Raw genomic sequence first — 71,732 nt, 5'->3', positions numbered from 1 at the left:
GTGAAGATGTTCTATGACATTGATGTGGCCAAGGTCAACACCCTGATCAGACCTGGTGGTGAGAAGAAGGTGTATGTTCCATTGGCTTGTGACTATGATGATGCTTTGGGTGTTGCCAACAAAACTGGGATCATCTAAACTGAGTACAGCTCACGAATTCTAAATATAAATTTTTTCACTATAAAAAAATGTTGAATGGTCATAATATACATAAGCCAGGTCATTATGCTGGTTGCCTTAAACTTCTACAGTGTATGTATATCTCAATAAAACTGGGAATAAATTTTGAACTGGCTAGGGCCAGGCCAGAAATACCCTGTATATATCAATAGGTCAAGCCTGACCCCTTCCAGCTCCCTGGTAGGAATTTTGCTTATAAACTCTTTTCCAGAACTTTCTGTTGAACCAGTTACAAATCCATCTGTAGTAACTCAGGCTGCTATTACAAAATACCACAGACCATACACTTATTGAAGTGAGATACTGTATACCTGGAACTATGTATCTGAAACCATATATATATATATATATATATATATATATATATATATATATGTCATAGACCAGGTGGTTATGACAACAGAAATTTTAAATTCTCATGGTTCAAGAGACTAGAAGTCCCAAATCAGGGTGCCAACAGGATTGGGTTCTTGTGAGAACTGTCTTCCTGGCTTGCCTTCCCACTGTCCCCTCATGGTAGAGAGAGAGGAAGTTCTGGTGTGTCTTCCCCTTCCTAATCCATCATGACAGCCCCCCTCATGACTTCACCTAAACCTAATCACTGCTAAAGGGTTTAGGGCTTCAACATAATTTTGGGAGGACACAAACATTCCGTCTATAACACCACCTAACTGGGTTACCATGTCATGTGGCTGCCATTTCTCCACCTTGAGCTTGAGGATGTAATGAGAGTCCTCATTAAGCTCCATGTTTCAATCCACAGTATAATGTTCTGCGGATCCTCCAGTCTGGTGACCCCATTAGTGAAGGAAATGAGGCTATTTCCTCTGCTAAAAGCGTACAAATTGTTTGTTTAATAATCTTTTCAGAAAATTTTGCCAAGGTTCAGGTCTGTCGGTTTTGGAATCTGCCTCTTTTTCCATTTTTAAAAAATTGGTTCAAAATCTGCCTGTTCTCTTACCTCCTGAAAGTCTCCTCAGAGGATCAAGCAGAGTTTGGGGATAGTCTTTGCAGGTTCTCTCCATGCAATGTATGTATCTGTCAGGCACACACTTCCTTGCATGACAGGATAATTTCTTGAGAGTGTAATGGGGGTGTTGTTCTCCCTTAAATATTCTGGTACCAAGATGGGCAAAAGTAGCTGGGTTCTTATGTGTTACCTACATGGGAGAGTTTTGTACAATGAGGATAAAGATAAAAGTATCCTCTTGGCTGTGTGTTCCTGCCATTGGTTGAAGAGATTATGGTAAATATTTGAAATGGTAACTAAAAAGAGTAAGAGACAGAATTCATTGAGATTAAAAAACAACAGGGAGAGAATAGGATAGGGGACAGGGCTGCACTGAGGTAGCGGTAAGGCCTGGGCTGGTGGCTGTGTGGTGTCCCAAGAGAGTCTAGGACACAAGCACCAGGGTGCCCTGTCTCAGCAACAATGTCCATACCCCATACGTGGCATTGAAACAGAAAAAACCTTCAAGTGACCCCTCTGAGTTCTGACAAGGAGGACCTCAGTCACAACCATCAAGGCCTGAAGCTGTGTGACCTTGAGCAGTTTACTGAACCTCTCTGGGCCTCAATATCTTCATTGTAAAATGGGGGTGTTAGTGCTACTTGTCTCAAGACAAGAACTCCAATTGTGAGGATTAAATGTGTTTGTACCTATAAGTACTTAGCTCAGTGCTATGTACTAGCGTGGTGATGATACTGATGACTGGCTGTCCAGAGGACTGCCCCTGATTCTGTGGGAAGGAGGAACTTTGTAATAACATAAATTGGGTTTCCTGCCAAGAGTAGGAACTTGTAGTTAGGTTAAAGTCAATTTTTTTTTCAAAGATTTATTTATTTATTTATACAAGCACTGGGTACAGTCAGAAGCGCAGGAGGTGAGAGAATTCACCAGAGCCAGATCGGGGAGCAGAACAGGCAGACTGATGAAGTACACTGCTGAGGGGAGCAGCAGGCGGCGGGAGAGGTCTGCGCGCCATGTGGGACCCTCCTCTGGTGGCCGGGGAGCAGCCGGGGATCAAACCGGCGCTGCAGAGGCTGTGGGCAGCTTCGCAACCCAGCGCTCAACCGCTGCGCCACCGGGGAGGTCCTAGGTTAAAGTCAATTTTGAAGGAAATAGAGAAATGTGACCTCTCTTGTTCATTTAACTTCGTGAACCCAGATTCTCAGCTGCCACACTACACCTTTCCTGTGGCAGGTTGCAATTTCCTCTTGAAATTGTTTATTTTCCCTTTAAGGAGCACATAGCATCAGAGTAGGCACTGACACCCACTAACGCCTGCCACCTTCACTAGACAGTGGGTCTACCCCTTTCCTATTCATCTTTCTTTCAATCTTCCCAACAAAATTTTTCTTTCTTAAATTAAATTTATTTTTCTTACATCGCTGTAGTTCCCATATTTCTCTTGCCACCATATCACCCGTGAATCATCACCATATTTCCTTATGTTCGTCCCTCCTCTGTTTTGCCCCCCTCGCTCCCCCTCATTTGCTGTTTGCTTCAGTTCTGTGGTCAGCTTGCTAGCTTTAATGTTTTTTTTTACCTTTCCAAACAAAAGTTTTTTTAAAAAAATGTGACCGACAGGGTAACCCCCATCCAAAGATATCCATATCCCAGTCCCAAGAATCTGTGAATATGTTATGTTTCATGCCATTAAGGAATGTAAGGTAGGTTATAGCTAGAACTGAGGTTGCGTATCAGCTGTCCTTAAAATAGGGAAATTGGAGGAGCACAGGGGACTGAGGTGATGGTGCACGGGTGCACTGGTGAAGGAAACTCTATGGGGACTACACCTGAGGGGGTGGGGGAAGCAAATATTGTTTTAAAATGAACAATGCTATAAAAATAAATAATAAAAAAGAAAGGTATTAAAAAAAATAGGGAGATTATCCAAGACTAGCCTGGTGGGCCCAAGGGAATCACAGGGTCCTTGGAAGAGAAATCAGGAGGCAGAAAGGAATAACCAGAGCTTTGGGAGCATGAGAATCTCAATGCCCAACGTTACTGGCTTTGAAGATAGAGGAACAGGCCAGTGGCAACTCCAGTAGTGCAGCAAATCTTAGCACTAAAGATCTTTGTCTGTCATTAAACAGGCCCACAATGGTGATTATTTTTCAATCAAAAAACTCATGTAACATAAAATCAACCACTTTAAAGCATACACTGCTGTGGCATCTGGTCCACTCATGAAGTTGTGCAACCATCACCTCTATCTAGCTCCAAAATATTTTCATCACCTCAAAAGGAAACCTTGTGCTCATTAAGCAGTCTCACTTCCCCCAGAACCCCTGGAAAGCACTAATCTGCTTTCTATTTCTGTGGAGTGACCTAATCTGGGTATTCCATATAAATGGAATCAGGTGTATGAAGCCCCTATAACATAGGACATTTTGTTGCAAGTGGCATATTTTCATCATGTGGTATCATGATGAAATTCCTTCTTGTGGCCGAATATGGCTGAATATTAAGCACTGGCCACATTTTTTCTTCATTTGTTGATGGATATCTGGGTTGTTTCCACCTGGGACTGTTGTGAATAATGCTGTCATGAACATTCACACACAAGGTTTTATTTTAGTATCTGTTTTTGATTCTTTGGGGTATTTATCTGAGAGTGGAATTGCTGGGTCAGATGGTTATTCCAGGTGTGACTTTTTGATGAACCACCAGACTGTTCCCCAGCAGCTGCAGTATTTTATAGTCTCACCTGCAATGTAGGACAGTTCCAATTTCTCTGCGGTCCCATCAACACTTGTTAGTTTTCATTTTTCTTTTTGACTATTATAGCCATTCTCGGGCATGTGGAGTGGGACTTCATCTTGCCTTTCATTTTCACCTCCCTGTTGATGAATGATATTGAGCATCTTTTCATGGGCTTATTGACCATTTGTATGTCTTCTTTGGAGAAATGTCTATTCGAGACTGAGATATTTCATGCCTCTCCCCCCGATTCCTACAGTATCACTGAAAGGTTTGTCCGTGATTTATATAGATGAATTAGCTGGGGCTAAAAGCGTTTAGGTTACCCCAAACCTGACTGGTGATGGCAAGCAAGGTCTGGCCGACCCTGAAATCCACACCAGACAGTCATATAGATGACTCCCCAAACAGTCATATAGATGCTAAAGCCGAATGAGAACTGCAGGCAAAGAGCAAGGGCATGTGGAAGGGGGTGAACACAGCACGACCACCCCCAAAGAGGTCTTTTGGTGGAGAGTGGAGAGGGGATTCACATGAGCTGGCAGTGACAGAAAGGGCAGGGCTCCAGCAAGGCATATTGAGGGGGGCCCCTCTGGCCAAGCCTATGTCTGCAGCAGAATAAAACACCACTGGTGTGCTCAATTGGGGGCCACTCATGTTTGGCTCTGGGCTTCCTTGTGTCCCAGGAACTCTCCGAGCCTGGCCACACTTGGCTCCAGGTACGAATTCTGGGTGGACTCAACCTCACCCAGGATCACACCAATGGTAAGTCAGTGGCCTGTGCAGCTGCAGGAAACTTAGAGGTGCAAAGCAACATTTCTATTAAACTGTCAACTGCATCAGAAATCAGTGCCAGGAAATGCTTCACAGTCCTGTGTCCTTCAAGCCCTCAAAGAAGCCACCTTCTACCTCTGAGGGATGCGGAGTGAGATTGGGGGATGGAGTTGAGGCACTTCTGAGACTCCGAGGCTGAGGAGTAATAGGGAGTGGAGCGGCCCCCAGGCCTTGGCAGGCAGCCTTCACCTCTGGAAACGATGCTGAAATATTTCAGCCTCTCTCTCCTGGGGCTTCCTGTTTCCTATTTGGTCTCTGGTTTCCAGGCAACACATGAATACCCCCCAACTCCTGACAAGTACAGGTCTCCAAGTGTCCTCTTCCTCTGAAACCCACATCTGTAATGCGTTTCCCTTCTGCAAGATTCCTGGGCCGCCCATCCAGTCTGCTTTCTCCAGAGGGCCATCGAGATGGAAGATGCTTGTGGTTGGAGGATGTGTGCGTGTGTGTGTGTGTGTGTGTGTGTGTGTGTGTGTGTGTGTGTGTAGGTACCTCCAGTTTAATAAGTTCTCTAGCAAAGTCCTTTTGGCTGAACTGGTGTGGGGGTGGGGCAGGAGATTTAGGGTTCACTGCTTTGATTTACTAAAGAGCTGGGTCTTGGCAGGAGCCCAGCAGCGAGAGAGGAAGGTGGGGGAATGAGGCCAGTTCGCCTTTGGCAGGAGCGCCCTCGGCTGTGTCTCAGCCTCTTGTGAAGAACAGGGAACCTCTTCTGTGTGGGGACACTAGTGGGCTTCAGGGCACCTTAGCGAAATGACCCTCCCACCTTTCATTAGTTTAGTCTCATCTAGAATCTGTCTTGTTGGAGCCTTCCTTGGATGCACAGGGAACTAGTTTCTGGGTGAAAGGCCCTGGTGGGGGTGCAGTAGCAAATTGAAGGAGACAGAGTTTGGGGAGAAATGCTACTGATTTTTGTTTTTAGCATAATAACATGGGATACATTGCTTTCAAAGATAGACAGCACTTCAAGGCTTCTAACAAGACAAGGGGCCTCTGCTGTTCCCCTCCCCCTCTAGCCCCAAGCACAGGGGTCATTACTCATTTCCTTTAGCACCTGAATTTTATCTTTAATCACCTCCATGTTTAAAAGACTATTTCTTCATTTGGTTTTCATTATATTCTATTAATGAAATATAACTTATATTAACTTTTTATATTAACTTTTACCATGAAAAATGAGGCCATATCTCTCTTATACACATCTCTCCTACACACATGCACACACTTATTAGTGAGTGAATTGTACAGCGAGATTTAAACAACACAAATAATACAAATATTCAGTATTTGTATTATTAGCTGGTGAATGTTGTTCCCACCTGAGTCCATGGTTCCAGACTGGATTTCCTTTCCTGTGCACCTTCCTCACCTCTGTCTGACCCCCACATTAAGAGCTGCCTTTATTGGGCCTCCCTGGTGGTGCAGCGGTTTGAGCGCAGCACTGTGAAGCTGTCCGCAGCCTCTGCAGCACCGATTGGATTCCCGGCCGGCCAGGGAGATTCCCACATGGCGCACCAGACCTCTCCTGTCTCGCCCGCTGCTCCCCTCAGCAGTGTCTTCAGTCCGTCTGTTCTGTTCCCCACTCTGTCTCTGGTGAATCCTCTCACCCTCCCACACCTCTGGCCTGTACCCCAGCTATTGTATAAATAAAAAATAAATCTTGAAAAAAAAACTGCCTTTATTTTGCTTTTGCTTATTTTCCACATACCTACCATTGACTGTTCTCAAAGCATTCTCTGTGTACTCTGATGCCCAGGTAGTGGGTCACTCTTAGTTTCCCACCTCTCTGCCCTTACCTGGGCCTGAGAGCACTCAGAACCATCTCTAGAGACTTGTCCCTATTTTTCTCTTTCTCTGTTCACTCCCTCATTTTGGTGGCACTCCTGCTCCAGTAATTTTCTGAGAAAAGGAGGCGTGGGAGATCAGTCATTAATTTAAAGTCCTACAGGTCTGTTCTCCCAAGATTAAGAGCTTGTCTGGACAGAATTGGAGATGGGAAGGCATTTCTCTCACTGTTTGTTTGTTTGTTTTTTTTTTTTTTTTGGTTTGTTTCCTTTTTTAAAGATTTATTTATTTACGCATACAAGAACTGGGGTACAGACCAGAGGTGTGGGGGATGGTGAGAGGATTCACCAGAGACAGGGTGGGGACCAGAACAGGCAGACTGACAAATATACTGTTGAGGGGAGCAGCGGGCGAATCAGGAGAAGTCTGCTGCACCATGTGGGTCACCTCCCTGGCCAGGGATTGAACTCGTGCTGCACTGGCTGAGGATAGCTTCATAGGTTGTGTCCTTTTTTTTTTTAATCACATTTTACTGCATTCCTACCAACACAAGAGATGACTATTTTTTTAAGACTTATTTATTTATTTATACAAGCACTGGGTACAGTCAGAAGCGCGGGAGGGTGAGAGAATTCACCAGAGCCAGAGTGAAGAGTAGAACAGGCAGACTGACTAAGTACACTGCTGAGGGGAGCAGCGGGTGGCAGCAGAGGTCTGCGTGCCATGTGGGACCCTCACCAGGCGGTGGGGGATCGAACCAGTGTTGCAGAGGCTGCGGGCAGCTTGGCAGCCCAGTGCTCAACCGCTGCGCCACCAGGGGAGGCCCCATAGGTTGTGTCTTAACCCCTTGTGCCACCAGGGAGGCCCCTCTCTCACTGTTTTTAAGGTATTCCTTCCTTGTCTTCTAGTTCCCAGTGCTGCTGGGAGAAAGCACATTCCTTCTCATAACTGATGATTGGATGTGACTGTCATTCCTCTACTCCACAAGCTGAGAAGATCCTTTCTTTATAATTGATGTTCTGACAGTTCAAGATGAAGTACCTTGGTGTGGATTTACATTCAGTCGTCTTGCTGGTGCTTTGTAGCTCCTTGCAAGCTAGATTTATGGGCTCAGTGCAGAAAATGCTTCTTGTATCCATCTATTGATAATGTCTTTTCAATTTTCTCAGTTGTCTCCTTCTGAAAACTTCTTTAGTGTGATATTTGATCTTACTTTCCATCTCACCAGTTTTGTTTTTTTTGCTCTATTCCTGAAAGGATTTCAAAGAGTTTATATCCTGTCCCTCCTACTGAATTTATTTTGACTATCATATATTTATACAATTAAAATATATTTAAATATATTTTAAGTTTCCAAGAGAAATTTCTTGTTCTCTGGGTATGTGTATTAGATACACATTATATATACTATATACACATAATTACATATGTAATTATATATTAAATATATTATAATTTTATATATTACATATATAATTATATATACTATATGTAATAGATATACTATTTTTGATAGATTATGATCTTTCTGAAGATGACTATAATTTTTAAGTTTTATTTTGCATCCTTCATTATCTTTGTCCCTGAATGTCTTTTTTTCCCTCTATCTTTGTTGACTCACCTTGAGCTTCATCTTCTTTTTTAAAAAAAAAATTATTTTTGCGTAGAAGAACCTGGGTGCAGGCCAGAGGTGCAGAGGGTGAGAGGATTCACCAGAGACAGAGTGAGGAGCAGAAGAGGCAGATTGACTGAAATACACTGCTGAGGGGAGCAGCGGTCAATACAGGGGGGTCTGCTGTGCCATATGGGTTAGCTCGCTGTGGTGAGCTTTCTTGGTTTTAGTGCTGAGACTTAATTCCCAGGCCACCAGGGAGACCCTTTGATCTGCGTCTTTAACATTGGGAGTTAGCTGAAATAGATAAAAAGACATAAGTCAAAAAATGTATAAATAAGCCTCCCTTTAGAAACAAAATATAATTTAAACTATACATAAGCTGCCTTATTCAGGAAAAAAAATCCAGGGATTTTTTCCCTTCAATAAAATGCTTTGCTAAAATAAATAAATAAAATGCTTTCCTGGTATAAAATTTAAAATCCCAAATCAAATTACATTTTTCTATACACTATATTTTCTGTTCTTAAAAACCCCTGACACCCAAGGAATACAAAGAAACTTCTTTCTCATTAAAACTTGTTTTTAATAAAACTTGTTTTAATAAAATGGGTTAAAATGTTTTTAACCCCTATATCTTAAATTAGCTACCAGGTTTGTATCTTACTTAGCTAATCACATTAATCAGAAATCTACAGCTATGTAAGTAATAATAACAAATCGAACTTAGTGCCAGCCTTTATTCATAAAAAGCATGATTTTTCAAAACTCATTGCAAACTCCTAGCTAATCAGAATGACTCTACTTGCTCTCTTATGGAAAGCAGAGGTTGTTCTAAATAATGTGTTTTCTAAGCATTTTCCCTAAAACCTGAATATAAGGCAAAGTTTGGACTTGCATACTAGTGATTTCCTCCCACTCATGTGACCCTAGGTTGTTTGTGGCTAGTTGAGTGGGGGACCTCTCCGAACCTGGGGACAGGCCTCTCCAAGCATGGGGCCTCCAGGGTGACCAGGCTGAGCCTCACTCATTTTCTTGGGAGGACCCACATTTTGGTAGCTTTAGGTCTTTTCACTTGGGCTGGCCAATTTTTCCAGAAAGAAGAATCTTCCAGTCTCCCACCTGAAGGTAGCAGCTAGGCCATGTGGAAGAGGCTCCTAGGGACTCAGGATGCAGGCTGGGACCACTGCCTTGACTTCAGGGTACACCCTTCTCCCATCTGTAGTGACCTGGGATTTGGATCCCTTTCTCCAAATAATGGGCTTCCTGTCTCCTACAAGAGTGAGGGAAGGGAAGCAGAAGTGGGTGGCCACTGTCCCATCTCCTCCCCTACCTTCTAAGGAAACCGGGGCCTGCACAACCTCCTAGTCCCTGACAAGCAGGCTCCACCCTCATCTTCTTAATGCTTGTTTACATCTCTTATCTTTGTCCTTGGGAGTTTACATTTTTGTATTTCTTAATATAATTTCTTAAATGACATTTGGGGAGGGTGGAGAAAGAAACAGATTTCAATCCATCTTGCCTAACCCAGATCTCTCATTTTTCTTTTGTGAGAACTAGAGGCCTCTTCCCAAGAGCCTTTCCAGCTGCTCATTTATTAGCTGATCTTTTTCTTTTTTTAAAATGATTAATTTTTTCAGTGCCCGCCCAGACCTCACAGCCTGGTGAAATACTCATGTGACAGACCAGTTAGAGGCCAGTGTGATCAGGCTCATAACTGATAGATGTGGGACTCAAATCTGGGTTTTGGAATCAGACCCAGAGCTCTTTCCACTGGAGAGGTTAGAGGCTCTCTATTGCGTCCCACAACATTAACCTGGGCAGAACTCTTTTCCAAGGGGAGACTGTGAGCTCTCTTGTCTGCAGAGGTGGGGCAGCAGAAAACCTGAGGGGTCCTGGTAAGGAAACCAGCTGTGTGACCATCTGTAATGAGTGCTCAACCAATGCTCCTTAATTCCCTGCAGCCCGCTGACTCAACCACAAAGAATGTTACCCCTGGGGGGTGAAGTTTCTATCAGAGACAAAGATATTAGCCTGGCAACTACCCTAACCAGTATCTTACCCCCATAAAATTTATTCACTTGTAGGGGAGGGAAAAATTGGCTGATCTCAGAATTAAATTGACATCAGGCAGAAAAAGGGGCCATGAGATAAGAGACTCAGAAAAGTGACCAAAGCAGAGTTTCAATATTTTCTTATCAGGGAAAAAATAAATTCTTGAAGAATTGATAAGACAAAGAAACTTGGGCTTGGGTACTTCTCTAATTGAGAAGTAGAAGTTTCACACAGCCTGCTTGGTCCTAAGCACCGTGTCCCTGGTCATAAGGAGGTCTTTCTACCTCCTGGTAAAGGAAGGGCTCTTTTCACATTGGAGATTTGTTTCATGCTTTCACAGGGATAGAGGAGGGTCACTGAGTCCTTTTGCACCAGCTGTCTCTCAAGTAACTTTAATTCAAAAGAGTCCATCTCAAAGTGTCATATCTTGGCACTTTGGGGCATGACCCCCATCATGCCCAATCCCCTAACTCAAAATTGGATCTTCACTGCAGCTGGAGTAGTTTTTCCCAAATTCTTGATGGATATTTATCTTCAAGATTTAGGAACAAGAAAGAATTCAAACATTTTGGAAAGTCTCAGACATTCCCCCAGTCCTAAGTTATTTTTAAGAAACACTTCCAACATCTTTCATATTCTGTACTCGTTATTGTGTATATCTTAAAATCTGTGTTTAATGAATAAAAAATATTAAGTTCAGTGGAATTTACAAAGAACTGTTGCCTGTAGAGAATATTCAAACACTGGAAAACACCAGCAAAGGCTGTTGGGCAGTATTTGAATGACGTAAAGTTCAGAGTTTCTAGCAAAACCAACAGCACTACACAGAACCATGTGTTGAAATTGCCAACTGAGGGACTTACTTTTGCTTTCAAAACTTGTTATTTCTTAGAACACCACTCATGGGACTTGAAAAAAGTATACTAAATATATAAACCTATTAATATTTTATTTGCAAAAGTAAGTCAGCCCTAGACAGGCCCACAAATATACGTAATACTGTAACACCTATAAACAAGGTTGATCATATGGTGGCCATGTCTCTCCTATGTGTTATTGTCTGTTTCCAAAAATGTCAACCTTAACTTTCAACTCAGAGTTGTCAGCACTTTGTACTCTTGATTTCACTTGACATCATCAGTGGAATCCTTCAAACCAGTCACGTCTATGTCGATTGCTGAGCTTTGATCCTCAGAAGAAAATTACACTCCTTCCCTATTTTCCCCATTGATTTTTCTCAGGATTCAAGCTTTGGAAAGAGACATTAATTCAAAAAAACTGCCTGGGAGAAATTTCTGCTTAAAAACACTAGGTTGCAGTGGGGCTTTGCCTGACTTCTGAAGCTTGTCAACCCAGAACTTCAACCCCAACTCCAGGAGAACCCAAATATTTGAAATGTGGTCATTCATTCTGCTTTCTGGGCACATTGAAAGATGCACCAGGTATGCCTCTGTCTCTCTGGGATACCCCAGTAAAAAGAAAGTAAAGAGTGCTAGAAGAATCTGTTTTGTTCCCCCATTTCAGCACCGCAAGCTATCAAGTAGGTGGAAAGTTTAGAAGGGTTATAGTTTTGCTTGAAGGAATGGCAAGATCCTAAGGAGGCTGGGGACAAAGAACTACTCTGCCTTCCATAGAGAAGGGGGAGAATTTCCCCTACCAGAAGCAACACAAGTTGGGCCATGAAAAGCGGTGAAGACAAGCCAATTCTCGAGGAGGGAGGAGGGAAGAGAGAGGAGGGAGGAAGGAGCAGGAGAAATGGGTCCAGGCATGTGTGAACTTTACATGAAGCTAATGAAGCTGCAGTGCCATAACCCCTCACTTGCAAGGACCCTTTCCAAGTTCCTAGAATGCCCTACCAAGTGCTGAAAATTTAGAAAATTTGGAAAAGTGGGATGTACTAACTATAAGTAAGTCTACATACAATCTTTTCTCACTTGACATCCCTTCCTTTCATGCTGGGGAGTGGTTTGGAATGGCTTGGCTAATTTTAGTATATGGTTAAGGAGAAACTGAGTTGTGAGGACTTTTCTATGTGCAATAGGCTGTCAATTGTGGGGCCTCCCTGGTGGCGCAGAGGTTGTCTCAGCACTATCAAACTATCACTGGTCACTGCAGCATGAGTTCAATCCCCGGCCAGGGAGCTACCCACATGGCACAGCAGACCTCTCCTGTCTTGCCCGCTGCTCCCCTCAGCAGTTTATTTCAGTAGATCTACCTGTTCTGCTCCCCACTCTCTCTCTTGTGAATCCTCTCACCTCCTGTACTTTTGGCCTGTACTCCAGTTCTTGCATGTATAAATAAATAAAAATAAAATTTTAAAAAAACTATGCAGTCACTTCTTAGCATAGTTAAAAATTTCCTACCACCCTTTTCTGGGTGTAGGAGTAGCTCCTAGGAATACCCCTTCTGACTACTGTACTCTTCTCTCTTCCCAAGATCCCTGGTCCATTTCTTCCCTGAAGTCCTTCATGCCCAAAGGTTATACTGCAAAATAAGTATGACCTGTGGCACTGGCAGTGGTGAGACATATAAGAGAAACAAGGTTCAAAATATAGTCAGAAACTAATTTGTGGAAAATTCTCTTGCTCATCTTAAATGTAAAAGGCAGAGTTCTGCTTTCACTGATGTCTTGCCAAAGTTCTCTTCTGCCAAGAGGCTCTCTCTTGTCAGGAATACACTTGATAATGCAGCATATGCAATTATAAGCATAACATACATTTTTTTCATTAACAGAATGTATCGAATTTCTGAGTTTGTAAACATAAAACTGTGGCCATATTATACAAAATTTTGATCAACCACTAGAGGAAAGACTGAATTAATCTTTCTATTCTTCCTACATAAAATGATTTTACAAAAGTGTTGGCATATGAAGTGGTCATTAAAGAGTATGCAGCCAAAACACCCAGGAAATTTTTCTAGAGCTCTGTCAGGTAGTTAATAAAAATGTTATTTTCCTACATTTTGTCATAAGTGGGGTGTTTGTCAGTTTTATTTTTTTTAAAGATTTATTTATTCATACAAGAACTGGGGTACAGGCCAGAGGTGTGGGGGGAGAGTGAGAGGATTCACCAGAGACAGAGTGGGGAACAGAACAGGCGGATTGACTGAAATACACTGCTGACAGGAGCAGCAGGCGAGTCAGGAGAGGTCTGCTGCGCCAGGGGGTCAGCTCCCTGACTGGGGATCGAACTCGTGCTGCAGTGGCTGCCGATAGCTTCATAGTGCTGCGTCTTAACCCCTTGCGCCACCAGGGAGGCACCTGCTTGTCAGTTTTAAATAATTTGTAGTTTGGTGTGATCTATTTTCTCACTCCACATGTTTACTTCTATGCCCAATTTTGTGTTTGTATTTTTATATTGTTTGTCTTAAAGAGATTTCCACATTGTATATATTTCAGGCCCCTCAAAGCCTAGATCTGGGACTGGACCCAGGTTTGGGGGCCAGGACTGAACTGAAGCCAGCCCTCATTCTGGTCCTCCTAGTGCCCTTGGGCCCCAAGCCCACTCCTCCTCTGAAGCCCCCCTCCCAGCCTTCATCCCTTAGGCCTAGAGCCACCAGCAAATTGAGGCTGAGAAACCCCTCATCTTTCTGGGCAGCAGAAGCGCATAGGAGCCAAGAAGACCAGCATGCCTGAGTTAGCTTTTTAAGGGCTCTCCCCTAGCAAACCTCTGCCTGTCAGAGTCAGTATGTGCCTCCTTCCTGGCATCCAAAGAGCCCCCTGTCCTGAGGCCCCTCCCACCAGCACTACCTGAGACTGAGTCTCCTGTAGTCATTTAAAGCGGGACCCACAGAGATGGTCTGCTGCTGTCTGGAAGCCCCAGATGCTCCTGGGGGCATGATACCACCTCTTCCTACACCTGCACAATTCACATTTCTTCCCTGTTCCAGCAGCTCTTCCTGCTCACTCCACATTGGCACAAATGAGCAGTCTCTGTTTACACAGGAGAGTGCAAGGTGTGCAGGGCACCTGGGCAGCAACCCCAGGCAGCTCTCAGTGGGAATAATCAGCTCTTCCTCACTCCAACCATGCACCAGCCCCTCCGGTCTCATGGACCACGTTGCTCCCAGATTCCAGGAGGCTTTTTCACAACTAGCTGGAACTCTGCTGAAAGTCTGCAGGCTGAGCTGCTGGTTCCTGGCCTCCCAGCCCAGCAGTGCCTACCCAAGCGTGAAAGGACACTGACCCCTTGTGGCCATACATGGAGGTGTAGGAGAGAATGGAAGGTGGATCTAGGGCACCCTGTGGCGCCTTGTTCCTTCGACGTCAGCCAAATGACTCCTTCAGGTCATCCCTGACTTGCCCCTCTGTCCTTACTCAGCAGAGGACCCCTGGCAAGGGACCTGCCCATGTTAGGGCCTGCTGACTGTTCTCCTGTGGCGACATATCCCCATCAGTCACTCTCAACTCCCTTACAGTTTCAGCAGCCATCATCTGAGTTCCGAATTTGTGACATGGAACAATAGGTGCCATGGAGGGGTGACATGAGCTAGCTCAAAGAACAGGAAGGGCTTTGGTAAAATGAGGGGAGGAGAGGGTCTATTTCTCGCTCATCCTCGGCCCCCAGAGCACAATGTTGAAAGCATCATCAGTGCATGTTAACAAGGAGGAATAAATAGAGTAAGGTCAGCTGCAATCCAGGTAAGGGACAGGCCTGAACGCAGGCAGGCAGGTGGGACTGTGCATGGCAGGCTGACAGGTGAAACTAGCTCTCAGCAAAGTTTCCAGGTAGATGGAACGCCGAATTGAATTCTCTATAAGCTGAGCCCATAGCCCCAATTCTGATCTCTTTGTGTCCGTGCAATTATTTGGAGGGCAAGGGGCCTGAGGGCTGGGGGAGTGAGGGTGCATACTGAGGTGGTGACAGCATTTTGAATTCCACTTTAAACAATGACTATATCAAAATCAGCTTCTATTTCTAGACATTCATTCTTCGTGGATAAAAGATCCCATATAACAAAAGGGCCATGCTCAGGAAAGAAACACTCAGGAAAGTCACATAACTGTGTCTCCAGGCAAAGTCAGGGTTGAATGATACAGTGAAAATACAACACAGGCCAGGCCTTTGTCTTCCAGAGGCCAAACCTTCCCAGCCCTCTGCACCCTGCAGCTTGTAAAGGAATAAAGCTTAACCAGTTTTCCAGGCTCCTATCTTCCCTCCCCCCCCACCCCCACCCCACCCCACCTCAATCCACTCTCCCCAGTGCAGCAGAGCTGCCTCCAGCAGGCAAATCTGAAGGCATCGCCCCCTGCTCACATCTGCTGGCAGCGCTCTGGTATCGCTGTAAAGCAGGAGCATTTCTCTCAGCCAAGTGGGACTTCCTAACCTTACCCCTTACTCGGACTACTTCCTTCCGCTGCCCCAACCTCAGGCAGCCCCCTCATCTTAGACATGATTGTGCAAGCAGATCACTGGGGGATTCTGACAAGATCCAGGTTCTGGTTCACTACCCTGAGGTCAGGTGCCAGGCGCTATCTCATGGCAGGGGATGCCAGTTCTGCTGGTCCATGGACCACAGGTGTGTGACAAGGTGCTCAACACATATCCCTCTCCCCTTTGACCTCTGCGTACAGTTTTCCTTTGCTCTGAAACGATTCTCTCTTCCTCTTCCCTCCTTCCCCCACTCTTTTACCCTGCCACTAATCCTACTGTTTCTTTAGGCCTCTGTTTTGATACCACAGCCTCCTGGAAGCTTCCCTGCCCTGTTTAAAACTGGCTAGAACATGTTTCATCTATTGGAGCTGCAAAGAGAAATCTGAAATTATACCTGGGATTTATTTTTAAATACTGATGAAAGGAAAGTGGGGGCAGGAGGTCGACGAAATAAGAATGGCTGACTATTAAGCTGGGCAATGGACATGTGGCAGTTTATGGTACTAGCTTCTCAGTCTTTGTATGTTTGGAAGTTTCTAGCCTTATTTCACTGCTTTGTGAATTGCACATTTTTTTAAGGGCTGGTGGACTATGGTGAGGACTATGGGTGTCCTGGTGGTGGTTGTGATGTGGCCACAACACCTGACAGGGGTGGTCCTATACCTGTAAATAATACACCATGCTGCAAAACAATGTTATCTCAGTTAAAAAAAAAAAAAGAACTGAGATTGTGCCACGTCTTGTTTGCACTTGTACACTGGACTGTAGCACACTAGTTGGCATGGAGTCCATTCTCAACTTAGTTTTCTTGGATGATTGGGTGAGAATACTGCAAGCTTGTATCAGTTGACAGAAAAGAAGCAAACAATGCAGATTGTTCTTTTTTTTTTTTTTTTTTAATAGAGGCATGCTTTATTTATTTATTTATTTATTTGTGTGTTTTGTTTATACATGCACTGGGTACAGTCAGAAGCACGGGAGGGTGAGAGAATTCACTAGAGCCAGAGCAGGGAGCAGAGCAGGCAGAGGGACCGAAGTACACTGCGGAGGGAAGCAGCAGGCGGCAGGAGAGGTCTGCGCGCCATGTGGGACCCTCCTCTGGTGGCCGGGGAGCAGCCGGGGATCGAACCGGTGCCGCAGAGGCCGCAGGCAGCTTCACAACCCAGCGCTCAACTGCTGCGCCACCGGGGAGGCCCCAGATTGTTCTGTCTTAAGTAGAGCTGGATCATGTTGACTCCTAGCGTCCTCTATGAAGGTCACTGTCTCACAAAAATTATTTAACGGCACTTGGCAGAATCAATTTAAGTGATGAAGAAGAATACAAATTCAGACACCGGACCACTTCCATAGAAGGGAGAAGGGGAATGAAATTCACTGGAAAGTGCATAGTATGGATTCATTCATCCAATCACCAAATACTAGTTCAGCGTCTGAATATCAGTGAAACTTTTCCCTCTTCCTCTTCCCTCTTCCCCGTCTCTTTTCCCAGCTGCTAAGTCCTACTTCTCCAAAGTAACCGCTTGCATGAGTTTATATGAATGGAAATTTGTGTTTGTTGGCCAAAGGAAAGAGGTGGAATGTCTATTGAAGAAGAGAGGGGGTTGTCTTGTGCAGGGAGCCTAAAAAGAAAGGGAATAATGGGGCAGTGGCTGGAATGGAGAGCTATCTGGACTCATCCCAGGTGGGCTAAAAGAGTAAGTTAGGGTCAGAGGTTAAAGAGTTGATTTTGTAGGTTCCTGAACATAATTGCAGCTGATGAACCACTGGCACTCCACGTCCCCGGAGATGCTGTGAGCAGTAGAGAGCAGGAGGGAAGCAGCATCCCATTGGCTTGAACAATGGGGTGAGGAGGTACCATTCAAAGGCATGAGAAGTGCAGTGGGGAGAGCAAGCTTTGAAGGAAAATTAATGAGTTCCCACATGGAGATTGTTTACTAAAGGAGCCCCTTAATGTGGGTGTGAGATAAACTTGGATAAAGTAAAGGAGGGATTCATTCAGTGCCTCCCAAACAGAGTAAACTTCCAGGACTCATTATCCTAAGAGGCAGGATCAGAGGCTGAACCTAAAGCAGATTCACAAAAGGCACATGGGTTTAAAAGCGAGGAGACACAGAACTTGGGGGAACTAGGATGCATCATGGCCAGCTCAAGATTCCTAATACTGATAATATGAAAAGCAAGAGAGTTTTTTTAATGACACATTTTTGACAGAGTGGCAAAATTTACTTCACTTATGAGCTCATGTACAGAAGTTGGCCAGCTGCCACTAAATTATAATTTTTTTCTGTTTTATTGAGAAATAATTATGATACATCACTGTGTAAGTTGAAGGTCCACAGCATGACAGCTTGATTTACATATGTTGTGAAATGATTCCTATAGGTTCAGCTAATATCCTTCTTCTCGTGTAGATACAATAAAAAGAAAGAAAAGAGAAAATTTTGTGATTAGAACTCTTAGAAATTACCCTCTCAACTTTCTTACATATCATATAGAAGTGTCAGTTATCATCATCATATTGTACACTACACCCCAGCAGTTCTTTGTCTTATAACTGAAAGTTTGTAACTTTTGACCATCTTCCTTTAATTCCCCTTCCCACTTCACCTTCCACTTCTGGTAACCACTTTGTTAACAGAAATCTAATCTCTTTGTTAGGAGTTTGGTGTTTTTCTTTTTTTTTTTAGATTCCACATACAAGATTATATAACATTTGACTTTCTCTGTCTGACTTATTTCACTTAGCATAATGTCTCTAGGACCCCTCCATGTTGACACAAATAGTAGGATTTCCTCTTTTTGTGGCTGAATAATATTCCACTTTCTGTCTCTGTGTGTGTGTGTGTCTAAGTCACAACTTCCTCATTTCATATCTTGGCTTTTACAAATAACACAACTTTCAACATGGGGGGTGAAAATGTATTTTTGAGTTAGTGCTTCATTTCCTTTGGATATATTCCGAAAAATAGAATTAATGGTAGTTCTATTTTTAATTTTTTGAGGATCCTCCAATTTGTCTCCCACTGTGGCTGCATCAATTACATTCCCACCAATAGCGCACCGCATTTCCCTTTTATACTTCTCTTTGCCAACATTTCTTATCTCTGGTCTTTTTGATTACGGTCATTCTCATGAGTTCTATCTCATTTTGATTTTAATTTGCATTCTCCTAATGACTAGTGATGTTGAGCATCTTTTTATGCACCTGTTGGTCTTTTAAATATCTCCTTTGGAAAAATTGTCTATTCAGGTCTTTCATCCATTTTTCAACTTTGAGTTGTATTAGTTATTTATATATTTTTGAACATTAACCCCTTATCAGATAAATGACTGCAAATACATTTTCTGTGTGATGTTGTTTCACTTTGTGGGCTGTTTCTTTTGCAGAAACTTTTTTTTTTAGTGTAAAATAGTTCCCCTTTATTTATTTTTTTACTTTGTTGCTGATGCTTTAGGTGACTATAACATTTTGAGGATAAACTTTATATCCTATTCCTTTCTGTATCAGCCCTACCACAGTAGGGGCTGAGTCAATGTTTGAAAAATCAATGAATGAAATGAATACACTTAGAAGAGTGGTGACTTTTGCTCTGTCCCTGAGCTAGAGTGATTAATTGAGCTTGTTCATGTTCCATATTGTTGTTATTATCTGGGTTACTGTGTTTATATAGCATTTAATTGAACAAACTTTCTTTGCTCCAATGCATAGTCTTTGCTCCTTTGTCAAAGATTAGTTGACCATAAATCTTTGGGTTTATTTCTGGATTTTCTATTCGATTCCATTGGTCTGTATGTCTGTTCTTGTTCCAATACCATGCAGTTTTGATGATTATGGCTTTGTAGTTTAGTTTGAAGTCTGGGAGTGTGATGCCTCCATTTCCTTCTTTTTTTTTTTTCAGTAGAGCTTTGGCTATTCGGGGTTTTTGGTGATTCCATATGAATTTCATCAATAATTGTTCTATTTCTTTGAAGAATGACATTGAAATTTTGATTGGAATAGCATTGAATCTGTATATTGCTTTTGGTAGGATGGCCATTTTAATAATGTTTATTCTTCCAATCCATGAGCAGGGGATGTCTTTCCATTTCTTTGTGTCTTCTTCTATTTCTTTTAACAGTGTTTTATAGTTTTCTTTGTATAGGTCCTTTACCTCTTTTGTTAGATTTATTCCCAAATATTTGATTTTTTTTGTTTCGATAATAAAAGGGATGGTTTTTTTGATTTCTTCTTCTTCAGATTTGTTGTTTGTGTATAGGAGGGCTACTGACTTTTGCGTGTTGATTTTGTATCCTGCCACTTTACTGAATTGATTGATGAGTTGAATTAGTTTTTCTGTGGAGATTTTGGGGTTCTCTATGTATTTTATCATATCATCTGCAAATAGTGATAGTTTGACTTCTTCTTTTCCTATTTGGATTCCTTGGATGTCTTTCTCTTGTCTTATTGCTCTGGCTAGGACTTCCAGTATTATATTGAAAAGCAGTAGTGAGAGTGGACATCCTTGTCTTGTTCCAGATCTTAATGGAATTGCTTTCAGCTTTTCACCATTGAGAATGATACTGGCTGTTGGCTTGTCATAGATGGCCTTTATGATGTTAAGGTATGTTCCTTGTATCCCAAGAATTTCAAGGGCTTTTATCATGAATGGGTGTTGTACTTAAAGCTGGGTCGCTACATGCAAAAGAATGAAGCTTGACCACTACCTCACACCATACACAAAAATCAACTCAAAATGGATTAAAGAACTAGACATAAGACCTGAAACCATAAAATACATAGAAGGAAATATAGGCGAAACACTACGGGATTTGCACATCAAAGACATCTTTACAGACACATCACCCAAAGCAGTGATAGTGAAGGCAAAGATAAACAGCTGGGACTATATCAAATTAAAGAGCTTCTGCACAGCAAAAGAGACAATAACAAAAACAAAGAGAAACCCCACCAACTGGGAGAACATTTTTGCACCCAACACTAATGATAAAGGACTGATCACAAAAATCTGCAAAGAGCTGATGAGACTCAGCAACAACAAAGAAAATAATCCAGTCAAAAAATGGGCAGAAGAGCTAAAAAGAAACTTCTCTGAAGAGGAAATGCAAATGGCCAACAGGCATATGAAAAAATGTTCAACATCACTTGTCATCAGGGAAATGCAAATCAAAACTACCATGAGATACCATCTTACACCAGTGAGAATGGCACATATTAAAAAAACTAGCAACAACAAATGTTGGCGAGGGTGTGGAGAAAAAGAAACTCTCCTGCACTGTTGGTGGGAGTGCAAACTGGTCCAACCACTGTGGAGAGCTGTGTGGAGATTTCTGGACCAACTAAACATAGAGCTTCCATATGATCCAGCAATTCCACTCCTAGGTATTTACCCAAAGGACACAGAAACATCAATTCCAAAGAGCACCTGCACCCCTATGTTTATAGCAGCACTGTTTACAATAGCTAAGCTTTGGAAACAACCCAAATGCCCAAAAATAGATGACTGGATCAAGAAGATGTGGTGCATATATACCATGGAATATTACTCAGCATTCAAAAAAGATAAACACATGCAATTTGCAGCAACATGGATGGCGCTGGAAGGGATCATGCTCAGCGAAGTAAGCCAAAAATAAAAAGAAAAATACCGGATGGTCTCACTCATAGCAGGAATCTAGAAAACTTAAATAAGGGACCAGGAAAATGAATATAAGAAAGTGAAAATCAAAATCAACAAAAAACTATGAACCAGAGACACTTTTTGGGGGGGGGGGGGCGGGAGGGGAAGGATTGGGGTCAGAATGGGGCGTTTGCAATTGTATGGGGGAATATAAAAATAAAATTTATTATAAAAAAATATATATAGCATTTAATAACTCCCTTGTTCTGTCAAATTTTACAGAAATTGAAGTTTTAGTAATAAGGGAAATTCTTGCTTGATTGATTTCGGCACGACGTCAGCCTCAGTTCACATCTGGTAGCTTCCAAGTCCTCACTGCTAATGGGATTTTGTATTTTTCCTTCTGCCTGCCAGATCCAAGTCTTAGAGAAATGACCCTCAGCACCTATCATTAAGAAGTTTAATCTCTCATCTGTAGATGAGCCTGATTTTAGGCGCATAGGGCTGACGTTAGCAAAAAACGGGGTTTTAGCAGAAGCAGGAGGCCCTAGGGTAGAAAAGGAATGGATTAAGATGATAAACTTCATCTTGGAGACCCACCTGTCTACAACCTATCAGGTGTGGACACAACTTCAGCTTCGCCAGTTCTGTTCTCTCTTCCCACTCCCTCCAGAGCTCACAAGTCCCTTTTCCCTCCCATTCTTCTCTGGATTTATCCACTGCTGGCTCATCTAGCTCCAGTCATGCTCCTTCCACTGTACATCCAGGTCTTCTGACTTCAGATTTTTTTTTAGTGGTGTCTCACTAGAGACCTTTAAACAATGTTCATTCACTTAATAAACCTTTATTGAGCCCCTAATATGTGTCAAGCACTGTTCGAGGCATTGTGAATGTAGCAGTAAAAAAGATAGAAGTCTTGACCTCACACAGCTTATATTCCAAAGGGGAGAATGCTATACTATTGTTAAACAAATGAACATGCCCAGAACTTTCTGAGACAGTATGCACTAAGATATGCATCTCCAGAAGAGCAATGCTTATTCCAGCATCTACCTCCTCACTATCCAACAACTGATCCCTGCAAAGCACTATCACAATCTCCACCATGACAATGGCTACCATGGACAATGGGCATCCTATGTGCCCAGAACTGGGGGACTTCTTCACATGCATAACTGTCTTAGTCCTCTCAGCAATCCTGGGAATAGTCACTAGCATCAGATCACTTCACAGATATAGAAAGAGAGGCTAGTCAAGGTTTAATAACTTGTTATTACAGGTTCAGGTGGCAGTGATTTGAAAGAGCTAGGATTTGATCCTGAGCAGCCTGGAGGCAGCATTTATACATTTTACCAATCTGCCACACTTCCCAGAAATAGAAAAGGGAAATTGTCTCATCAAGGATAATGTACAAAGCTGAAGTGGTGAAAGAAAAGCTTTGTGGAGGAGTGAGCGATAGAGGTGACCTGGTTCCCCTCCATCCTAAACCACGTATATGGTTGTATTGTATGTGGATATGGATGTGCATGTATGTATGTATTATATCTGTGTGTTTATAGAAGCACAGGTACACACACACACAAAGGCACACTTGCTCCTTGAATCTTGCACCCAGAACCCATGGCCTGCACAGCCTTACTAACTCTTGTTCCTGAACTGGGAAAAGAGGAAGGCACTGTCTGATGGGCATGTCCGTGGACAGCTCTACTTAAGGGACACACGCACGGCCAGTGCTACAGTCATTTGAAACAACTCTTCTATCCCTTCTAGAATAATCTATGGCACTATTTTTATTAATGGAAACTAGCACTAGCATCTATGATGTCCAAGTTACTGTGTAGAGTCCACTTAAATATGAATTATGTATCATCTTTGGGAAAAGTCAATCTTACTTTAAAAGGTTCAAGAGAGTTTGCCAAGTCCTCCATCCACCCTCGTTAGCCATATTACTTATCCTTGTGCTTAATTCATAAATTAAATTGCAATTGCAAGGTTATAGTTCATGAATCAGTTGAATTGCTAGGTAATGCTTAACATAAGTGAGCTCAAACATCTCACAGCCTCTGCAAGGCAGAAAGAAGAGGTCCAAGTAGATGGGTGCTGGGAGGGTGGCTTTTGAAAGAGCTCCAGCTACCTTCTTCTGAGCCCCACTCCCACCTTCAGGTACAGAGGTAGAACTGGGTTGGAGTCCTGGTCTCCCCCCCTCAATAATCGTCACCATTGAAATGTTTAAAAGCCACGATTCCCACCAGAATGGCTAATATCAGAAAATTGACAGTAGCAAGCAAAGCAACAGGAACCCTCATGCACTGCTGAGAGTGTAAATTACTGCAGCCATTTTGAACACTCTTTGGCAGTATTCACCAAAGGTCAGCACAGGCACACCTTGTGAGCCAGCAACTCCATGCCTAGGTATATATTGAGTGAAGTGTGTGCATATGGTCATCAAAAGACATGCATAAAAAGGTTCAGAGAGGCACTGTATTATAACCAAATAACCCACATGCCCAGCAACACTAGCACGGATAACAGCCCTGTGATGCCTTCACTCAAGGCAGGCTCTACTCAATGCAGGGTCTACCACACATGGGTGACTTGAGAACATAATGTTGGTGGAAAAGTCAGAAGAAAAACACAACTACACCATGCTGCATGCCTATCCCTTTAAATAAAGTTCAAATGTGCACAAATCTCATCTCCATGGTTAAAAGTCAAGATAGCAGTAACTTCCAAGAAAGATAGGAGGTAGGGATGAGGAGTGGGCATGTGGGGACTCCTGGGATGCTGGGAATGTCCTATTTCTTGACTCGGGTGCTTGTTACATAGGTGTGCTCACTTTGTGGTCATTTACTATCCATAAGCTTATGGGTTTTAAACTTTATACTTCACTTCAAAAAAAAATTGTTAAAGGTTAGAATACAGTCCCTGAAAGACAAGTGATGTCTTACACAATCAGATATGATCACAGGCTCAGGGGCTGTCCCATCACCCCCTCAGACATGCTGCTGGCGGATCTAGATGTCACAACTCTGTTGGGGTGGCTCACTGCGTTAAAGGAACAACCACATCCCTGCCTTTCCCTCTGCCCGCCAGAAGGTCCTCACTCAACATAGGGCCAGCTGGCTGTGAGGAACAGTCAGAACTGGGATGCAGGAGGAAAGCTGGTCCTTCCTAAGACTTGGGTCTCCCAGTAACTACTAAAGGGACTTGTGAGAAAGGCAGGGAGTGGGAAAGGAGTGCTTGGGTTCTCTGAGGTGGATCCCAACAACACAGAACCGGTCTGCCCACACAAGGTTTGAGAGGACAGCGCCCCATAGCCTCGCTCCTACTAATACCCCAAAAAAGAACATTTTACCCCCCTAAACAGTGTCAATTTTCCCCGTGATCACTGCCTACGATTCAATACTTCCTATGGCCTCCATTCTCCTGCAAAGAAAGGTCAACAGAGATAACCAAATTTAAAAGTAGATGAGAGACCTTCCTGGTGGCTTAGGGATTAAGCCTCAGTGCTACCACTACGGCCTGAGTTCAATCCCCGGCCAGGGAGCTAACCCACATATGGCGCAGCAGACCTCGCCTGTCTCACCTGCTGCTCCCTACAGCAGTTTATTTCAGTAGATCCGCCTATTCTGCTCCCCACTCTGTCTCTGGTGAATCATCTCACCTCCCCTTACCGCTGGTCTGTACCCCAGTTTTTCTACACACACACACACACAAAAGCAAAAAATAAAAGTAGATGAAACAGCACCTCATGTAAGAGCATATCCAAATGATCAACAAGCATGAAAAGATGTTTCATATCATGAGTCATCAGGGAAATGAGAATTGAAAACCACTGGGAGATACACTCATCTGCCACCAGGGTGGTTAACCGGAGAAGGCCTGACAACGCTAAGTGCAGGACACAGGGCGACCATACGCCCTGCTGCCATGACTGTGACTTGGTCCACCAATGTAAAACCAGCTGTATCTACCAGTCCTGACCACTTCCAGTAATTCTTCTCCTGGAGATAGACCCAAGTGAAATGAATGCTAGTGTCCACCAAAGACAAATAGAAACATCCAGACAAGAATATTTGGAGCAAAATTTTATTCCTTGTAGCCAATCTAGATCCAACCCAAATGTCCAGCACAGGAGAGTGAATAAATATCTTGAGACATATTCACACAGTGCAGCTTGACTCAGCAATGCAAAAAAGACCAAGATGCACAGCAAAGCCTGGATGCACCTCTCATCAGGTTGAGTGAAGAGGTGGCAGACACGAGATTCCATACTGTGCCATCCTGCTCACATGCTGTTCTTTAAAACAAGCCAAGCTAATCTAGGGTGATAGAAGGGTGTTGTTTCTCCAACAAAGGAGTTGGGGAAGAAGGAAGGAAAGGATGAATGACAGAAACATCAATAAAACTCCTCCTTCTCAAATGTAAACAGGTGCAGTCATTCTGGAAAACACTATTTCTTAAAAAGTTAAACTGCCACTTACCACATAACCCAACTAGCAGTTTTAGGTATACTTCCTAGAAAAATGAAAAGTATTTCACACCGAACTTGTACATGAATGTTTACATCAGCTTTATTTAGCAACTGCCCAGAACTGGAAACTTGCATTTGCCCCAATGTCTTTCAATGATGAATGAATAAACTGTTCCACCTAGACAATGGAACGCTACTTGGCAAGGAAAAGGAATGGGCTACTGATATTTGCAACAACATGGATACATCTCAAACATATTATGCTAGTCTCATAAGGTTACATGCTACATGAATACTATATGAGTTATGAGTCCATTTGTATGATATTCTGGAAAAGACAAAAATATAGGAACCAAGGATAGATCTGAATCTGTTCAGAAAAGTCTGGATAAAAAGGAACAGCAGAAGAGAAGCTTTTGGGTATTGTTCTGTATGCTGCTTGGGATGGTGGTTACAACAATCTGTGTGTGTGTGTAAAAATGCATATACTATATACAAAAAAAAAGAATGTTACTGTGTGCAATATTTTGTTAATCAAGTAGGAAAAATATCTACTCTTTCCTCATGAACCTGAACTTCACTCCTTGAGCTCAAGTAGGAAGGGCAGATTGTCTTCAAGGACTAGGACAGGTCCTGATATTCATGAGCATAATTTCTTATCCTACTGTTGATGTGGTTTTGGAACAACCACTGTTCAATGAAACACTATTACTGCCATTAAACTGAGCCACCCCCATGACTCTCCCCAGGAGTCTGAGGTCATAGCAATGCAGAGTCCCTTTGGGGGCACAGAGGAAAACTTAATGTCCACTAACTCCAACTTACCCATAACCCAGGACTTCTCCCAGGCAATGGAGCCAGGGAATGAGCTGTATTTATCTGCATAGTGAGAACTGCAGGATGGGGTCTTCATGATCAGTTAGCCCTGGACATGCAGAATGCCCACTACTCCCTACAAGGTCACGTCTGTTTTTCCTCCATGCAAGTACCCACACTGCTTGCTCTGCTTAAAAGTCCTTCCTCCCTACCCAAGTCCTTGCCCCTGTACCCCTGGAGTCTTCAGGACCCTGCTGCAGTATCACTACCTATCCCTCAATTGAGGCAGAAATCTAGCACTTTGTGCCTCAAGTCCTGTTGATTTTCCTTTTAACTACCCATAAATGTTCCCCTTTCTCCAGCCATACCATCTACACTGATGTTCAGTTCTCATCCTCTCATACGTGGGTCTGCACCAGGCTGAGATAGCCCCCCAGGCTACCCTCTCTGTGCTGACCTCATAGTCCTCTAATTCTTCTTCCCCTTAAGACCTTCTCTGGCTCTCCCTCAGTGGGGAAGGGGCAGGAGAACCTCTGGAGGTTAACCCCTTGCTATTCTTCCCACTCCCCACCTCTTTGCCAAATACATCCCTACACACCTATAAAACTTAGCCATCTGGGGCCTCTCCTGGTGGCACAGCGGTTGAGCGCTGGACTGCAAAGCTGCCCGCAGCCTCTGCAGTGCTGGTTCGAAATCCGACCACCGGCGAGGGTCCCACATGGCGCACAGACCTCTCCTGCCGCGCCCGCTGGCCCCCTCAGCAGTGTACTTCAGAGCTTCTGTTCTGCTTCCCACTCTGGCTCTGGTGAATTCTCTCACCCTCCCACACTTCTGACTGTACCCAGTGCTTGTATAAATAAATAAATAAATCTTAAAAAAAAAAAACAAAACAAAACTTAGCCATCTGCTCTTCTGGTCCCCATTTCTGCTCACACTGGTCCCTCTGCCTGGAGTACCCTTTCCACCCTTATGTCCACCTATTCTAATTTTCTTTAAGATCTTTCTCCATGCCACCTCCTCTGTGAAGCCTCCTCTGACTGCAATGCCCTTTCCCGTCTCCACAGAGACACTCATGGATTCAACAATAGTCCCTACAGATCAGGACAGTAAGTCAGATGGATAAGGACCCTGCCCTGGAGCAGCTTCCTGCCTCCTGGGTGAGACTAATGCTAAGCACACATGTGCACACTGCCATTTCAGAGTAATGCAGCTGCAGGCTAGAGAGTGCTGGCAAGGTTGTGGTGTCCTTGAGGGAAAGGTCACTTAAGCACTAAAGCAGGAAGTCCTTTTCCCTCAACTTCCTGAGCACTTGGCTTTCTATATGGCCTCTCCCAGGGAGGGCTGCCAGACTCAGCAAATCAAAATATCACACAGTCCTTCTTGTATTTAAAAAGTGTGTTTTTTTTTCATCTGAAACTCACATTTAACTGGGTATCTGTATTTTATCAGGCAACACTAATCCTAGAGACTCCCCACCCTGTGAGTTCAGAGAACGAGGATTCTCAGACCCTCAGGACCCCATACTGCAGCTGGCTTCAGTAGGTGTTCACTACACAGTGAAAGCATGTTCCAGAAAGCAGACTAAGGAACAGCACTCATTAGCCTGCCTTGCATCATTTGGTCACACAAAAATGACTCCCTGCTCCCCAACATTAGATGCCACCATTTCTGCCTAAAGAGGGCTGGCTAGAGACAGCTGGGGGTGGCGGGTGACTTGAGAAGAACTGGCTTTAGCAGCCTCCCACCCTCTCCATCATTGCCTCCCCTACCTCTGGTAAGAAAACCAGAAACACATTTTAAATGTGAAATACGTGATATGGAAAACTGACATTTTTCTCCATGTGTGTACATGAATAAAGGCATCTTTGGAAAACTTTACTGTATTTATTAGTGTGCAGTGTACAATCTAAGAAAAAAAAGTCCCATCTAGTTCCCTGGCCACCTACCCAGCCTCCCCTACACTCCAACTCTATGGAAATTGTAGCACTGGGAAAAATAGCTGGCAGGTAGGTGTTTGCCATATGAGCAAGTGGCATGAAAAGAATGTCTTGTGTACAGTGAAGGATAGAATTGGACTTGTGGTGAACTTCATGTAGTGTGTGTACACATGGTGATTTTCAGCGATGTACACCTGAAGCTTCTATAATCTTAAAATACAATGTTAGGGTAAAAAAAATTGTTTTTAATAATAAACCTTGAGGAAAAAAAAGAGAAAAGAAAAAGAAAAAAAGAGAAATCACTGTCTTGTGATTCTGAGTATGTGTCTGTGTCTCCAGCAAGCTGATGCCCTGTATCCTTCCCAGCCCTGCTCGTGGCAGCAGCTTAGGAAATATGGGATGAAAGCTTCAAGAGCAATGGCTCATACTTGACATTAAAGCTGCCAGTCAGCATGCTTGCACACAGGAAGGCCGCTTCAGAAGTGGACCCCAGATTCTCCTTGGAGGTCAGCAACCCCATCAAGGCCCAGCCTAAGCCATGGTTCACCCACAGCAGCCCAGAAAGGGTGTGGTCTAACAGCCCAGAAAGTTCTATGAATAAGCCCAGTCTTCACTGCCAGAGCATAAAAGGAGCACTGTCCTGAGCTGCCCCAGCCCCTGCTGGTTTCAACTCAGGAGAATGTTGTTGCTTGAACCTCTTTTGATTTTAAAAAGGACAAGGAAAGGCACTGTATAAACTATTTTACTTATGACTTTTTTTCCTCCTTACTCCAAACTTTTGCATGATGAAAACCTTGCGTTGATTTGTGAATTGCCAGTCTGTATTTGTGTAATGAGGAGGGTAAAGACAGAGGCCAAAATTATTTTCATTTCCCTTGCATGTTTCTCCAGAACTTACCTTTCATGGAACATGCTATATTTACTTCTGTGTAATGGGGGCCTTATTTGGTGAATTATACAACCGGAGAAGCTGAAAGTTGCCTTCCTAGGTTATATGATGTCCAGTGGACCAGGACAGCTACACAGCAGTCACCGGAAATGAGAGAGGGCCTGATCTATGCAGGAAAATGTTCCTGGACATTTTGATGGGCATACTGTGGCCTAGCAGGTCAGAAGTGTTGACCTTCATTTTTTTAAAAGATAAATATATATTTTTTTAAGATTTATTTATTTATTTATACAAGCACTGGGTACAGTCAGAAGCGCGGGAGGGTGAGAGAATTCACCAGAGCCAGAGCAGGGAACAGAACAGACAGACTGACGAAACACACTGCTGAGGGGAGCAATGGGCGCAGCAGGAGAGGTCTGCTCGCTATGTGGGACCCTCACCAGTGGCCAGGGAGTGAACCAGCGCTGCAGAGGCTGTGGGCAGCTTCGCAGCCCAGCACTCAACCACTGCGCCACCAGGGAAGGCCCTAAAGATATATTTATTTATGCATATAAGAACTGAGGTACGGGGCCTCCCCGGTGGCGCAGCGGTTGAGCGCTGGGTTGCGAAGCTGCCCGCGGCCTCTGTGGCGCTGGTTCGATCCCCGGCTGCTCCCCGGCCACTGGAGGAGGGTCCCACATGGCGCGCAGACCTCTCCTGCCGCTCGCTGCTCCCCTCAGCAGTGTACTTCGGTCCTTCTGCCTGCTCTGCTCCCCGCTCTGGCTCTGGTGAATTCTCTCACCCTCCCGCGCTTCTGACTGTACCCAGTGCATGTATAAACAAAAAAACAAACAAACAAATAAATAAATAAATAAAACATGCCTCTATTAAAAAAAAAAAAAAAAAAGAAAAAAAAGAACTGAGGTACAGGCCAGAGATGCAGGGGGTGAGAGGATTCACCAGAGACAAGAGTGGGGAGCAGAACAGGCAGATTGAAATACACTGCTGAGGGGAGCAGCAGGAAAGACAGGAGAGGTCTGCTTCGCCATGTGGGTCATCTCCCTGGCCGGGGATCGAACTCAGGCTGCAGTAGCTGCAGATTGCTTCACAGTGCTGACGCTTAACCCCTTGTGCCACCAGGGAGGCCCAGGAGTGTTGACCTTTAAAGGAAAGGTGTCTTTCAGAGCAGAGCAACTTGATCTATGCTTGTAGAGTGCCTTAGTTGGAGTACTTTGGTCTGCATGTAACAGATCCTCTGATTTGCCCTTCCTCACACACACTTTGGAAGTAGACATTTCCAGGTTTCGTTAATTCAAAGATTCAGAAAGCATCCAGGTAGCTCTACTGCTGTAGTAGCCTGCTGGAGTGAGTGGAAATTCCAACTCCTTTGGAAAATGAGCACTACCTACCAGCGCTGAACATAACCCAGTGACTCAGCAGCGTACTACCAGGCAACCCAGTCTTCATGGCAGAAGAATGCCCACGGCAGCACTAGTGGTGTCACTCCAAATCTGAAAACTATTCACATGTCCACCAAGAGTAAGTGAATAAATCACAACATATTCTCCCAATGGAATTCTATGCAACCATGAAAATGAATTGCCTACCTCTACTCCCAACATGAATGAATCCCACAGACATAAAGGAAATGAAAGACGCAGACACAGAAGAGTTCTATGTATTCAGAACCCTGACCTTCAGGGTCCAATCAGATTCCATCTATGTAAAGGTATAAAATCAGGCAAAAGTTGTCTACGATGTTAGGTGCCAGGATAGTGTCTGCCACTAGAGATAAGTAGTGATTAGAAGAGGCTAGTAACATGGGTTATTCAATTTATGAAAGGTCTATGTGCTTAATAAATTTCTATATAGGTATTATGTGGGTTCCTATGAGCACTCATGGGCAACTGTGATTTATTTGCTGTCTGCAAATCACAACAGAGCATTCCTTGACTACCCAAGGAGAATAGCCCATATCACGAGGCAGGCCCAGGGACACCTAGGCTGAGGTTGGCCTGTTACGTGATGATCTCCATGGTGGTCTCAGGATAACTTTGCCTGTGATAACATCAGTACATACACAAATGTCTCTTGAGTTATGGTCACAATGCCCCCTTCTCTGTTCTTCATAAAACATTATCCTCCATTCCATCCTACCCTCCAGACTTTATTCCTCATACCATTGTCACAGCATCACTTTTTACTAGCCTGTATGATTTCACTAAATGGCCCAAGAACTTCTGCTCAAGTAGCAGAGTCTTGCCTTGCAAACCTGCTCCACAACTGTTGTGTTTCTCATCACGTTCCTGCTGCGAGGTGGCAACAAAGTTCCTGTCACAACAGTATTACACTTCAGAAGTTCAAAATTGCAAAAAAGAAAAGTGTCTAATAGTTCTAGTTTTCCTTTCTGCCTTTTTCAGAGGGTTGGCCTCATCCTTACACTTTTCCTTCATGGTTGTAATGTGCTGCCAAACTACACGAACCTCTTGACAGAGTTTTCTGAAAGCAGGAATGTGGGCATTTCCCCCTCGTCTTTCACCTTTTAATAAGAAGGGAAAGGTCTCCCAGAAGCCCTTCAGGCGATTTCTCCTCCAGGCCCATCAACTTGAATCACTCAGAGGTCCATGTTCTAGCAGTTTGAGAGGCTGCAAAAAAAAAAAAAAAAAAAAAAAAAAAATTGTATGGTCTCACTCATAGTAGGAATTTAGAAAACCTAAATAAGGGATGGGGGAAAAGACTAATTATAATAAAGTAAAAATCAAAATCAAGCAACTATAAACCAGAGACACACTACGGATGGGGGGCGGGTAGGAAGAATTATGGTCAAAATAAAGGGGGTGGGAATTGTGTGGGGACTATAACCAAGATGAAAATGCATACATTGTGCAAAAATGAAAAATGATGTAAAAAATATCTGACCCCTACCAGAGGCTGAAGGAGGGAAGGATGAAGAAATGACTGTCAGGTGGGAAGCCAACAGCATCTACCCCATATAATAATAAGAGCTGTGAATGCTACCGGAAGTTAATCACGAGCCAGGTGCAGAGACAGGCCTCTTTCTGACAGGGGGTTGAGATGAGAAGATAGTTCTGGGCTATCAGAGAGCCACATCGAGGAGAGAGGACTGAGGGTTGGCATCCAGGATCCAGTTCTGATTCTTCTCTAACCAGCTGTGTTACTATGGGCAAGTTACCCAACTCTGAGTTTATTTCCACATCAGTAACATGGGGAGACTGGATCAAGTTCAAAGTCAGTACATCCTTGCACGAGACTCCATGACTTTGAGGCCCTTGAACGGAGGTCATGGAAATGCTTTTGTTGCTGATATCAGATAATTTGGTCCAACCGTTATTATTAAAAGTTTTCCTTTTGGTGTTTTTGAGGTTGGTTTGCTTCCTTCTGTAAGCACTTTATCAGAGCTCAGTTCTCATGCCTACTCTCTGGCCTCCTGACAATCATCCATATCCTCCCTCTCTCTTTCTCTCTCTCCCTACTAGACCTAACCCATCCTCCACTACCCATCCCACTAAACATCACATTTATATCAACTAGATATAAATCTAGGGTTTTTTAATTTTTATTTTATATATTTTATATCATTTTTCATTTTTGTACGATGCATGCATTTTCATCTTCGTTATTGTCCCCATAAAATTCCCACCCTTTTTTTGTTTTTATTTTTTTACCATAGTAAAAGAATGTTTTTGATATCGCCAACACTGCCCTAGAACTTACGAAGAAATGGATTTGGCCGAGAATCACTCATTTACCCACAACTGACTAACTTCGCTAAAGATGAAGGTGTACTAAGCATAGAGTTGTCACAATGATGATGTAAATTTAGTTCAGCCACCTATGCATCCTTAGTCAGTGATCTGGTAAAGTCTTCTAGCCTCTGCTGGCCTCTGCAGTGTTCAATCCATTTTCTTCTCACTCAACAAATATTTATTGAGAAACTACTGTGTAGCAGATTCTGTGCATACAAATATACCACATAGAATATTCTGTGTACAAATATAAATAAGACATAATCCATCCTCTTAAAGAGCTTTCAGTTGGCATGAGAAACAAATGATTTAGCTATAAGGATGAGGAAAAGTAATGATTATAAATCTGTACTAATGGAAATTAGGAAATGAAATGAAAACAAAGCACAGGATACCAAAACATGTTAACTAGGATGCAAGTAGTTAAAGTAGTGCTTAGAGGAAAATTTATAGTAAATGCATATATTTTAAAAAGAAGATGTTAAATCAGTGTAAGATAGAGGGAGGTGTGGGAAGTGGGGTACTGTGCCTTTTAGTAAAAATGACATTTTAAAGGTTAAGGCTGGAAGAAGGTGGGAAGGGAATTTCAGAAAGAACAACTTCAACTTGAACAAAAGCATATAGGCATGAGCTAGCATGGGTATGCAGGAAGATTCCAAACAGTTCAGTACTTCCAGAATAAAAAGTGTGTGGAAAGAGAAGCAGAGGAGGCTGTGGGGGCAGGTGGGGCACATTCTAAAGGTTTCACATGTTCTCCCGAGAATCTTGGCCTTACTCCCCGGGTCACTGAAGGGTGAGAACCAGATCACTAATACGGTTCAGGATTTCTTTTAGAAGAATCTTTCCAGATGTAGTTGTCTACATCGATTTTCTAGAATGCATGACATTAAGGTGGGAGGGCAGAGAGGCCAGAAAAGAGACCATTGGTATAATTCATGCAAGGTGTTAAGGTGGGAAGGCAGAGAGGCCAGAAAAGAGGCCATTGGTATAATTCAGGGGTGAGAAAAGGGAATGTGTACGTGAGCAGCGGTGGTAGCCTGAGGGAATGAGCTGGAGATGGAAGGACATGGTACTAACAGGAGGAAAGGGTGAGGAAGATGAGTCTAGACTGGCTTTTCTGGTGAGTGGTGGTCATATTCAATGAGAATTAGAAACCCAAAGACAGATTCGAAGGTGACTTGGCCATTGTCTTACTGTTTTAATTATCTCCTCCCTCATTTTGATATACCTTGCTATGGGGGAAATACTATTCTGGCATTACCATTTCTGCCAGGAATTTGGTAACCTCTCTGAAAATCCTTACTCCCTTCAGGGTACCCTATACTCCCTCCTCTGAGGGACTGCCCTGTCTCCCCATTTCACCCACAGGACTCCCCAAGGTACACCAGGCATTGGGTTTTTCTCCCTGGGTTCTAAGTCCCACTGTATTGAGTATCTTATCTTCCTATATTCTGAGCCGCCTCCCTGTTTCATGCACGTCTACCTTTTAAGAACAAGGTCACAGACTACAGCCGTGAGCACTAGATTTCACTTATACATGTGGTTTATTTGGTCTGCCCTGTAGTTTATATATTTAACATATATGTAATATATATACACAATATTCTTAATGTAAATGCCTTTGAAAAAGGGACTAGGCTCTGTCATAGTCCCTTGACACTCTGATTGTCTCATCCTTGGCTTGCCAAATGGTTACTTCCCTCATGGCTGGCAGTCACGGGCTTGTGAATGTTTAAGCTTCACTGGGAGGTCAGAGGCAGGGAGTCCAGTCCACTAATGGGGAATATCCTCACTGCCCAGGTCTTTTGCCTCCCTATCAATTTTTCTCCAGGGTTTGGAGAGAAAGGACTGATTTCCTGTAGAAGATTTTCTCAAAGACTAAGTTTTCCTCTCCCTCAAAAAGAAAAAATCAGTTGCCTATATATTAAGTCGATTGCTATGAAATTGCCAATATCCAACTGGTTTTGCCTTAAAAAGAAGGCAATTTCTAATACAATTCTGGCTTACTGACTAATAGAACAGTGTTTCTCAGCCTGGGTTGCAAATTAGATTGTTGAGTCGTTTTTTGATTTTTTTTTTAAATTCCCTTGCTAGGTCCTCACCCCTAAGACAATTATATTTGAATCTTTGAGGCTGGGGGCAGGCATAGGATATTTTAAAAGTTACTTTGCAGTCAGGGTAAGGACTGCCACTTTAGGACCCCTCTGGGTTAGTCAGGAGAGAGGTTCAAAGATCCTTCGGCTTACCTCCTTAACACATTACCTGTGGGTGATGGGAGCTTCCTGGCACTCTGAGCAGGAAACTTCTGGAGAGAAGTTTGAGGAACCTGGAACTCCCATGTGGCCGCAGTTACCTCATGCAGTAATTAATGCAATTACTTCATGCATTAAACTGAGTGAATAAAAAATCAAAGCGCTTCCATCATAGTAAAAAGAAAAAGTGTATTAAATGCCCATATGCATGTGGTACCATCCAAAGCATATTACAAAATGACTGCCTTGTGGGAATTAACAATCTGGAATTTGCAATATTGTCTCTGCCAAACCCACTGAAGAGCCCTTTGGCATTAGAGAAAGACACAACAAACTAGAAAATTTTTTGAGGATGTGGCCCTGCACATTTACTCAAGAGCATACACAACAACAAAGCATGCATTTTGGAACAGTTAATTAAATGACTGCAGCTAGACATGGCAGTTAAGTGAAACACAGCTTTGAGAGCTATAATTCCTTTGCATGCTGAGTATCTCTAGGAGTTTCACTTCTCCCTCATGTATTTTTCCTTTTGCTTTTAATGAACAGGAAAAAAAAATAAACAGATAAATATATTTTCAGAATGAAAGGAAAAAATCACCCATATTAGTTTGGGGGATGATGAAAATGTTCTAAAATCAGATTATAGGGATAGCAACTCAACTCTGTAAATAGACTAAAGACCACTGATTTACACACTTTAAACAGATGAACTTTATGGTGTGTAAGTTATATCTCAATAAATCTGCCTTTTAATTTTTTAATGGTTTATTGATGAAACATTGCATTATAACATAAGTTTCAGGTGTGCAGGCATTATAAATCAACAGCGGTAAATAGAACATTTAAGTCACCAATAAAAGTCCAATTCCATCCTTCACCACATAATTGACTCCTTTCACCCAACTTAACCCACCAACCCCTTCCCTTTAGTAACCACTCATTTGGTCTTGCCATGTATAAGTATATTTTTATTTAGTTCCTTTGTTTGGTTTCCTTTTGTATCATACGAGTAAAAGCATATGGTATTTTTTTAAAGATTTATTTTATTTATTTATACAAGCACTGGGTACAGTCTGAAGCGTGGGAGAGTGAGAGAATTCACCAGAGCCAGAGCAGGGAACAGAACAGGCAGACTTAACGAAGTACACTGCTGAGGGGAGCAGCAGGCGTGGCTGGGGAGATCTGCGCGCTCCATGTGGGACCCCTCGCCCGGCAGCCAAGGAATCAACTGATGCTGCAGAGGCTACAGGCAGCTTCGCAACCCAGCGCTCAAACACTGCGCCACTGGGAGGCCCAGCATATGGTATTTACCTTGCTCCCTCTGACTTATTTCTCTTAACGTAATACTCCCTAGTCCATCCATGTTGTTGATAACTACAGATTTCATTTTTTATATAGGTGAGTAGTATTCCATTGTGTATATCTACACATCTTCTGTGTCCATTCATGTGTTGATGGGCACTTAGGTTATTTCCAACTCTTGAAAGCTGCTCTTAAAAAAGTACTACAGTGGGGTCCTCCCAGGTGGTGCAACGGGTTGAGGGCAGCATTGTGAAACTGTCCACAGCCTCTGTAGTGTGGGTTCGATTCCTGGCTGGCCAGGGAGATACCCACATGGTGAGGCAGAACTCTCCTGTCTCGCCCTCTGCTCCCCTCAGCAGTGTATTTTGGTCCGTCTGCCTGTTCTGCTCCCCGCTCTGTCTCTGGTGAATCCTCTCACCCTCCCATGCCTCTGGTCAATACCCCAGTTCTTGTTTGTATAAATAAATCTTAAAAAAAAAAAAAAGTACTACAGTGAGAAGGAATAACCGAAAGATTGCCATTACTTTCAAAATATGCATCCTTAATTCTTAGCAGAGAAGGTGTGTGCCTTACAACGCTGTGACTCAGACTTGACTGGTTCACTCAGACTGCATCAACAGTGGTCCCATGAAGGGTTAAGTGGGCAGTGCTAAGTGCTTATGCAAGGGTTGGGCACGCAATAGCTCTAAAGAGCTGGTAGAAGAATGAAAGAAAGGGCTTTGCTCAATTGAGAAAGAAATGCAGCCACAGTGGTCCACAGAGAGCCCCAGCCTGAGAACAAACCTGTCTGGGAAGCTGAGAGGCAGCGCACAAGCTCCTGGCAGGGACATTTGCTCCTTCACTCACCCTCTCCCCAGGCTCCTGATTTCTTGGAACAGCATGAGCTTTCCTGTAGCTCCCTTCAACTTTCTCGGTGTAGCATTAAGTTAATTGGTTTCAGCAGGCTCCATCACAGTGTGTGCATTAAGAGGGCTAAAAAGAAGGAATGTATGTGTGTGTGTGTGTTTGTGTGTTTTGTATTCACATATGTAGGCACGTTGAGACAATACTCCCTTTATACCTCCGGATTGCTGGACTGTTATTTGAGTCCTGGGGCTCGATACATTGGCAGACTTGGAAATTCTGAAAGTCTAAAGAAAATGCTTACCAAGATGAAGGGGCCTAGAAAGAGGCCTCCAGAGCTGACTTCCCACCTCTGTAGGACCTGTTCTCCTAAACCTTCTCTTTCAAGCGTTGTGTGTCTGCCATGGGCCGTTGAAGGTGTTACCACTCCAGGGTTTACAATCCAGGGGAAGAGGCCAGACATGTCACCAAAGACACATTTCTACAAGCCATACCACAAGAGAGGGACAAAGCAATGGGTCTCAGAAGCCCTTATAACATGCACAGGTGGCAAGGTTAGGAAGGCTTCGTGAAGGCATTTGACAGATATATAACACTTTTACCAGTGGAGGTCGTGGTGGGGTGAGATGGGACTCCGGAGGGAGAATTGGCATAGTCACAACAGTGGGGGTGGGATGAGGGGCTAGCTTCAGAGAACAAGTGAGCCCCTTAAGGGAGAGGGTAAAGAATTAGCAGAAAATGGCTTGGGAAGGTAGACTGGGAAAATGCCAAGCAGGGGAGTTGCTAATGAATTCTGGGGGCCAAGGAGAAGCCACAGGAGGGCGCTGCACTAGGGCTACTAACCAGGATTCCTCTAGCAAGAGGTAGGTGCACTGCCCCTTGGCTGAAGGGGATGGCCACATTCTTGCTCTGGTTTCACCTCTGGTGCACTTCAGCACAGCAGTGCAAAATAGATTCTCCGCAGGAGGCACTCTGCAAGTGGAGATGAAGATCCAGTCAAGTCAGACTGTGTTTACGCGCCTTGCTGTTCAGAGACAGGAGAGAGGCAAAGGCAGAGATTAGATAGATACCTGGAGTCACAATATATCACAAGGGTTATAAAAGAAGCATCACGGAAGTCTTGATAAAGTGCTCAGACCAATGGGGGCTCTCAGACCAATTCTACTTCTTAATGCCAGACTGTAAACTTCTCAAGGATGGGGATCAGGCTGTCTTTGTCTTTGATGGTCTGGGTATAGTTCAGTGTCTCCCATTTGGTAGACATTCATGGGAGGGAGGGAAGGAAAGAGGGAGGGAGGCAGGCAGGCAGGAAGGAAGGACCTATCCCCAGGTTACAACCTCTCTCACTAGTTGAGTCTGGCCACTCACAGTCAGAAATGCAAACAAAAGTGCCATTGGTGCAGCAAGAGATAACAAAATGTATATTGTAATTAACAGGGTAGAGGAAGAGGGGGAACTATGGTTCAAGGCAGAGCTGCAGTTACAGGAGCCAGCCGGGTGAGTAAGTCCTGCTGTCCAGAGGATGCAGTTTTTTTTTTTACCAAATACTGCACCCCTCCCCCATCACCCAAAGTCCAATGCTCACCTGGCCACAGGTGCAGATACCTTCCACAGTAGTCCCAACTATAAAGAGAGCACATCCATGTGCCTCACTCCCTTTTATTTATTTTTTTGAAGATTTATTTATTTATTCATATAAGAACTGGGGTACAGGCAAGAGGTGTGGAGGGTGAGAGGATTCACCAGAGACAGAGTGGGGAAAAGAACAGGCAGACTGACCGAAATACACTGCTGAGGGGAGTAGCAGGCGAGTCAGGAGATGTCTGCTGCACCATGTGGGTATCTCCCTGGCCGGGATCGAATTCGTGCTGCAGTGGCTGCGGATAGCCCCATAGGTTTGGTCTTAACCCCTTGTGCCCCCAGGGAGGCCCACCTCACTCCCTTTTAAAGTCTCCCCAGATGGCCCCTCTGCTCCACCCCTTTCCCAGTAGCCCCCTTCCTCAGAAGATCAGCAGTAGAGTTGGAGTCTGGCACTGCATAGGCTTCCTTTCCCCAATTTGGGCAGTGTCTGGATATCTGGGGAGTGGGAGTGGGGGCTTCAGCTCTTCATCCTGATGGGGAAAAGCATCACAGTCTGTGCCCAGGCCAGAAAGTCTCTGCAGGTTATACTGCGGGCCCCTGGAGGGCAGGGCTCAGCATCCTGGAGCCACTCCAACAAACCAATTCTCCCACTTTGCATCATCTTCTGAGGATGTCTGTCTTTGAGTTCATATTCAGTGCCTGATTCTGGTTCAAATTGCCCCTCTTTCTCCCACTCATATTTTGCTCATCTCAATCCTCCCTCCCTGACAATACCAGCCCACACTAACTTCCTGGATCCTGATTCTTTCAGTGATCATAGTGGCTGCGCTGCATAATCGAAGTAACTGCATTATTCCTTGCATTTGCTTCCCATGTACTAGTCAGGTAAACTCTTTGAAGTCAGAATTTCTTTTTTAAATTATTGAATTCCCCGCAATACCAAGACTGTACTGACACTGAAGGGTTGCAAAATAGGATCAATTACAGAGAAGGGGCAGAAACTAACCTCATGGAGTGTCAACCACTGGGCTGGTGAAAAGAAAACTTGGGGACAGATGTGCCGCCCGCTGCTCCCCTCAGCAGTGTATATCGTCTGTCTGCCTTTTCTGTTCCCCACTCTGGCTCTGGTGAATTCTCTCACCCTCCCACGCTTCTGACTGTACCCAGTGCTTGTATAAATAAATAAAATAAATCTTTAAAAAAAAAAAAAGAAAACTTGGGGACAGAGCCATTGATACAGAGGCCCCAAGCCCAGGGGTCTTCACTGAGGACAGAGAGGGGAAAAGGTGTATTTGCCCTAAAGCATATGAGGTAGGTTGAAGATTTGATGAATGTGAAAATTAAGCACTGGAGTAAGTTATCTAGAGATGCCATGAACCCCTCTCTTTGGTTGTCCTTAAAGACGGGGGTGGGAGTGTTTTAGGGTCATCAAGAGCTGAGTTGCAGGTTAAGCAAACCTTCTGAGTAGTGACAGTAGACAGTTACCCCTGTTGTCCTTGTCAGGGATACAGGCAAGAAAGGAAAGTCCTTTTGATGTAAAGATTTTAGAGGAACTTTTGATTTACTCTTTTGTTTTATGAGCTTCTGATGTCGTGAACAGGTGCAGGAAGATTAACTAATTACAGGCAGATCACTTCTCCTCTGTAGAGAAATAAGGTACATGTTCATAACATCTAGCACATTTCCCCAAAAATTATACATTCCCTGGCCAGAAAATAATCCTCACCTGCCCCCAAAGCCTTTCCAACTCTGTCCAGTAAAAGAATGCTACAAGATATACTGCATTTGACATTGTACTCCTTCCTCACTGGCCAGTGTTCTCCTTCTAGAACTGTCTCTCTAGAGTGTGGGGCAGGTATCAAGACCAATTATTTCTCCAGAATCTCCCAACAGTTAGTCCTCAATAGATACACACATAAATAATAACTAACATTACACAGTAATTTCAAAGTTCTTTCCCCACACATTTCCTAATTTAATCCTCACAAAAACCCTTGAAGTACTGTGATTAACTCCCATTTTCCAATTAAGGAAAGGGACACCCTAGGAGGTTAAGTAACACACCCAGTATATTACTCAGCAGGTAAAGAGTTCTTTCCACTACATTCCGCTGCTTAAATGAACTATCTCCTGAAAAACAGTGTCAGCTCGGTCTCTCTCCCTCACACATCTTATCCCATGAAACAAAATGTACTATAGTATTTCAGGGTCAGGCACACTAAATCCAAGCTTACGTGTGAATAATATTTCTGGGTCAAGCACCAAACACACATGTTTACGGTCAATAAATGAATGTAAGTGTATGCATTTACAAGCGAATGCTCTGTGTGGAGTGGAAAGGAAACGACTTAAGGGGCAGGAGAATCCTTCATTCAAGCTATTTATAGGGAATGTACAGGGCACCCAGCATTGCGAACCCACACTGCCCTACCCTTATGGGACTTAACCGTCCATTGCAAGAAACAGACAGTAAACAACTAATAGGACAAGAAGTGAAACACGGTTTTGTAAAATGCTACTAAAGTGGCAGGGTGCGGGGGGGGGGGGGTAGGGGGGCTTTGCTCTGGTGCTAAGGCACAACAATTTGTACTCACTACAGGAAGGTTGGTGTCCTTTGGTCAAGGGAGATACATTTAAATAGGCAGAACTTCCAAGTAGAAGTCGAGGCCAATTAAAAGGGCAAAAGGAGGAGAGATAGTGCTTCTCAGATACAAATTGACCTAAGGGGACCCCAACTCTCCAGTCCCGCTGCCTGGCTGCTTGCCTACCTACGACAATCAAGAAAGAAAAAAACAAAAGCAGGAGAGAAATAAGAGGTCAATTCCTGTAGCGGAACTGGGCGGTAGCGAGGAGGCAGAGCTCGACGAGCCAGCGCCGAGAGAGTTAAACGGCTCGGGCCGGCCCGCAAGGGTTAAGAGGGGCGGGTGGGAGCGGACCCTGTAGGCCCGCCCACCGGCGGGCGGGGGCGTGGCCTCGCAGATGGCGCCCTGGGATTGGTGGCCGGGAAGGCGTTGCGCTAGGACGGTACCAACAGTCGGGGGCCGCGGAGGCGGGGGGTGGGTGTGGGGCGGCCGGCTCTGCGCGGGGAGAGGTGGCCAGGGAATGGCCGGGCCGGGGGTGGGCGGGAGCCGCAGTGGCGGCGGCGGCTGGGAGCGGTGAGCACGGTGTGGGGCTGCCCCTCCCGGAGGCGGCGGGGGCGGCCAGGGCCGCGCCGCACCGCACCGCGCGGGCGGCCATGGAGCGGGCCTAGGGCCGGCAGGTGAGCGGCGTCGTGGGGGGGCGGGGGGGTGACGGGCGAGGGCGCGCGACCCCCGCCCCCGGCGCGGCGCGGCGCGGCGGGCGGGAAAGTGCGGGCCGGCAGGCGGGGCGCGGTGCGCGGCCCGCGCCGGGCAGGGACCACCCGGGGGCGGGGCGGGGCTCCCCCTCCCTGAGGAGCCGGGCACCGGTCCCCCGAGCGGCCGCCGGCGAGTCCCACACCGGGGCCCGCCGCCGCCTGCGAGCCCGGGGCGGACTCCTGCGGACAGCAGCGGCCGGAGGGACGCGGCCCGCCCCCGAGGCTCCTCCTCGGCCCGCCCCGAGGCGCGGGCCTCACCTGGGGACACCCTGGGTCCTTCGAGGGACCGACTGTCCTGCCCCGACGCGGTCCCCAGAGGCGGCTGCCCCCGGGGCCGCCCTCGGGTTCCTCCGGGCGCCGGTTGCGGCGGCCCGGGCAGGCGCGCGCGCCCGCGGGGGCCCCTCGCGCACTCGCGGGCCCACTTGGAGGCGGAGAAGCGCGAGTGACCTGCAGGCCGGAGGCGGGGGGCGCGGGGTCCGCCGTGCCCACCGGGGCGTGCTCCTGCGCTCGCGCCGGGCACAACTTGAGGAAATAACACGGTAGTCCGAAGTGGGTTGCGCTGGAGATTTCATTTCCGGGTGTGGTGGCTCGGCGAGGAACAGCGAAGCGCAACGTTGCCATTAATGATGAATGTGAGCAGTTGTCGAGCTGCGTCCTTGATTATGGGATGTGTTGAGAGTTTCCTTCTAATCATGCTCGTGTTACTGGTGGGAAAAGAAGGGGTTGACGGATGTTGGAGGGAACGGGCATGGTTGGTTGGTCGTTCTGGAAGTATGAGCCCCTTCCATGCCATGTTATCATTGGGGTGAGGAGTTATGATTTGGAGGGGAAGGGGAGATGCTTGATTCTGCGACTGGAGTCTAAGGCCAGGTATCAGGATCCTCCCTAGCCAGCCAATTTCCCCCTGGTTTGATATCTCACCTTGAAAGGAAGAGAGGAATGTGGGATCTTTTAGCATTTAAATTGTAGGACTTTATAGTTCCCATGTCCTGTGTAATATGGTAGTTACGATTGCTTATTGCTGTGCCTACCCATGTGTTGTAAATTAATCCATAAATTTCATTTTTTTTTAAATTGGATTAGAGACCGCAGAGCCTTTATGTATTACAAACATTCCTGGGGTTTATGCAGGACCTTGAGATAAGACTTAGGGCTCTTCCAGTATATTATTTGTCATCGAGACATGTCTTTGAGAAACTGAGGTACAGGTGTTAAAGTATTAAATTGTTTACCTAGACTCAGAGCCAATCTAAGGTAGATTTAAAATTAATATTTTGTGTAATAACTTTTCTGAAGTTTGTAAAGTTGTTGGACTTTGTCCTCTAGAGCCTTACAATGGAATAAGTCAACAGGAAGTCCTTCCTAGTTTGAAAGTGCTTATCAAAGGAGATTTAAAAAGACACAAGCAAGTAATTCAGACTCAGTTTCACTCACAATAAAGTGCAGTGATAGGAATGGATGGAAGTAAAAGATGGTCAAGAACTCTTGGAGCTCACAGCTTTCCTTCAACATGGCAAGTGAAAATGTAATATTGATGTGTTCTGTTTTTTTTTTTTCTGTGGAATTAGGAAAGTAGCTACATTTTGGTTAAAGAATGAAAACTTGGATACACACACCCTTTTCTTTTTGAGTACTTTGAATTAGGGAAGGAACAGATCACTGTTTTTATCATTTTTGTGTCACAGGATACAGTCCTTTATGCCATAGAATTTTTTTTGAGTTGATAATTCCTTGACTTTGTGTTCGTTTTCTTAATTTGCATTTGTAGATTCTAAATCTTTCCACAGCCTGAAAGCTTCTGCTTGTTATCTTTTTCTGAAATTTTAATTCCATCCTAAATGATATTTTCTTTATTTCCTTTACTTTCAGGGCAGATTTCAGCTTCCTACAATTGGTGTGTCTTGTCATTTTAATGATGTAAACTCTGAAGGCAGACCCTTCAGTTCTTGAATTGATAACCTTTTCAAATAGCAAGTGGTTGCCTCTTGGTGATTGCTGTTGCCTCATAGAAACGGGGGGCTGCTCCTTGTATTCTGTGGCTGCAGTTGCAAACAATAAAAAGGAGCTGCTATCAGGTTGCTGGGACTAAGTATCAGGAGACTTTGTTGATTGGGATGGGAAGCACATTTCAGTGGGGCACTACAGGTTGTTGTAATTGCAGAGTACATAGCATAGTAAGTATACAGGAAATATTTGGTGGTTGAATAAGTGAATGGAAAACAGTATGGGGGAAGGGGAAATATTCTACTGTGTGTGCTGGATTGTTTGGTTCATCTTTTTGTTAAAAAAAGAAGAGGCCAATAAAATGTGTTTCAGGTGTCTGTTGAAAAGATGCCATTGAGATGGGTATGTTAAGGGTATTACTTGGAGCTGCCTGGAGGTTTGATTTTGTGGTTGATGGTGTTCTACCCACCTGCAGCCTGGGACTGCTGTGGTCAGGTACAGCTTCACAGACTTGCTCCTGCAACCTTCTCTGCGAAGGTTAATTGAGCGAATAATTGGTAGTGAATAATTTTGCATTAATAGGAAAACTAAAACTCTTCGTAATGGTCAAGAGTTGACCCTCACTGATCCTCACTGATCCTCACTGTTCATCTTATCCGTTATGTTGGGGGTGGAGGAGGGGAGTTATCACTACATGAAGTGCCTCTCCAGTAGCTGCTCAGTCCATCTTTGTATATCTCTGCCCTCTTTTCCTTCTTCGAACTGCCTCTCTAACCCCCAAGGATAATACCTTCATTAGCATAGACCTGGGGTACAGAACAGAAGACCTTACTTTGCAACTGAAAGCAGCTTTTCACTGACTTACAGTTAACCTGATTGCTAGAACTGAGGAGAAAAGCATATGATGCAAAGCTCTCACTTGTGATTGGTCTTATCCAAAAGCAAAAGAGGGAAAAAAGGCCTACTTCCAGACCTGATAAGCCTGGGGGTGCATCTGCCACCCCAATATAAGAAACGGAGGCTGGTGTAGAAAAGAGACTTTGAGCTTTGAGGTCTGACAAGGTAACAGCCCTATTGATGGGAGGGTGTTAATTTGGGTACATTATAAAAAGATCAAGGAATATCAAGTTTTGGGTGTGTAAGAGAACAAAGTACAGGGTGAGGCAGTGAAGTCTATCATTCCATGTTCTTAAATGCTTGCTTTCTGTTTTTTGTATATGGCAACACCTTATTTATATAAAATTGTTATCATAAGGCATTATGTACGAAAATTCTTATTTTAGCTATAGCTTTTTGTGCATATTTTGTTACAATATATATTTTGCTTTTTAAAACAATAGAAAGTTTAACTTTTTATTAACTTGAGATTAGTAAATCATAATCTGTGATTACTGGCGTCATGGGCTTTGAGGGAATTGCTTTTTGAATTCTTGAATCTGCTTTTAATAGTCAATCTGTCTCTTCTTTCAGAGGCTGAAAAGCTGTACTTTTGTTGTTAGTGTTTCTACCACCCTCTTTGAAACTTTCAGCTTCTGATCTTCTGTGGAGTAGCAACCCAGATAACTGCTTCCAAAATGAATGTAAAAAAGCTAAATAACCTAAGCAAGGGTCTGACTCTTCTCTGTTCGTGGATGAACTTTATAACCATGATTTTGGCTGCCCAGAGACCTTTTGTTCATTTCTTGCTTCTTATCTTTGGTTTAATGCACTTACTCTCTGTATAGATTCATGTATGTTCCTATAGTTCTTTCAAACAAAAAAGAAAGGATATGGAAGTACTAGGCTTGATGTTCATTTCAGAAAGCATGGCCAAGATTACTTGAAGATCTGGTTCTAACCCTGTTTTTATGATTCTTAGGCAATGTATTGGACCTTCTCCAGTCTTCCTCTTAGCATTTCTACATCATCTCTACTCCTGATGCCAACCAGTGCCAGGAACCAGGTTATCAATGCAGTGGCCTTGAAAGGTATAAGTAGGGTATATGGAATGTAGCAATTTAAAATTGAGTTTAAACACTCAATTGATAACATATTTGACATTTCTGCCCCTTTTTTGGGTACTATAAATCTGAATTTAGGACTTACTTTCCTCATGTCTGTAAAAAGAGGTCATCTTTAAGCAAAAGAAGTGATGGTTCAGAAGAAATTATTGTAATTATAATGGTGTCTCTCCCTGTTTTTCACACCTTTTATTTGACAAGCATTTATCAAATAGTCTTGTACCTTGCATTTTGCTAGCTTGCTTGAAGTTCCATAGGAAGAAAGTAAAACATACCCCTGTCCTCCGGGAACTCATATAATACTGGAGGAGACAGGAATGCGTGCACACACACAAATGCCAGCATAATCACAGACCTTTTTGGGGTTCTACTATTTCTAAGCTATCTGTGACCTATACCTTGGCACACGCAAGAACATAAGGTTTAAAATGTGAGGTGTTACTATTGCAAGCTTATAAGCCTTTCCGAGAAGTGTAGCGAACTAAATAGTAAAGATGGGAGGCATGAAAATATATTATTTGAAATTCCATATTTGTACACCATATAGGAATTACATTCTGTAATAGCCTTAAATGGTATTTATACACTGACACTTAAACCTAGAGATATCTGGAACATAGGCTTCTTTCTACCTGGCCCATTTAAAACAGAATGCAAATTCTTAGACATTTCTGCAGTTTCTAGATCAGCGAACACCGCCTGTGTTGGTTTTTTAAGAACAAATCTCATTTAGCAATAATAGCTAGAGATTTTTTTCTTTTCATTTTCCAAGGAAGAAGGCTAGGAAGTTGCCTAAATTAAGGTTTAAATGGTACAGGTTGCAAGAATTGAGTTTTTTTTTTTCAAAGAGGTAACAAACATTGTCTCTTTCATTCTTACTCTCACATCCAGTAAGAAAGGCTGATCATTTTAGTTGGCTTCCTTCATAGAGAACTATTAGAGGATTTTTGGTTACAGAGCCTGCATTTACAGACATGAATAAATATAAGTGGAAGTGAACACCGTGAGGAAAATCTTTAACTCTTGGACTAATTTGAACTATAAGGGAATTGAATTTTCTATATCTATGACTTTAAGTTGCGCTTAAGGGATTTAGGACATGCAAAACTGCCATCTTTAAAGCAGTCCAACAGACCTAATTTTTGAAACTAAAGAATATTGAGAAGGGTATTTTTTATTTCAGCTTTTAAAAAAAAAGGATTTAACTGTTTATGCGTGCAAGAACTGGGGTGTACCAGTGGTGTGTGTGTGTGGGGGTGAGGGGATCCATCAGAGACAGTGGGGAGCAGAACAGACAGATTGACTGAAATACACTGCTGAGGGGAGCAGTGGGCGAGACAGGAGAGGTCTGCTGGACCATGTGGATTAGCTCTTTGGCTAGGGATCGAACTCATGCTGCAGTGGCTGGCAATAACTTGATAGCACTGTGTCTTTAACCCCTGTACCACCAGAGAGGCCCTGTTTTCATCCTTTTTATGAATTAGAATAAGTTCATACTTCTCTGAGCTCCATCAAATTTGACCGAATTGAACTTTGTGGAAAAGAGAAACAGGTTGGTCATATTACTTACATAGCTTTCCAGTTTTCTGCTTCACATGCTACCTCCTCTGAAGATGCCTACTTGCTTATAGTCTTGGCTATTCCTCAGGTTTAGGAAAGGATTTGGTTCAGGGATATGACTACTTGCTCTCAGTAATGCAACTTATGTATTCAGCCCTGATCATAAAACAAGACAGCATAACTAGTGAGGGTTATTTTCTTGTCATTTTTTTCTCTTCTCAGGAAGTCATCTTTGAGTTAGGAATAGTAGTTAACAAGTGATTACTCTGGGTCCTCTGGGCACTAGTTTTAGCACAGTATTTGTGGTAATGTTCATTTCTAACAATTCTATGAATTAGGTAATAGTGTTCTTACTTTTCACACGAGGAAACTGAAACCCAGAAAGGTTAGAGCTTAAATCACTTTCCTAAGTTTCACAGTTGATGATAAAGCAGGCACTCAGACCTGACATTTGAATCCAGAGCATAGGCTCTGCTACAGAAAACTTTAGAATACAAAGGTAAATTAAGAAGCTATAACATACATGGAAAATTAGAGCAGGGAAAGGAAAAATTATATGCAGATCCCGATTAATGATATTTAGCATTAGTTTGGTTTTTAGTTGAAGTCTCATTTGAAGATGAAAAAGAATATGCTGTTGTGGGTAGTGGGTCACAGTGCAGGAGGGGAGTGGTTTGCTGGGGGTATGCTGGATATGTTCAGGTAATAAACACTTGATGCCATTTGGTATTGGGGATTTTGACTCCCTGGATAGAGGCACGTAATGCTAAGTGGAAAGCTCTCTGAATGCTCTTGATTTTACTTACAATAATTGTCACTATCAGGGTAGCTAATAATGTAGCACACTGCTCTACCAATTAAAAACAAAAGGGCAGCATATCAGACATAACTCAGAGTGAAACTATGTGTGTATCTAATTTTTTTTTTTATTAAAAGGTTGTGATTTTTGCTATTTGTGCTTTGTTAGGCTTTATAAACTGGGCATTTGTACTTAGTACAAATTTGTGAGTTTGTGAGTGTGCGAGATTAGTCTTGGTTGCACTAAAGTATATAAATAGATTTTAATAAATGATCCAGTTGAGATTTTATTTTTTCTTGTGTTACCTTTAAGAGACTTTAATTATGTATTATTCTAAATATCTAATGAAGACAAAAGGACTACAAATGGCATATAACTTTCATAATGAGTTTATTGCTATGTAGAAGGCATTATCATATACAAATATGACCTAAAAATATACTATTCCAATCAATTTACAGTTAATGGCTAATTTAATGCTTCCCCTCTCCCTGAGAGAATTTTTAGTCTCCTAATTTATTTCCTGTATCTTTGTTCCCAATGTTTTTTAATGTCTACAAAATAATTGATATGAATGAAATAGATATGAGAATGTTGGGTTTTACGAACTACTACAAAATTTAGTGGCTTTAAAAAAATCCTATAATTAAGTAGGTCAGCTGGGCTCAGCTGGTTAGTTCTTCTACCCACATACTATACACTGGGGTCACTTGTGGAACCTCAACTGGAATTGGAATGCCCTAGGTGGATTCACCTCCAAGCCTGGCACTTCAGCCAGGGTGACCCAGATAGCCAGGGGCTGGCCAGGCATCTCATCAGTAAGTAGTGTAGCCTGAGCTGCCTTACATAGTGGTTTGATCCTAAATGGAAGCTGCCAGAACTGAGGCCACAACTGGTATATACAGGTACCTCCACAGCATTTACAACTTACAAAGCCAGCCCATATTTAAAGGGAGGAAAAAGAGATTCTGTCAATGATGGGAGAAATTGTTCATGTCTGTCTTTGTAGACAGTCAGCCAGAAAGTTCTTTATTAAATTCAGGTTTTACTACTTACTTTTTTTTTTAAGTTTTACCAAACTTTCAGATATTTGCTGAAACCAATAATTACCAAAGAAGAAGACTGCAAAAGCTTCCTTATAATTCCTACTCAAGTTCAAGGGCAGGGAGATTGTGTGAGTAAATATGATTAAATATGATTATGATTATTATACCTGTAATATAATAAATTTTGCCCTCCTTTGCTATATGTCTCTCTGAATAGCCCTTTACATGAAATGTCCATACTGAACATTTTCTTTGTGCATTACACTCACAATGCTTATTACATTCCACTTAGGTAGTAAGAATCTGATTTGACTAAGGAATTGGAAATACAATGAAAAGGGTTATTACTGAAACTTTCTCTTGCTATAAACAAAAGTTGGAATTCTTTGTGACCTTGGTAGTAGTTTGAGGTTGTCATTTGATCAGAGGGAGGTTAAAGGAGACACTGCTACCAGTGGGGCTTGGGGCATGCCTGGTGACTGGGAGTTCCTAGTTAGGTAGTAAGTGTTGGGCTAAGTGTTCTCTTGTCCCTCAGCATCCATATACAGTGAGTTTTACCATATGATGACTTGCAGACCTCTACACCAGTGTGGGTTTCTGTGCATGTTCCTGTAGACATCAGTCAGGTTCTTAGGCAGAGGATTTTATTCAAAGACCTCAGTTTCTCCTGTGGAATCTACATCTTGTCATCTGAAACAACTTGATGGTCATAAATTTGTCCTTGTAAAATACCAAATATGTAGGGTGCGGGGTGTGTGTGTGTAAAGAGTGAAAGTAAATGAACCTCTATAGCAGGCCCCATTAGTTGATAGAGCTTTGAGTGAAACCGGAGTTCAGAGGAATATTCCTTATAAAGGTCTGCCTTCCAGAACTCTAGTCTGGCAGTTTATGCCAGCTTTTAGTGTGAAGACTACCATTTGTACTGCCCCCTTTTTTTGTATTTAGCATTTTTTGAGTTATGTTATTACCTTAAGGCTATTTGTTCTTTGATGTAGGCTCTTTTCCACATAACAGAGCATTAAAATAAATGGCCATAATATAACTGGACAGCATTACACTGTTGGAAGCATTTATAAGAGGAGGTGAGTGCATGAAATACACCAGGCAGACTCCTTTGGGAATGCAAGTAAAGTTTTCATGAATAATTTGGCATAAACCCAGTGATCTTGCTTTAATTTCCTTAGTACCTGAAATGGATTGTCTTAGAATCCCAGTTTGTACAGTGTATAGTTTGCTGCTGTCTCAAATAAGGAAAAAAGATAATATACCCTGGAAATCCAGTTGTGGGCATCCTCCCCTCTGGATCATACAGGAGAAGGGAATCATGAAGAGTAAGAAGGATACTATAGTTAGAGAATGGAATTAGGCTGTATAATGCATCTGATCCATTTTTCTGGAATTGAAATCTTGCAAACTCATAGACATTTTGTAGAAATTCCACTATAACTTCTCTATTGTCAGTTTCTTAAATATCTTTGCATTTGCCTGTGGGCTGATGGAGTAGCAGCTTTCCAACTAAAAGAAAACCTTTCTGAATTGTCAGTTATTTCTTCAGAAAAAGAAACTATACTATGAAACTCCCTGCTGAACTCTGAGTAGCTAGACTGTTGGTAGAGAAGTGAATTCTAAGAAAAGGAGGATGACTGATTAAGAATCATCAACATTAGGGTGCCATTGGGACACACTCAGTTAATACTGAGTAGCAAAGATCAGTACCAGAGTTCTAAAATAGTTGCAGACTCTCGTTCTTAGTGTATTCAATTGTAGTGACTAAGGCATCTACCCTTACCACTTTAGACACTGTGGGGAGTGGAAAGACAGGTAATATCACTAAGAAGCCTTGATTCTAAGAGAATTAAGAACTCCCTATAAGAAGATACTGGACTAGGCAGAAAGTAGTAAAGTAGTGGTTTAAGAGCATTATTGTAGAATGTGGGGAGGAACAAATGACTTTGGAGGTGGCCCTTGAAAGGTAAATTAGGTTTTTAACTGGAGAATGTGGGAAGCAAGGGCAAGAATAAGGGATTTTGAAAGAGTGCCAGAGTGAGGAATGACAAAGACTAAGGTCAGCCACTCATCTACAAGGATCAGAGCTTGTACATGGCCATTTTTGGCTGCTGCTGAGAAGAGGAATGATGCCTAGAAGAGTAGATTGCTAAAAGTGCTTCATGGTAGAGCATTAATGACTTGTGAAGGAATTTGTAGAAAATCATGGTGGTTGTGGATTAGAAAATGATAGTGCTGCATTATCAAGTCTGGATTGGAGAACCTGAAAGCCCAGCAGCAGTTCTTGCAGTCGGCCAGTGGGAGGCGGTGAGCATCTGATACAGCTGGTGGCTGTGGGAAAGTAGGCAGTGGTACAGAACGATGCCAGATCCCCATCTTAGTCCTACCAGAATTTGGTGACTAAGCACAAACATGAAAATTTGCCCAGCCTCTTCCTTAAACCTGTCTCACTACTACTGCAGAGGTAAATAGTAGAGAATGTAACAGTTGAACTCTTCAGTTCACTTAATATATAAAAAATTTCCATCTCACTTGAATAGATGAATTGTTTGCAGCCCTGAATTGATAAATCTGAGATCACTTCAAAAGGTAATGAGATTTCAAAACTATAGGCACACAAACTCAGATTGTGGAGTTGGAGAGTGGGTTTTGCCTGGATTTTGAATCTTCTAGAATTTCCTTTTTCACTAGTATTAAATAACCTCAATACCTAACCTTTATGCTGAATGTTCTGACATATGTTTATGTGGCATAAAGAGGTTTTTCTTTGTTCTAAATGAAATGAGCGGCATCATTAGATATTTATGGGATAACCAGACTTTAGTCCTGAAGAATGTTTTGAAAATGAAAGGCCATTCAGGCTGTCTGGTTTTGGCCAGAATTGTGTTGTGGCTGTAGATAATGTAGCTGGAGATGTTGAGGAAGCTATTGCTGACGCAGCTGGATTTCCATGTCCTTCTGCAGTTCAAGATGTATACTATTGAACAAATAATTGAAGAAGTTGTATGACTTAGGTCATGTTGGAATGTTGGAACTTGCAAAAATCTCTGGAAATCTGTTCTAGCACTGCTGTTACCAGTAATCACAAGGAACTGTTTTACTGGGTTTCACACCAAACTTAATACCATCACAATTACATTTTGGATGCACTTGAATTGTCTTTGTTTCAGTTAATAGTGTTATGTGCTCCCCGGGAGATGATAAAACAAAACAGGTGGCTGGAGATAATTAGAATTGGAATTTAACTTTCACTTTCCTCTTCTCTGTGAAAACGAATGGGAAAAGAGTGGCTAATCACTAAGAATAAACTCATGTCAACAGGCTCACTGCAAGGTGTTGCCCCTAGAACACACTGTTGTTCTAGTGAGCTGTTTTTGGATGTTACCAGCTGTTATTTGGAGAGCAGAATCCAATTTGGGTGGGAGTCTTTTGTATTGGTTTTATTCCTTCGATTAATGGTTTGAGGTGTGGAATGAATAGGAGAGTGAAGCAACACCCTGTTATCTTCTTGTCATCTTTGTGTTAGCCCAATGCTGTGCTGTCTGTAGACATACAGCAGAGCAAGCTCCTGCATGTTTTTAAAGGCCCTGTGGCTTGGAAAGCAGTCTGTCAGCATGCAAATGAGAAACCCTTGCAAAAATGTTGCGTTTGGAATCTTTTAGCTTAAGAATTGACCAGAGTATGGTGTGCCCCTCATGGAAGCGAGTGGTATCGGTAGCATCAGTATCTTCACTACATGCCTGACCAGCCCGCTTAGTAGTGTTGCTATAGTACCAGGTTTCATTGGTTTTCTGGTCATGTTCTACTAATAGCCAGATGATATAGGGATGTGTTTTTCCTTTACTTGATTTATTCAGACTTGATTATCCATATTTTTCAGGGATTTTAATTTTGTAAAATAATTAGTGGAAGACTGGTTAAGAATCAACATGTGTCTGTATATTGTATTTAAATATGTGAGCAGCAGAGAGACCCGTTCTGGATTCGTAGGTGTGTGGATCTGGAGGAGTTATTACTCTCCGCTATACCCTCCTTGGCATTTTTAGGAAATCCTGTCTCATAATGTGTCATAATGCTTTATTTGGAGAAGATAAGAACCAGAAAGTTACCCAATAGTGGTGTTAGGATGGTCAGATGTCCTTTATGAATTTACAAAGGTAAAATGAAAGTTAAGGAGTTGTGCTTACCATAATATTTTGCTTTTATTGTGCTTTTACTCAGTGTTTGCTTATTAAGAATTTGTAGCCATCCAAATGGCTCCTGGATGACTTTGCACCCTATTTACTTTTAAATTTTTATCGTATCCAATTCTTCCCTATTGGGTCCTTCCCTGGACTAGTATAAGATTAGTAAGGCTAAGAGGGTGAGTAATGTATTTGAGACTTGCAGAAGATTCAAGGTGGAAGTACACAATTTCTAATTGAATTTTGCTTTATTTGGGCTTGCAGGAATTGTCGGATGCACTTCAGTGAAGAAGTGGGCCGGTGTGTATAATCATGGAATCGCCTCCATAACCATCACCACCTGCTCTCCTTGATAAGAGAGAGAGTGGGTAGGGATAGAAAGAAAAGAGGTCATCATGAAGCTAAAGCAGCGAGTTGTGCTGTTAGCAATTCTGCTTGTCATCTTTATCTTCACCAAAGTTTTTCTGATTGACAACTTAGATACATCAGCTGCCAATCGGGAGGACCAGAGGGCTTTTCACCGAATGATGGGTGGCTTGCGGGTGGAACTGGTGCCCAAGCTGGACCACACCTTGCAGTCTCCTTGGGAGATTGCCGCCCAGTGGGTAGTCCCCCGAGAAGTGTATCCTGAAGAGACACCAGAGCTGGGGGCCATCATGCATGCCATGGCCACCAAAAAAATCATTAAAGCTGATGTGGGTTATAAAGGGACACAACTGAAAGCCTTACTGATACTTGAAGGAGGACAGAAAGTGGTCTTCAAACCTAAGCGGTAAGTCCTTATCTGAGAAATTATATTTGCTAATTGGTTGACTTGTGTAACTTGGGATTTATATAAAAGTATTCATCTTTTCTTGCTATTCTCACCAGTAAAATGAGAAGAGTATATTAGAAAATCTCTGAAGTCTTTTCTCACTCTTAATGTTGTATGATTCTTTAGGAGATATTTATATGGACTATGTTTTGGTTCCATAGAAGATTGAATTTTTTGCAGTTAGACTAGCCTTGATTTCTAATTTATCAAATACCTGTTATGTGCCAGATATTAGAGATACAAAATGAATGGTTAGGAAATACACAACTTGTCACCAAAAGTGTGCTGTTAAAGATGCTGTAGAAGAAGAGTTACCCAGAGTTGGAGTGGGTTTTGAATGGATGACCCAAAGTTGGAGTGGGTTTTAGACTTCTCTAAGGTCCTACAGAGATAAGTTGAGTGGTAGTTTTGTAGTATAGAATTTAACTTTTTTTTTTTTAATTTAAAAATATTTCTGTGAGTATATGATTTTGAAATAGGTTACATGATGGTGATTCACATTCTGTGCCAGGAATTAGTTACCGAAGTTTGTAATATCTAAATTAGTTTGAAAGTTTGTAATATCTAAAGTTTCCAGTGTACTAAACAATTTTATCGTTCCTCCACAACGTACTCTTGTGCTTATGTATTAGAATCGCCTGGTCCTCCTCTCAACACGTGGCTTTTTATTTCTGTCACACTGGCCCCTAGAAGCCCTTCCACCTCCTGAACAGCCCATGTCCACCGTTGCTCCACAGTACTCTCCTCCCCCATTCTAAAGACTGTAGTAGGACCCTGCCGTGGCCGTAGCACTCTCAGTCACTGCACACTGAGTGTGCTGACCATCCCTGATGCTGGTACAGGCTGGGAAAGTAGGTGTTAAGTTTAAGTGCTTGTGGAAATTGACTCCAGTCCCAAAACAGCCAGCAAATTGCTGTTCTGCCCTAAGGGCCTCAGATACTATTTAGTACTAGTGTAAGTACAAATTAATGTCCTTGGTCAGACTCTGCTGTCCTTCACCAGAGGATGGGAGTGATTTATTGGCATTTAGTGTATGAATTTACTGCTCTGTCAGTGACTTAAGATGGATCACTCTGCTGAGAGTTGGATCTCAGGCCTTCCTGCTAAGTGGAGACATGTGCCTTCTTTCACAGCCACTTGTGGTTTCATCATTTCTGGAGCTTAGTTGTCCAAGTCCGACTTTCAGAAATAGAAGATATGTATGGTCGATGAGATACATAGGAATACAATGATACTTCTGTTTTGCCCATTTTGCCTGAAATTATGAAAGTGATTTTTTTCAAAGTAGCTTGTATCCATTCTGGAAGTCAATTGATATTTACAAGCAAAAACTGCAGTTATAGTGGGAAATGAACCAAATGGCAGGACCAAGCGTAAGTATAAGTGAATAAATGATCTTGGAGATGAAGTAGTTCAACTACTCATTTTACTGGTAAGGAAATGAGAAAGTCAGTTGTGAGTCTCCGTATTTCATATAGCAAAATATGAGTTAAGGATTCAGACCTTCTGACTCCATTGCAGCTCTTTCATTTTGGTTCTTATTCCTTTCCTTTTTCCTTCCTTCCTGCCAAAGTCTCTGGATTCTGCTAAGGTTTTACATTTCATTGTGAGAAGTCTTTAACTACGAATTAGAAAGTTCTAATGTTTCACTGAAAGGAATGCACTGCACATTACCTCCTATCTTTCTGTGGCCCCCTGAGTCATGATAAATAAAATACACAAGGATTGTCCCTCAGCATTATGGACAGCCCCACTTTGTGGTAAAGAGAGAAGTGCTTGAATAGTGTCAGCTTTTGCTTCAGTCCTGCTTAAAAACTCAGACTTTCATTTGGAGATAGCCAGTGTAGCCCTAGGTAACCTACAAAATGCTTTGACAATAGAAGCAAAAAATTACATTTGAGTAAATTGACCATGCTAAGAGGAAGCTGGTGTCCAACCAGGTGGTGATTGTGGCTGTCTTCTAATGCCTAAAATTGTGTTTTGTGGACATGATTTCACTTTACATTCCCAGGTCATTCGTGTTGAAGGTCACTGCCTTTTACAGCACCATTTCCCACTTCCCATGGCTTTTTCAGCACAGGAGATCCAAGTAGCTCCTCTTCACTTCAGTCTTAATTTATTTCTAATTCACAGTTCCCTTGTGGAGCCTATTAAGCCTGCTTTTGATTCAGGAAATGCCGGTGAGCAGTCGAGGTCATGGGTGAATTAAATATGATTTCTCTTCCCAATTAGCAGGTTTAGATCATATCTTTTAAAATGACTGGTGAAAGAAAAATGCCAGTTTTAATTATCTTTTGTTAATGTCATGCATATGATGTAAAATCATTGGAATAGAACTTGAGATGAAAGAGACCTTAGAAATTGCCTCCTAATCCAGACCCTTGATATGGTAAATAAGGAATCTAAGACCTAGAGAAGAGAAGGAATTTGCTCAGGTTTTCTCAGGCAAACAGTGACAAGGCTCTACATAGCTCTCACTCCCAGTCCAGTATTCCTTGCACTAACACAACCATAAATTCAAAAGGAGAAAGAATGATTATTCAAACAACTTCAAATGCTTCATTGCGTACTCATTAACAAAAACTGAGGTGTTTCAGGACCATTTTTTGCTTAAGAAATTGAGGCTTTTAAGTCTTACCATAGCTATTCTGGTAAGCAAACATTTTAATTATACATTTCCCTTTTCTTCAATCTAATAAACATTTAGTAAAATGTATTAAACACCAATTCTAGGCTTACCACTGTGTTGGAGATAGAAGGATGGTCCTTGCCTTCCAGAAAATTACCTTATAGTTTTACTTAAGCTACATTGAAAATCTTTTAGAGGGGTAAAAATAACATCTTCCATGTTTATTCATAGAATGATTGATGATAGAATTCTGGTTTCTTTCTCCACTTCCTCTTTTTGAAAAATATTTTTTTATGCATATAAGAACTGGGGTGCATGACAGAGGTGCAGGGTGAGAGGATTCGCCAGAGACAGAGTAGGGAGCAGAGCAGGCAGATCTACTGAAATACACTGCTGAGGGGAGCAGCTGCAAGACAAGACAGGTCTGCTGCACCATGTGGGTTAGCTCCCTGGCCAGGGATTGAGCTTGTGCTGTAGTGGCTAGTGACAACTTCATATCACTGACTTTAACCCCTGCACCGCCAGGGAGGCCCTCTTCACTTCATCTTGACCCTATCTACCAGGGACTCAAGCTTATCTACTGCTGGTTCTCTGGGTTGACAGAGAAGGTGTCTGTGGAGCAGAATCCGGCTTGCTCTGCCTCTTGTGCTGTCACCTCTGATACTGATGTAATTTATGTCTACATCTGTGCTTCTCTTCACTCTGCAGGTATAACCGAGACTATGTGGTAGAAGGGGAACCATATGCTGGTTATGATAGACACAATGCAGAGGTAGCAGCCTTTCATTTGGACAGGTATGTGTGATCACAGTGGATTATGCTTATTTTGCTTTCTTTTAAGAAAAGCTTGGAGAGGACTTATGGACATCTTCAAAAGGGTACAACACGAATAACTGACTTGTTATTTACTTTAGGTAGTTGATTAAGGCCATTCTGTTTGCATGAGTCCCTCTTAATTTGGCTAGCACCAGGATGCCAAAATAAATATTTTAACTCCAGGCTTTTTAAGGTTATTTCATTGTGGTATGCCCCATCACAATCATGATCATAAGTGAAGATGTTCTAGGTAAATAAAATAACAGGATAAAAACCAAAATTTGAACTCAAATCCCAAAATTAAATCAGTCATGAATTGGGCCTAGCAGTCCTGTTTTTTTTGTTTGTTTGTTTGTTTGTTTTAAGCAAGTAGTACTAACTTACCCCATATGCTAGAAACATAGCATGATATACATAATAGTAACTTTTATTGTCTATCATATAAAATACACACAGCTTCATTAACTAGAATAATTCCAAGAGAAAAGTAGACATTCTAAATGTTTACATTAAGTAGGAAAATTATTATTTTTCAACAGGTTGCTATTCAGGAACCCTGTTAGCTAAACTGTCTCATATCCTAGGTGCTCTTTGATCAGCTCATTCATCAGGACATAGTGACAGACTTTAAGAGAAATTACACTATTTTTAAAAATCACTCTATAAAAAATCCATTAAAAAAATAAAGGTGGATTTTTGTCTTTTTGTCAGTTAGGAAGGCTTTTCTAAGCAGAAAACAATAATTTAAAAATCACAAAAAAGCTCAATAGATTCAACTGAAAAAAGACCAAGATTACCTCAATAAAAATAGAAGTGAACTCATATGTCAAGAAATATCAAACAACTTAAAGGCAGGCAAACTAGGAGAAAATTGTCAACTCTAGTGTTAACCTAAGCACTGGAAGTCTTCATATATAAGTGTTTATACAAACCTATGTAACTACACTGAAACTCTTAGTAGAATATGGTCTGAGAACTCAGTTGACTAAATAACAATGACTGATTACTAATAAATTTGGTGGGGGCATTCACCCTCATCAGTAATTAAAAAAGAAAAATCCAGTTGAAACAATGAAATACTACTTTGACTTGCTGAAAATGGCAGAGATTTAAAAAAAAGTATACATGTATACTTTCTTGGCAGGAATATATTGCAATTCACATGCTGCTGATAGTACTAATTGGGTCAGTGTTTCTTTTAGGAACATTGGCACTGTAGATCAAAAATCTTAATGTTCTTGGGCCTCCCTGGTGGCGCAAGGGGTTAAGATGCAGCACTAAGAAGCAATCCGCAGCCTCTGCAGTACAAGTTTCAATTCCCAGCCAGCCAGGGAGCAACCCACAGGGCGCAGCAGACCTCTACTGTCTGGCTGTTGCTCCCTCAGCAGTGTATTTTAGTCAGTCCGCCTGTTCTGCTCCCCACTCTGTCTCTGGTGACTCCTCTCACCCCCTGCCCCACACCTCTGGCCTGTGCCCCAGCTCTTGTTTTCATAAATAAATAAATCTTTAAAAATAATTAAAAAATTTTAAAAAATCTTAATGTTCTTGTCCTCTGAACAAGTAACTATCTTATGTAGATATATATATTTCTAGGAAGTATAGAGAAATAATCAAATTCAGATACTTACATAACAGTCTCAGAGGTAGCATTTTTCAGTAGTAAAAAACCTGTAGCAATCTAAATATCTAATGATATGGAAAATATTAAATAAATGTTTGTTCACAATACCATAAATTTTCACTGCCTCTTTTATGACCAAGTTGCAGAGAGTGGATAAATCCTACCCCTCACTTAAAGGCACAGTAGAATCAGGCTTTCCACGACCATATTTGTTTCCCTGTTTTCTTCATCCCAAACTCTTCGTGTGTCCTTATTAATAGACACGAGCAGTGCATGAAGGTCATTTCCCCAATATGCACCAATATTTCAACATACTAATTTTTGTTGCTCTAATATAAAGTGGTATGTCATAGTTATTTTGTTTTGCTCCTGTTACTGGCAAAATTTATGATCTCCATCAGAGTAGAGTAGGCTTTGTACAGAAATGGTTACTTTTGATGTTAGGGAAATACAGTAGTGTTTCAATTTATGACTTGTGCTTCACAGGGCTTGTATTTACAAGTTCTTCTCTACCTCTAAGTCTGAAAAATAATCCCTGGCCAGTGTCCCCACCCCTGTTGTTAACTGCCATCCAGCCGAGCTCAAGTGCCTTAGCACTAAATTAGCTGCTGTTCTTTGATCTGGCAGTGGTCAGTGGGAGAAAAAAAATACTTCCTGACTTTCCCAGCCTGGCTCTTGATGCTTTTCAGCTCCAGATTGCTATCTCTCAATTACACTAGGATTTAACCACCTTCTCTGGTCTCAGGATGTTCTCTCAATTTTCCTATTGTGTTCTATTTGATCCCCTTGCTTTTGTGACAGATTCTAAGATTGAGTTTAGGACAGAATCATCTGTAGCCCAGAACAATGGATTATTTATTACACAGCTGTTTTTAAGGACTTTCTAATGACATGGGAAAAGAGTCACCATATAATGAGGAGTAAAAAACAAGATACAAAACTGCATATAATTTAACCTCAGTTGTGATATACCAGAGTGAGTGTATGTTTATGTACCTGTAAAGAAAACATTCTCATATGCCAAAATGTTGAGTGTTATGTCTTGGTTGTGGAATTATGAACAATCTTTATATTCTTCATTATAAATGTTCTTTGTGTTTCAAATCCTGCCCCTCCCACTTCTCTTAAGTGGATGTATATTTTTTAGCTAGGAAATTCCATGTGTTAAAAAATGATTGTCCTCTGCCAAAGGTTGTACTTTGAGACCATTGAGGAGAAGTATCTTCAAATATATCAGTATTAAGTTGTCTATGGTTCTATCCTTTTACTTAATCTGTGTCATTTTCTGTCAGTGTGCTGTTTTATTCAAAGCTTTGAACCCATGTATGGGTTTAGGCCCAGTTTTTTCTCAAATGCTTTAACATTTATTTAAAATTTTTATTATAGAAAAATTTTAGCTAAAGTAGAGAGATTAGTATAATGAACCCATCTGCCCACTCCCTAGATTTAGCAATTATCAACATTTTGCCAGATTTGCCTTATCTTTGCTGAAGTATATATTAAAACAGATTACATACATTCTGATATTAAACATAAATATCTGTACCTCTAAAAATAATGTTTAACAATATTATTTAAAAATAATATCTTGCAACAAGACTTTTACATATCAAAGTTGATTTGCCTTAATTTTCAAGATTATTAATAAAATACATCCCTAAAGATTTTTCTCTTCTGTTCTACAACTTTTCAAACAAGGATTTTAGGTTTCCGCCGAGCCCCCCTGGTGGTTGGCAGATTTGTGAATCTGCGCACAGAGATCAAGCCCGTTGCCACAGAACAGCTCTTGAGCACCTTCCTGACTGTAGGTAAGGAGATTACAGAGGACATTTAGATGTTAGGTGGGAGAATGGTTAATAAGCTGAATGGGGCATCATTGAAAAAGCTGGCGACTTTTGGGAATTGAAGATCTCAAAGGTAGACAGAAACAAATCAGCCAACTTGTTCTCAGATTATTAGAGGAAATGGAACTACAGGTAGATGTCCAGAAATTAGGCTTTTTCCCAATTGTGCTTTGTTGTGTGTGAAGTAGGAAGTGGCATCATTTACTTAATGTAAATAGGTGGTAACTGTTTGACCTTGAACTAAATCTTAACTTGGATTTTGACCTGAATCTTTAATGACTGTATTTATATTTTGGAAGTTTTTTCTTATACATGTACTTTCTTGGGAACTGTCTCCTGTCTCATTAGAACTGAGGAAACCTTAAGGCAACTTTGTAAAGGGGTCAGAAATTCCCTTGTAGGGTTCTTTAGGCCTGGAAGATCACGTTGTCTTCTGCTACTCTACAAGGGTTAGACCAGACTTACTGTGCATGGAAGTATGCATAGCCCCTCTGATCTCTGTTCTCCCTTCTCTCACTCTTTGGTGAGGGATCTGAGCTGAGATTCTCACTCCTGTTCAAAGTCTTTGTGCAGTGAGAATGGGAAGAATTGATAAGTGTTGTGTCAATTGTCTCTCATAGTGACATTTTCAATGACACAGTGCTCTGCATTATGATATGACTTGAAACAGACATTGCAAGATGAACTTCACCTTGCTTTGCTCCAGTGAATGGATTTACAATTAAAGTGAGGTAAAACTGAATATTTAAAGGACTTGTGACAGCTTCATCACTCAGAATATAAACCTATAAGGCTAGGACCATGCTGTCCTTAAAATAACTGGAAGCATACAATGTCAGTGATTTGTTTCATATATTTTCTAATGGCTTTTGGTTGTCCAATTTTATGCTCAGGCAAACATGAATTCCTGATGAATGAGAGGAGGTCAAAAAGAGTAGGGCAGAGTCCCTGCGCTCCTGAGACTCAGAAAATTAACTCATACATTGTGCAAGGTGTGGGGAAGGGAGAGGTTAGACAGAGGTTTGTAGATGAGGTGATTAACACTTAGATTGGCTATTGAGGAATCAGTAGGACCAACCTAGGCAGCAAAGGAGAAAGGCATTAGCAAAATAGTAGGAAATAATAACAAGAACATCCACTAAAGACCTGAAAGCATGCAGGATCAGTGGGTATTTGTGGAGAATGAGCATCAGGATACACCCTCCGTTACAGGGCAGTGTCTTTAGTTTGGACTGTTATACTAAGATGCCATAGACTGGTGGCTTAAACAATGGCCATTTATTTCTCATAATTTTGGAGGCTGGAATTCCAGATCACGGTGCCAGCAGAATTGGTTTCTGGTGGTTTAGTCACCCACCTTCTTGCTGTATTCTCACGTGCAGAGAGAAGTTCTCTCTCTCATGTATCTTCTTGTAAGAGACCCAGTCCCATCTTAACAGCTCTACCCTCATTACCAAATTAACTTCCAAAAGCCCCACTTCCAGATACCACCACATTGGGGATTAGGGCTTCAACATATGAATTGGATTGGTGGGGAAGTGCACCCAAGGGAGATGGAATTAATTCATAACAGGTAGGTAGAGGGGTTTGGCTGTAGGCAGGTTTTAAATAATGGACTGTCCTTGGTATAATTATTTCTTTTTGTGTTACTTGATAACTTGTTATAATAACTAAATTCTGTGTAGTGCTTGCAACTTGACAGAGCACTTTTCACACAGACAACAACAGAGTATAATAAGTAGGGCGAGCTATCCAAATTTCATATCTTAGGAAAAAACCTAAGAGAATTAAATGACTTCCCACAGTCACAAAGCTATAGTCATAGTCCCACAGTCATGTGTCCTATAACAACATTGCAGTCAATGATGAACTATGAAGGAGGATAAATTGCACTCTGTGATTTTCACACAGTGAAATCGCCTAAACTTCTAAGAACTTCTCAGAAGTTTCTCAGAATGTGTCTCCATTGTTAAGGACTCTAGGACTCATAGCTATAATTGTTAGCCCCCATTCAGAGATCTTAAGACAAAAATTTTTCATCTACTTGTATTTTTACATTTGTTTATTCAACAGTGTTTTATTTCAGCAACATTTTATTTCACTTCCATGTTGTAGGCTCTGAACTAGGTGCTGAATTTACAAAAATGAGTAACATCTTGTCTTCAAGGTGCTTTGTGTGATGGGGGAGCTAGAGGTATACAGAGGGCCTGTGGGAGTGTGGAGGGGAAGGAAGGAGAGCCCTGTGGGGTTAGGGTAGTGAATACTGCTGAAAATAATCATTCAACCAAGTTTTAAAGGGACAAAGGTAGTTTATCAGAACATCCTAAATTAGATTCTTACCCATTTTTGTGCTAGATATTCCTCAGGTAGTCTAGAGTAGCTTATTTCTTCCCCAAATGATGTTTTTAAATACATAAATTAGAATATGTAGGCTCATAAATGACACATAATGTTGAAGAATAGTTTTATCAAAAATTACAGGAAGTAAATTTGTGATACAGTAGCATGTGCTTTTATACTTAGCACATTAAACAACAAGATCTAGCAGTGATCTAATGCAACCTTAATTTGAATATACTGAATACTCTGAAAATCATCGATACTTTGTAAAATTAGCAACAATGCTAATAGGATATGAAAAATCTGGGACTTTTGGTGAAAAAGTCTCAGGTAAAGCTAGTATTACGATGGTTTGCTCCCTACCAAACCATACTGTGGGTGGGTATGCCAAGTTTCAGGTAGAAGTTAGTGAAAATAAAAATGTAATTTTGTTCCCATCCAGATCTAGGGTCCCCTGAGGCAACCCTTTTTCAGGTAGAGAACAGAACATAGATGGGAGGAAGAGAGAAAACAGGGCTTGTGCAGGAAGCTGCAGTGATGGGTGTGGGGTGCTAGTGCATGAGAAGGCATCATATGCTCAGGACAGTGTTGCTGCAGGATTGCGCCAGGCTGAGAAGTCGAAGCCTCTTGTTAGGCACAGGGAGTTGGATTGTGGAAAGTCAGGTTTGAATTTTAGAAAACTAATTGTTGGTATACATTGGGAAGGGGAGAGTCAGGAGAAGAGAACACTGGGGGGCAGTTGTAAATTTCTATGTTCTAAGAGTGAGAACTAGAGCAAGGATGGGAACAGGGCTTAGAAAGATTTAAGAGACACCAAGAATTAGAATAGAAAGTATTTAGTGAACATTTGGGCTGAGCAAATTCAGAGAGGAAAAATTTAAGGATTACTCCCAGGTTTCTGGATTGGTGAAGTAGATAATGAAGCTGTTAGAGATCTCTAGAATGCAGGGAAAGGAGATGACTAGGGAGGTGGAGCAGGGAAAGATCATGATTTAAGTGTACATATTTTGTTTCCTTGTATGAAAGAAGAAATTCATATTGGCCTCTGCCTTGGTTCCTGACACAGACTCCAAAAACTTTGTAAATTCTTTTTTTTTTTTTTTGCTTTAGAAAATAAGTCTTTATTATCTTTGTTTCCACGGATCAGGAATTTAAGAGTGACTGAGTTGGGTGGCTCTGGTTCCAGAGCTCTTAGAAGTTATTGTCAAGATGTCATTCAGAGCTGCGGTTACTTGAAGGCTTGACTGGGGCTAGTGGGTCCACTTCAAAGGGGCTTCATGCACCAGCCTGGCAGGAGGGTGCTGGCTGTGGTATGAATCCTTCATTCATGGCATGAGTATTTGCATTAAACTGCTTGAGCGTCCTCAAGATATTGAGGATGGGTCTTCCCAGAGTGAATGATCTAAAAGTTAGTAAGGTGAAAGTAGCAGCATCTTTTACAAAGTACTCAAGAATCACACATACTGTTGCTGTCATGTTCTGTTCATTAGAAGTGAGTGATTAAGTCCATCCTACACTCAGGAGAGGGGGAATTAGTTTCCAATTTTGGAAACCTCTGGCCTGTACCCCAATTCTTGAATGCATAAATAAATCAATCTTTAAAAAAAAGAAGCTTGTGACATTAGTTGAATCCTGGGAAAGAGATTGAGTAGAAGGGACACAAAGAGAAAGGAACAACTTAGTGTACAGAAAGCAAGTAAGTGTCTGAAATGTAGTAAGTTCAGGATCTTTTCACAGTATGTATACTTAGTTGCTCTCTTTTACATTGTTGGGGAGAATTTGGAGTCCATCTTTGTTCCATAAGTGTATTTGGCTCCTTTCTCCCCTTTAGGAAATAACACTTGTTTCTATGGAAAGTGCTATTACTGCCGGGAAACAGAGCCAGCTTGTGCTGATGGAGACACGATGGAGGGATCTGTCACACTTTGGCTTCCAGATGTGTGGCCTCTGCAGAAACACCGACACCCGTGGGGCAGGACTTACCGAGAGGGCAAATTGGCCAGGTAAATGCCCCTGTGAGCCACTACTTTTCTGTCCTGTGCCTGGCAGGTCTCAGCCAGGTGCCCTTACTCTGTAGGAGCCAGGGTTCTGTCCAAGACTGAAAAGGACTGTGGGAGTAGGGGCAAACCCACAAGGCAGGGACTCTGTGCTCTGTGATTTAAACAATGCCAGGCCCATGTTGGCAATCCATAAACAATCCTGGCGATGCTGCTCGCCTCCAGGTGGGAGTATGATGAGAGCTACTGTGATGCTGTGAAGAAAACATCCCCATATGACTCCGGTCCACGCCTTCTGGACATCATTGACACCGCTGTCTTCGACTACCTGATTGGCAATGCTGACCGCCATCACTACGAGAGCTTTCAAGACGATGAAGGCGCGAGTATGCTCATCCTGCTCGATAATGCTAAAAGGTAGGCCCAGCAGGACTCGCCGTGTCAGGAAGGGATGTCTGTGTATGTACACAAGGGCATTTTCTAGGGTATCCTAAAAAACATCCAGAACACAGCTGTTGGGAGGCCTCCTCCCTGCTGCGGCTTATGGTCTTCGCTGTTGGCGTCCATCCTTCCATCTCCAGAGTTTGTACTCCCTCCACCTTAAGGGTTGGGAAGACTTTCATCCTCCTCACACACCAAGGTCTTTGATTTATCTCCACTTACATCACTCTTTCTTGACTATGATGTTCAGTATTTTGAGAAACACATATTAATAGACATATTTATTATTTATCTTAGCCAAAGGTTCATCGTGTTTAAAAGAATTACTTCATTTAATGGGAGGTTCTGCTATTTCATGGTGGTCTAGGCCCAGATTCTTTCCCACCATGGGAAGAAAGACGGTTGCGTAGTTATAATATATAATTACAGTGATTTTTATCTAAAATAATACATGCTTATTAATTTTTAATAAATAGAATGTCCTTATTTTTTTTTTAGGCCTGACCATTTGAGGAGCATATTTTATTTCCAGTGTGTTCTCTGCATTCTCCACAGTGCCCAGTTCAGTGCCACACTTTCAGTGGCATTTAATTTTTTGCTGAATAGAATAATTCCTAGGAGCCCAGAATCATCCAAGCACTACTGTCAGTGCTGGTTGCTGGGAATAATTTGAGATGTGGGTCCTCAGCAAGGCAATGCTTGGGCTGCATTTGCTGGTGACGTCACCTTACACGGATGACATGCCTTGTAAAGGTGGAGACAGACAGTAAGTGAGAGAACAGCAAACACTGCCTCTCCCTCAAAGCAGAGTAGTGACCAGTGCTCTGTACATTCCTGAAAATCTTCATCCTTACTCATTAAATAATCGGTATTTTTTTAAGATCATGTGCAGTGTTTAAATGCACGTTGAAAGAGTGGCCTTTGCTAATTGTTACCTGATGACCTACAGGATCCTGAGGACTACCAGGCCCTCCGCTGAAAAGCTGATCCACCAGGAAAAGAGTGGAAAGATGACAGTTTTTCAGAATCAGTTCTCCTTTACTAACTCTGAAGGACTGATAAGATCAGTGTTACATCTGCTTTGAATCACTGTTATCTTAGCCTCTGTGAGCAGTTTTTCCAGTTTGAATCTGTCCATATAGGTATGGGAATAGGATATCCAAATCTTTTCTGATTGGTAATTTTGGAATAGAACAAGTGAGCTTTGTTTTACTAGTAATGACCATCTGCTTGTTTCTGGGCACCTCATGTGAACAGCCTGTATTTCTCTGTCCACCCTTAAAACCTTTCCAGGTTTGGGGTCTTCGGGTTCTCTCATTGGTTGGTGGACTCCGGGCTATGTCACCATGGTTATGTTTCAGTACCTTGCAACCTCTTAGCAGGAGGAAGAATCCTTGCAAATGAGTATATTTATTGTTTAATACTGCAGTGCAGGCTCTTAGGGATCTTGTGTCTAATTGGCCATGCCCTGTTTGTCTGCTTTTCATTGAAGTAACATTGCATTTTGGAATTATATGTTTAAGATGTGTAAAATTAAAAACCACATGTATATACTGTGTTGAGTTCTTATTTAAGTGATTTGTGCTATGGGATGGTGAAATTATCTGGGATCATGTTTGGGTTTCTTACAGAATTTGCTGTTGCTTTAATGCTAAGAAAGGAGCTGATACTTCCACACCTAATTCACTACATTTTCATTTAATTTTCAGCTTTGGGAACCCCTCGCTGGATGAGAGAAGCATCCTTGCCCCTCTCTATCAGTGTTGCATGTAAGTCAGACACATCAAACACATGTGCCTGTGCTGCCTGCCCTTCCAGGCTTAGGTAAAAGCACATCCATTTTCTTTACCTTTAAACTTCCTAATACGTGAGCAGTGATTTTCATGTTTTTCCAAGTCAGAACCCCTGGAGATAATGAGGCTGGGGGGGTCAGAAGTAAAGGGAGGTAATCCCAAGGTCAGATGCATTTCAAGTTTTGTATGAATAGAAAATTGCAATCTATTCAATAATGTATATCCATATCTGTTTTAATATCAATATATAGTCTTCTTCCTTGCCCCTCCAACCCCCCTCAAAATCTAGTACAGTTTGTGTCCCTGGATGCTGTACTCGATTTACCTGGTGGTTTCAAGTCCTCTTAGAACCACAGAACACTTGAGGTTTGTATATCTCAATTTGAAATTATGTAAAATTTTCCCAGAGGTAGTTAGTAATGAATTTTTAAAGTCTATTAAAGTAAATCGAGAAAATGACATACAGACTGGGCTCTATGGAGATCCTTTTTTAGAGAGTCTTGCTGCTTTAATTTTAAAGCGTGAACACTAAGAACCAGCTGGGACCCACTTGTCTGGCTGCACAGAGGTGCAAGTCTAGCAGCGCCACGCCCCAGGGCTCAGCCTCCAGAGACACTGTCCCACCTGGCAACTGGCCTGTTTTTCTTCTCTCTCTCTCTTTGTCTCTCTCTCTCTTTTTTAAATAGCAACAATAATTTGCAGGAATAGTTTACCCAAGCAACCTTTAATTATATCTATATTAATATTTGAAAGCAGTGATACAAACTGTATCTTTGAAGAAAGGTGTTTTTGTTTAATGTCAGTGTTTCCAGCCTGGTCCAATCAGAAGATAGAAAAAATACAGTGAGTTAAATAAGAAAGTTTAGTGGAAAGACTTAACAAACTCTGAAAAAAGAGTTTTTACAGAGCACTGAAGAAGGACACACATGGAAGAGAGCCTCCTCCCCAAGGCTAGGGTTTGGGCCTTGGTGGGAAAGGTATAGTTCAGGTCCCTGGAGGAAGAGTTCACTGCGTGCAGGTGCTGAGCAATCGGGAAGCAGCCGTCCAGAGCGCACATGGAGACAGGCCATCAGCAGCAGTTGTCTGGCACACAGACAGGGACAGCTCAGCAGATGCCTGTCTTTGGGTCTGTGGATGACCTTTGGGACTCTGGTCCTCTCTGTCAGGCTCATGAGTTGCCAAGAGCCTGACAATTGTGTGGCCAGGGCAGAACCCTATTGGATGAGCTCCCCCCACATCATGTGTCTCCTGTTAGCAACCAGGAGACCCTTCTTCCTACGGTATCTATCCAGCACCCTCCACTGAGAAAGGAGAGATGCCTCTGTGCTTGTCCACCAACGATAAGTGTTCCTTTTTTAAAAAGTTGCACAGCAGGCTGTCCATTACTGAGTCAAACTTTTCTAGGTAATTTCCACATTACTCACAGGGAGGTGAGTTCTATTCTGAGATAAACAAAAGATCCTCTTTAGTTGATGAAATGATAGAAATTTTTTTAAATTAAGAAACAAAAGGAAGTTAAAATTACCTGTTAATGACATGCAGACTGAGTTACTAAGGGTAACTCTTACGAACATTGTACTGACTTTGTTCTAATAGTTATGTGTGTGTGTGTGTCTATGCACTTTTCTTTTCCCACACATTTGTAATAAAACAATTTTTCCCCCTCCAACTTTTTTTTTTCGTGGGACCCTCGCCGGCGGCTGGGGATCAAACTGGCGCTGCAGATGCTGCGGGCAGCCTCGCAACCCAGCGCTCAACCGCTGCACCACCAGGGGAGGCCCTCCCCCTCCAACTTTTTTCCACCACCCAATATTCAGTCATGGGCATTTTCCCTGTCACTGCATTTTCAGAACTTTTAAATGACGTGTGGTATTTCTTTGCATTGTTGAACCACAGTTTAATTCCTTAACTGTTGGACGCTCAGATTATTCCATATTTTTCCTGTTAGAGATAGACTGCAGTGAACGTGAGTAGTTAGGTCTTTGCATATATATCTGATTAATTACCCAGAAAAAATATTACAGTGATGAAAATGTGACTTACTCATAACACAGAGATTCTATGACAGAAATGATTTTTTTATTGAGATATTTTAGATGATTATTTACTTTTGTCTGCCAAACCAGCTTTAAGCCCCCATGTGATAGTGAGGTGTTTGTAACCTGTCCTAAAACTTTTTCTTCCAGCATTCGGGTTTCTACCTGGAACAGACTGAACTACCTAAAGAATGGTGTGCTGAAGTCTGCCTTAAAATCTGCCATGGGCCACGACCCCATCGCCCCAGTGCTCTCTGATCCTCATCTGGACGCTGTGGACCAGCGGCTCCTGAGTGTCCTGGCCACCGTGAAGCAGTGCACTGACCAGTTTGGGATGGACACTGTGCTGGTGGAAGACAGGATGCCGCTCTCCCACTTGTAACTTGCAACACAAAATAATTGAAACTTCTTTTTACAAAGATAGAGAAACAGCACAATCAATTCCAAATGGTATGAGATGGATTGGAAATGACCAGCAGCAAGTTCTGGTGATCGGGGGCAGGGTACCTTGGATTTCTTTGGTGTTTTCTATACTAGAAGCTAAAGCAAAGACTACAAGTTTCAGACAATGGAAATGTTCCTGCTGAACCACCTTCTGAGTTCCTGGGCATTTGCCTGTTCTAGCAGTGGGCAGCAGAGTCGGTCAGTCTTGAGTCTTAGGCCAAAGAGAGGCTTGACATTAGGATAAGTTAACGCTGGTATTGGTTCTAGAGTATGTGTTTTGAATTCAACCTTACGTCCTTTCTCCACACCTGTGGATTTTCTGAAGATATTTTGCAGCCTCTTGAATCCTTTTTTACCAAGATTAGTCACCTTGGGCTAGCTGCCTCCCCAGGAGTGGCTGCATATAAAACCTGGCATTCTGTTGAGTCAAAACAGCATCCTCTGTAAGAGGGGTATGTTTTTAAGATATAATTGGAAGAAAGGCAAAAGCAGGAAAGATGTTTGGGCTTTTAAACAGGTAGTAGTGCTTTTGAAGCTTCTTAGAGAAGAGAGACCCACTTGGTTGAACAAGAATCCAGGAGATGATTCAATACAAGAAAAAAAAGGTTCGCCTGTATTTAAGTTCTTAGGATGTGTAGAAGCAAACATGATTTGTATCTAAGTAAAATCTGCTTTCTCACAGTTGTGTTCAACTTAACCAAAAAATTGTCTCTAGAGAACATACTGTTACTGTTACAATCCAAGCATGAGTCTCTTGTGGAGACTTTTTTTTTCTTTTGCCCAAAGCAGGCAAATCCTTTCCAAATTAACCAAGCAAACTTAAAGAACACCTTGAGTAGGAGTTAGATTGCCTGTGATCTTTGCCACCATCATTTCTTTTCTGAAATGAATTTTCACCTTTGCCTTTAAGGCATTTGGTCATTGAAGCTGCTATTCCCAAGAGATGGCAGTCCTGTGTGCCTTTCTTGTGAGAAAAGCCAGCTCTGCCTGACAGATGATAGTGCACATCTTGCTGGTGACTGGACTTATCTTGGGATTGGGCCCTCCAGAAGACTAGAAACAAAGATTTTAAGCCTTCT

The 71,732-nt window shown here is 42.5% G+C and overlaps 1 protein-coding gene and 1 long non-coding RNA gene across 15 annotated transcripts; one reads left to right on the top strand and one right to left on the bottom strand.

The window, feature by feature from the left end:
* Positions 1 to 17,765: 17,765 nt before the first annotated feature.
* Positions 17,766 to 42,688, bottom strand: LOC119241238 (uncharacterized). Of its 7 annotated transcripts, none has more exons than XR_008551141.1 (7): positions 41,600 to 41,766; positions 40,463 to 40,646; positions 38,268 to 38,396; positions 37,729 to 37,905; positions 35,287 to 35,377; positions 31,797 to 31,902; positions 17,766 to 17,943 (listed from the first exon to the last, which is right to left on the bottom strand). It is a non-coding gene; the product is annotated as an uncharacterized LOC119241238 (long non-coding RNA). The 7 variants fall into 7 exon arrangements; XR_008551138.1 differs by having other exon boundaries at positions 38,268 to 38,448; positions 40,491 to 40,646; XR_008551139.1 differs by lacking the exon at positions 41,600 to 41,766 and adding an exon at positions 40,732 to 40,867 and having other exon boundaries at positions 38,268 to 38,448; positions 40,491 to 40,646.
* Positions 42,064 to 71,072, top strand: FAM20B (FAM20B glycosaminoglycan xylosylkinase). Of its 8 annotated transcripts, none has more exons than XM_037506393.2 (11): positions 42,831 to 42,971; positions 43,666 to 43,864; positions 46,142 to 46,250; positions 49,729 to 49,816; positions 54,143 to 54,650; positions 58,030 to 58,116; positions 61,457 to 61,566; positions 65,774 to 65,945; positions 66,165 to 66,356; positions 68,090 to 68,149; positions 70,360 to 71,072. In XM_037506393.2, exons 5-11 carry the CDS (start codon positions 54,274 to 54,276, stop codon positions 70,589 to 70,591), a joined length of 1,230 nt encoding a protein of 409 aa, XP_037362290.1. In that variant the 5' UTR covers positions 42,831 to 42,971; positions 43,666 to 43,864; positions 46,142 to 46,250; positions 49,729 to 49,816; positions 54,143 to 54,273; the 3' UTR covers positions 70,592 to 71,072. The 8 variants fall into 8 exon arrangements, with proteins under 8 accessions (XP_037362294.1, XP_037362292.1, XP_037362290.1 ...); XM_054693437.1 differs by having other exon boundaries at positions 49,712 to 49,816; XM_037506395.2 differs by lacking the exons at positions 42,831 to 42,971; positions 43,666 to 43,864 and adding an exon at positions 42,233 to 42,264 and having other exon boundaries at positions 49,712 to 49,816.
* The last annotated feature ends 660 nt before the right edge of the window (positions 71,073 to 71,732 follow it).

The sequence above is a fragment of the Talpa occidentalis genome, unplaced genomic scaffold (genome assembly GCF_014898055.3).
Source record: "Talpa occidentalis isolate TD23 unplaced genomic scaffold, MPIMG_talOcc4v2.1 talOcc4.12, whole genome shotgun sequence".
NCBI lineage: Eukaryota > Metazoa > Chordata > Mammalia > Eulipotyphla > Talpidae > Talpa > Talpa occidentalis.
Note: the sequence above shows the minus strand (reverse complement) of the source record. Positions and strands in the feature narration are given on the sequence as shown.

Coding starts and splice junctions, on each gene's coding strand:
- FAM20B (XM_037506397.1), top strand. CDS start 54,274: ATGAAGCTAAAGCAGCGAGTTGTGCTGTTAGCAATTCTGCTTGTCATC. Junction 54,651..58,029: donor GTGGTCTTCAAACCTAAGCG/GTAAGTCCTTAT, acceptor TTCACTCTGCAG/GTATAACCGAGACTATGTGG. Junction 65,946..66,164: donor CGAGAGGGCAAATTGGCCAG/GTAAATGCCCCT, acceptor GCTCGCCTCCAG/GTGGGAGTATGATGAGAGCT.